This window comes from Salvelinus fontinalis, chromosome 42, assembly GCF_029448725.1.
Source record: "Salvelinus fontinalis isolate EN_2023a chromosome 42, ASM2944872v1, whole genome shotgun sequence".
In the NCBI taxonomy this organism is placed as follows: domain Eukaryota; kingdom Metazoa; phylum Chordata; class Actinopteri; order Salmoniformes; family Salmonidae; genus Salvelinus; species Salvelinus fontinalis.
In genome coordinates this window covers 17312645-17377999 of record NC_074706.1, presented here as the reverse complement: position 1 = coordinate 17377999, position 65355 = coordinate 17312645, and the positions used below count along the sequence as shown (strand labels likewise).

The 65355-nt window shown below is 44.4% G+C and overlaps 1 protein-coding gene across 1 annotated transcript; it reads left to right on the top strand.

Moving 5' to 3' along the window:
• Positions 1-9567: 9567 nt before the first annotated feature.
• Positions 9568-62255, top strand: LOC129841314 (melatonin receptor type 1A-A). The gene is made up of 2 exons (XM_055909524.1): positions 9568-10438; positions 60284-62255. Exons 1-2 carry the CDS (start codon positions 10255-10257, stop codon positions 61150-61152), a joined length of 1053 nt encoding a protein of 350 aa, XP_055765499.1. The 5' UTR covers positions 9568-10254; the 3' UTR covers positions 61153-62255.
• The last annotated feature ends 3100 nt before the right edge of the window (positions 62256-65355 follow it).

The window sequence follows — 65355 nt, the reverse complement described above, 5'->3', positions numbered from 1 at the left end:
AGTGAGCGTGTATGTGTGCCCACCCATGTCAGTGACAGTCTCACGATGTGTGTTAGTGTGCATGTCAGTGGTTGTTGTTGTGCGAGTGCGCGTGTCCACATCAGTGGCTATGTGGTGCGTGTATTGTCTGCATGCTACATTTGTTGGCGGTATGTTCACTCTATGAATGGGTGAGCACTCAAGGACAAGACACTGCCACCACCTGCCCTGCAATCTGCAAGGCCTCAACAGAAGAAGAAGAAAAACACCCCACAGGGCTGCCAAATCTGAATGAGAGAACTTTGACGTGGCAACCCTGCTTTCTTTTTTTCTCCAGACTCCTTCTTTCTCCCTCCCCCTTTGCCTCTACCTCTCTCTCAATCCCCCTCTGCCTCCCTCTCACTCTTAGCTCCCTCTCCCCTCCAGCTCCAGTCATCTCCCTTTTCAAGAGAATCTCAGATGCCGTATTCACAAACTGTCTCAGAAGTGGTGATCTAGGATCAGTTTAGTCGTTTGCTCATTATTAATACGCTTAGCTGATCCTAGAACAAACCTGATCCTAGATCAGCACTCCTACTCTGAGACACCCAGAGCTGCGGTCAATGCAATCGACCTTGTGTGGCGCTCCCCCAAACAATAGCTTTCAAAGACAGGGAGCGAGCGGCAAGGGAGAAAGCTTAACCACTATCTGCAAAGGCTGTTGTTAAATGTCCCAAAGAGGATGTGTCCAAAATACAAATAAGAAATAGTGCTGGATAGCAGGGAGGGAAGAGAAGGAAAGAGAGGAAAGTATTGATCGTTTTTTTCCGAAAGAGTGATAATGTTGAGGTGGGGGCAGGGGGTGTTTTGGGATAATGGTGATTCTCTTGTCCTTTCTCGTGGTTCCACATCCAGGGAGGCTGGTGGGAGGAGCTATAGGAGGACGGGCTCATTGTAATGGCTGGAATGGAATAGATGGACTGGTATCAAACAGATTAAGCATATGGCAACCACACAACCGTCCTCCTATAGCACTTCGCACTTCCCACCAGCCTCCACTGTTCCACATACTCCATGGGGTGTTGTGTGTGTGGTGTGCATGTGTGTGTATGAGCATATGCATATGTTTACAAGCATACTGTATGTATGAGTTCCTAAAAAAAAAAAAAAAACAGCATAGCAAGGGAAGTCTGTCGCATCACCTCTCGGACCGAATCGAACAATCTCATTGGTTCGTGCCTTGACATCCCTCTCAAAATACACAGGGACGGACTTATAAATAACTATCGCTCTCAGCCACATTCTCTCTCACACACACACACACACACACACACACACACACACACACACACACACACACACACACACACACACACACACACACACACACACACACACACACACACACACACACACACACACACACACACACACACACACACACACACACACACACACACACACACACACGCGCACACACACGCACATACCACCAGCGATCGCTTCATCCTTCTGTCTCACAGAATACACCTCTCTCTCTCTGGCCCCGCCGGGCTCTCCAGTCACTGTGGTAACCTACAAAAACAAGACAGTGGCAAGTCAACTACAAAAACACCAACGAAATAGTAACGCTCGCCTCTGGACCTCTGCGCAATGCTTCAGAGCACAGTGATGCGAGAGAGAGAGAGAGAGAGAGGGCGAGAGAGAGAATAGGGAAAGAAAGAGCAGGAGGGAGAGACAGGGAGAGGGAGAGAGAAAGTGAGGAGGAGAATGAGAGAGGTTGATAAATTCATCACCGCTCCATCACTCCCTTCATCACCCCTCCATTACCCTCTTCATTACTCCCTTCATCACCTCTCCATTACCCTCTTCATCACCCCTCCATCACCCCTTCATTACTCCCTTCATCACCCCTCCATTACCCTCTTCATTACTCCCTTCATCACCCCTCCATTACCCTCTTCATTACTCCCTTCATTACCCTCTTCATTACTCCCTTCATCACCCCTCCATTACCCTCTTCAATACTCCCTTCATCACCCCTCCATTACCCCCTTCATCACACCTCCATTACCCTCTTAATTTCCCTCTTCGTCACCCCTCTATCACTCCCTTCATCATCACTCTCTTCAACACCCCTCCATCACTCTCTTCAAAACCCCTCCATCACCCCTCCATTACCCTCATCACCCTCTTCATCACCCCCTCCATTACGCTCATTATCATTCCCTCCATCACCCCCTCCATGACCCCATTTTATATTGCTCCTACGGACCAAGGACAAATCTTCTCAAATTAACAGTTATATACATTGTATTCAGAAAGTATTCAGACTCCTTATTCTAAAATGGATTACATTGTCCCGTCCCCTCATACCAGCAGCATACCACTCTGCATACCACTGCTGGCTTGCTTCTGAAGCTAAGCAGAGTTGGTCCTGGTCAGTCCCTGGATGGGAGACCAGATGCTGCTGGAAGTGGTGTTGGAGGGCCAGTAGGAGGCACTCTTTCCTCTGGTCTAAAAAATATCCCAATGCCCCAGGGCAGTGATTGGGGACACTGACCTGTGTAGGGTGCCGTCTTTCGGATGGGACGTTAAACGGGTGTCCTGACTCTCTGAGGTCATTAAAGATCCCATGGCACTTATCGTAAGAGTAGGGGTGTTAACCCCAGTGTCCTGGCTAAATTCCCAATCTGGCCCTCAAACCATCATGGTCACCTAAAAGTCCCCAGTTTACAATTGGCTCATTCATCCCCCTCCTCTCCCCTGTAACTATTCCCCAGGTCGTTGCTGCAAATGAGAACGTGTTCTCAGTCAACTTACCTGGTAAAATAACGGTAAAAAAATCAATAAAAAATACTTTTTTGAAATATGACATTTACATTAGTATTCAGACCCTTTACTCAGTACTTTGTTGAAGCACCTTTGGCAGTGATTACACCTTAAAAGTGTTCTTGGGTATGACGCTACAAGCCTGGCTCATCTGTATTGGGACAAGTTTCTCCCATTCTTCTCTGCAGATCCTCTCAAGCTCTGTCAGGTTGGATGGCGAGCGTTTCAGCAACAGCTATTTTCAAGGCTCTCCAGAGATGTTCGATCGGGTTCAAGTCCGGGCTCTGACTGGGCCTCTCAAGGACATTCAGAAACTTGTCCTGAAGCCCACTCCTGCGTTGTCTTGCCTATGGGCTTAGGGTCGTTGTCCTGCTGGAAGGGTGAACCTTCGCCCCAGTCTGAGGTCCTGAGCACTCTGAAGCAGGTTTTCATCAAGGATCTCTCTGTACTTTGCTCTGTTCATCCTTGCCTCTATTATGACTAGTCTCTGAGTCCCTGCTACTGATAAATGTCCCCACATCATGATGCTGCCACCACCATGCTTCACAGTGGGGATGGTGCCAGGTTTCCTCCAGACGTCCACAGAGGAACTCTAGAGCTCTGCCAGAGTGACCATCGGGTTCTTAGTCACTTTCCTGACCCATGCCTAGGTCCCCTGATTACTCAGTTTGGCTTGGTGGCCAGCTCTAGGAAGAGTCTTGGTGGTTCCAAACTTTTTCCATTTAGGAATGATGCTGCAGACATTTTTTGGTACCCTTCCCCAGATCTGTGCCTCGACACAATCCTGTCTCAGAGCTCTACAGACAATTCCTTCGACCTCATGGCTTGTTTTTTTCTCTGACATGCACTGTCAACTTTGTGACCTTATATAGACAGGTGTGTGCCTTTCCAAATCATGTCCAATCAATTGAATATACCACAGGTGGACTCCAATCAAGTTGTAGAAACATCTCAAGGATGATCAATGAAAACAGGATGCACCTGAGCTCAATATCGAGTCTCATAGCAAAGTGTCTGAATACTTATGTAAATAAGGTATTTCAGTTTTTGTATTTTTAATACATTTACAAAAAATTCAAAAAACCTGTTTTTACTTTGTTATTATGGGGTATTGCGTGCAGATTGCTGAGCATTTTGTATTTATTTAATCAATTTCAGAATAAGGCAGTAACGTTACATAATGTGGAAAAAGTCAAAGGGTGTGAATACTTTCTGAAGGCACTGTACAGAACTATCACTGAATGGAACTCCTTACCAACTCATATTTCCCAAGCAAATAGTAAATTCACATTCAAGAAAGATTTTTTAAAATCTATGAAACCAAATCGACCACATGACTGGACAGATACTGAATCTGCTTATTGAATGTTATATTTTACCTTTCAGATTTATAAAATGATAAATATTTGTTTAAGTTTGTAAATGTACGTGTACATTTTGTCTGTCATGTCTTTTTTGTTAGTCTTCTTTGGGTCCGACACCTATCTGCCCCCTCCGACACCTAACCCCAGAGCTGTGACACTCAGATGACTCTCTTGTTCCCTGTCTAGATTCCATGTCCTTCCTGTCCATGGAGTTTCTCTCTCTCCGGTCTCTCCCTCTCTCTCTCTACCTCTTTCACCCTCTCTTCTCTCTCTCTGCCTCCCTATTTGCATGTCTCTCTCTTTCTCTCTCGCTCCCCTCCCCTCTCATTCCCCTCTCTGCCATTTCATTTACAGATATCTCTATCTCTTTGGCATCTCCCTTCATCTCTCTCTCTCCGTCCATCGCTCCATCCCACCTCTCTTTCATGTGAAGCTCGCCCCCATGGAAATCCCAGTAATCCCAGTCTATGGAAGTATTTCAGCAACAACTGCAATCTTATAAAGCTCCAACAAATATCACCCACCCAGGTTGTACTGTACTGAGTGTCTCAGAGTAAGAGTAGGATCAGTTTTACCTTTTGGAAGATAATGAGATTAGATGGACAGGGGGGACCTGATCCTAGATCAACAGTCCCTTCCTTTTAGAGGCCCTGGTAATTAAAGAGGGCCCAGAGGCAGTGGCGTCATGCCTGTATCTGTTCTCTGTTCTAGAATCTCAGTGAAGACATACAGTAATCTGAGTAGACCAGACGAAATAGGCAGCCTCTCCCTCCTCTCTCTCGCTCTCTCTCTCGCTCTCTCTCTCTTTCCCTCAATTAAATTAAATTAAAGGGCTTTATTGGCATTGGAAACATATGTTAACATTGCCAAAGCAAGTGAAATATATCACAAACAAAAGTGAAAATACAATACGAAATTGTTTGTTCTTCACTGGTTGCCCTTTTCTTGAGGCAACAGGTCACAAATATTGCTGCTGTGATTGCATACTGTGGTATTTCACCCAATAGATATGGGAGTTTATTTAAAATTGGATTTGTTTTCGAATTCTTTGTGGGTCTGTGTAATCTGAGGGAAATATGTGTCTTTAAAATGGTCATACATTTGGCAGGAGGTTAGGAAGTGCAGCTGTTTCCACTTTATTTTGTGGGCATTGTGCACATAGCCTGTCTACTCTTGAGAGACAGGTCTGCCTTCTGTACATATTCAAATATTTCCTTAATTTTGGGTCAGTCTCAGTGGTCAGGTATTCTGTCACCGTGTACTCTCTGTTTAGGGCCAAATAGGATTCTAGTTTAATCCGTTTTTAAAATAAATTCTATCCAATGTGTGAAGTAATGATATTTTTGTTTTCTCATGATTTGGTTGGGTCTAATTGTGTCTTTGTTCTGTTTCACACACACACACACACACACACACACACACACACACACACACACACACACACACACACACACACACACACACACACACACACACACACACACACACACACACACACACACACACACACACACACACACACACAGTCTGTCTCGCCCCCCCTCTCTTGCTCTCATTCATTCAGAAGTGTGTGTAGTGTGTACTCTGTTCCCCTTTCCGTCTCTGCTCACTTCAGTGCCTTTTCATTTCATTCAAACCATAGATGTATTATTGATCGATAACGCAGCAGCATGTGTGTGATTCTCGTTTTTGCGGATGCTTTGTGAGATTCACTTCCACTGTGACTAGGATTCTTGTTTCGACTAAAAAGGGTGCATTGGTTTTCCCACTCATTCTCTATTGTCTGAAATAGTGTGGGGGTGTTTCGGTTTGGTTGGCCAGTATCAGACCCAAAGAGGATGATCGAAAACTCAACAGATCACAACACTGTCAAACGGTCTCAGAACTTAGAATCTCTCTCTCTCTCTCTCATTTTCTCCCCTCCCTACATTCTCTCTCTCTCTCTCTCTCTCTCTCTCTCTCTCTCTCTCTCTCTCTCTCTCTCTCTCTCTCTCTCTCTCTCTCTCTCTCTCTCTCTCTCTCTGTCTCTGTCTCTGTCTCTCTGTCTCTCTCTCTGTCTGTCTGTCTGTCTGTCTGTCTGTCTGTCTGTCTGTCTCTCTCTCTCTGTCTGTCTGTCTGTCTGTAGTGTATCATGAGATTAAGCAGTAAAAAATAGGGGTATGGTTGTAGAGAATCGAAGGTACCATGAATGCAATAAGAAACCTTAGGTGCTGGCTTAAGGCCGGTAGCAACCCCTACAGAATGTCCGGTCAGAACTAGGATGAGACGGATGTTTAATGGAAGAAGATGTCCACATTCACACACACATCACACACACATCTGACCTCTCATGGTTCAGATAACTGAGAATCATGTCCAATGAGAACTGGCATGAACTATGTGGTGGTTTGGATGCACGCACAATTAAACATCAGACAAACAGGGATTGGGTCCACAGAGGGATAAGTTCAGCAGGAGGGGAAACTGTGGAAGTGCTCATTAGGATGGGGATAGCACGTTTCTGACCACACAGCATTCTGGGGTCTTTTATTATTTTTTTATGTAACCTTTATTTAACTAGGCAAGTCAGTTAAGGACAAATTCTTATTTACAATGACTGGCCTACCCCGGCCAAACCCGGGCGACGCTGGGACAATTGTGTCTGTACTTGTGCGTGCGAACGTGAACCCGCGCCTGACTATGTGTGCGCGTGTATCATGCAGGGACCAAGGTATGAGTTTGGAGTAACCTTTGCCCTCTCTTCAACTGAACTCAAGTCCATTCCTGGTTCACTAACAATTTAGTCTGCATAATGTTTTTTTACTACCACATATGGACACATTCCAACCTTATGACAGGTAGTAATAGTACTTCATATGGGCTTTCAGGGCAATATGTTGACATTTTATGACAAGCTAAAAGCATGGTGGACATGCAAAGTAGCCTCATACAGTAGCCTTGCTCGGTCAGACACAGTGTTTGCATCGCAAACAGCACCCTGTTCCCTTTTGTGCACTTCAGGGCTCTGGTCAAAAGTAGTGCTCTATATCGGGAATAGGGTGCCATTTGGGACACACCCTGTCCCGTCAAACGGAATTACTTGAGCAGTGCCCAATCAATCAAATCAAATTGTATCTATATAGCCCTATGAGCAAGATGTCAAGATGAAGCTGCTGCTATCGTGTACAAGTGGCTTTTGCTAAATAGATTTAATTTGAATGAGACTAGCCTGTAACCTCCTACAACCACCCAGAAGTCTTACGGGTTTACATTCTGTTTTGCAACACGGATTACACCTGGCTATGGGCGGAAGATGTGAGCTTGGTGCCCTCACCAATCAGCGTCCTTTGAAGAACTATGGGGGTGGTTTAGTTGATGGCGAATGCGAAGCACCACTGTCGACAGCCACTATATGGCTTTAGTTGAGTTGGCATTTCTTTGCTGAAGACAAGGTAGTAAGTAGATAGCTATGTTAGCTAAAATGCTTTTGCAGCCAGGTCATCAGGATGCAAGTCAGTATTCAACGTCCATCCATGTCCAAGGACGTCGGGAGACGATGTGGAAACCGGCCACTAGGGGCAACAGTGAGCGCAGTTAACTTAAATTAGGTTTTGGTTTTGCTAGAGCGTTTTTCTAAGCTTCTGCCTCTGATTCCAAAGGTTGCAAGTTCGAATCCAGCGATAGAAAGAGATTTTTGTTTAAGCCTATCCCAAACCTTAACCCTTACCTTAACCATTCTGAGTTAATGCCTAACTTTAAGATTTTGGGGTTAACGACCTCAACTTAAACCCTAACCTTAAAAATTCTAAGCTAATGCCTAAACGTAACCTTAAACACTACACTAATATACTTCGAAAGTTGATGTTTGAGAAACATGGACGAACGTCTAATTCTGACGTGAGACTGTGAGACCTAGTTGGTTTGTGTCTTGGTACTCGATGTGCCTTTCTCTGCAAAGAAGACATGCACTTCTTTTACTTCTGCAAAAAGCGGCGCTTTGGCTTCTGTTTTCTGACTGGTTGAATATGATCCAATTACTTTAAAATGGGTTTTTCTGCAACACCACTCGGGCAAAACGGCTTCAATGGTTACTTTTCCAGAATGATAGTGCAGAGGTAATCAGTCTGATAATTAGGAGCCTAATTTACTTGTAGTAAAGGATAAATATGCTGACAATAACCAAGCCTAGACCCTAGGGTTTGGAATTAGCCCTTAACAACGTTAATCCAACACGTAATCTACTGATGTTCTGGGTTGATTGTAAAGGTAATTTGAACAGATGGACCTACCTTCTACTGTGAGACAGACTATTTTGAGTAGGTGGTCTGGCTCACGGCATCTGGACTCACTCACTGAGACACACACACACACACACACACACACACACACACACACACACAGAGCGAAGGATAATGGGGAGAGGGAGAGCTGGAGGGAAAGAGAGTGAATGAAAGACAGAAGGGGAGAGAGAATTAGAGAGTGAGAGAGAACATAGCCCACGCAATCTTTTTAATGAACTGCCTTCCTCACAGCAGACATATTAGTGGAATGTCTCTACATTAAAGTTGCATTCACATGGCAGAGGAGGTTTGGGTGACAACCCCTCAACAGCGTGTGTGTGTGCGTGTGCGTGTGTATAAGGGTAGGTGGAATAAAGTACCTGCCATGTGCTGACATTTGTGTGTGTCTGTGTGTGTGTGGGCATTTGTGCAGAAAGTAGCGATCATAAATGTACTTATAGGTCGCAGGGGCGCAATTTCCTTTGGTAAAATAAACTTAACCGTGTGTTGGCTTTTTGAGTCAGTTCCACTACATTTCCCCAGCTCAGCTACAAGCAGTCTCCTCAACCTGTCTCTATAAGTCTGCATATTCCCATATAGTGCACTACTTTTGACCAGATCCCAATGAGCCCTGATCAAAACTAGTGCATAGGGTGCCATTTGAGATGCACTGAATGTTTCTATGTTAGAGTTTGTAGTTTAACTTGATATTCTGTAGATACTAATCGTGTGGATTCTGCGTTACAACACATGCTGTTGGGACAGAGAGAGAGAGAGAGAGAGAGAGAGAGCGAGAGCGAGAGAGAGAGAAGGGAAAGAGAGAGAGAAGGGAGAGAGAGAGAGAGAATAACACAATGTTAACATGGGAAGAGAGAGAGAGAGGGAGAGAGAGAGAGCGAGAGAGAGAGAGAGAGAGAGAGAGAGGGAGAGAGAGAGAGCGAGAGAGAGAGAGAGAGAGAGAGAAGGGAGAGAGAGAGAGAGAGAGAGAGAGAGAGAGAGAGAGAGAGAGCGAGAGAGAGAGAGATGCACATCCATTATATTCTCTCACCCTGACCTATATATTGTGATCATAACATATGATCTGGATTTACATCCGTACATCTATCTAAATCATTCTGTCTCGCCATAATATGAGTAAATATGTTATTTTAATAAACAGTATTTTCTCTATCATAGTAATTGGAATAAATTCCAATAATTGATATTAAGCATAATCATCGGGATTATTTTAATAATGCCATAGGCTAGTCAACATCCTTATATTGATTGATATGTTAGAAAAAGGTGCATTTTATCTGTTTCTTTTAAGTGTGAATAAATCGATGTGGGAATGGATAAAATATGAACTATTCCTCAAAATAAGGATCAACGAATGCATGAATAAAGGAACGACGAGTCGCTGGAAGCAAAGCAATAATTGCGAGGGGAGCTCGCAGCCAGGCTTCAAAACACACCGGGAAATAAAGGAGTGCCGTCCACTGTTTTTCCCTCTTTCGGGCGCTGAGAGGCAGCATTAGGCTACCACTTACCCGACACCACCCACGACAGGCTCACTGTAATAACACAATGTTAACATGGGAAGGTTTGAAGTTGCCTCTGAATGTCACATACCAACAATGTGATGGGTACACATATAGCCATGTACGCGTAGACTCTGACACACGAGCATTGTGACTAGAAGGGTAAACAGAAGGTTGTCTACGGGAGCTATAACGGGCAATATGGAGAGGAGGAAAGCCACGGGAGAAGACCACGGCATCCCTGTGTCCAAAATGTAGACAACATTTTATGGGACGGGCGGCACGTTTATTTCGCTAATTGGAAAAGTTACAAAACATACAATGATTATAAATGGGTCTTATCTGAACAGGTCGTCGCTGGACCCGTACGAGGAAGTGTTGAATCGCCCCCCGTGGGTTACAACAACTTTGGGGTGCTTTCTGATATTCACTATCGTGGTTGATATTTTGGGCAACCTTTTGGTGATATTCTCTGTCTACCGGAACAAGAAGCTAAGGAATGCAGGTGAGTAAAGTACTATTGTGCATGAGGTCGGAGTAGCCAAAGTATTGTATTGTGTATATATACAAGTTTCAAAGTGTTGTATTTCACACAACATTGTTGTTCGGATACAGTTGAGTCCGAAATATGACAACAACAAACCGGCGTTTGGGTAAAGCTGTGTACACTGTTCGCGCGCAAATCTCGAAATGAACAAGAAAAGTAGGCTTATTTGTGATTCAGAATTTGTGATAGGCGTAATACCTACATCGATGAAAATCAATCAAATACATTGGTATATCCCCAATTAATTTAGCTTGGGTTTAAAGCTACGGTGAAAGTAATGTCCCGGTGGCATTTGGAGGTAGCTACCCGAGCGTTATAAAGGATGCCGTGTCAATGTTGGTAGCTTGATTTTATACCCTAAACAATGTATGTTGTATACCGGTAAATTTTATATAGGCCAGTCGAGGATGCCTAAATAGGCATGTCATGAAAGTTAGATTATCGCTCTCGTATCATAACCGTCTATGGACGCGCAAACTGTTCTGACCAGACCGAATAACCATGTCTAACTAAATACTTCTCTGTTTAATCTCCGAGCGAGCAAAGATGAAATAATAACTAGAAAGTGTCAACGAATAAGGCTCTTCCAAGAATGAAAAATAGACTCGCGGAGATTGACAAGCGCCGCCTGAAGCCACTCAAGAGAAATTATAGGATGGACAGCAGTGTATTTTAGGAAACATTTGCGCCACAGCCTCGGCATGCTTAGTTGGGGATTGCGTTTCACATCCTATCAATCATGTAACTAAACTGGGAAGTTGAATGAGAACATCTTGAACTATCCGTTTGATTTTTCAATGGACATTTTGGATTAGGTGACGGAACATGCGTCACGTGCGCACTTCGGTTTTATGAATTGGGATCGGAGTGGGGCTGCTGTGTCTCGACCACCTTATTATCACCAGATATTATATAATGTGTTTGATATGATATTATAATGTAGGATAATGCTGTATGTAGGATTATGTTGTATGTTGTGTAGTGTGGATATTTTAAATGCATTATAGTATTGTACTGTGGCGTGATTATTTAACGTATGTTTGGATGATTATATTCCAGTGATTATACTCCAAAGTACTGTACTGATGTAACCCTGTGATAAGAACCTATGACATTATTGTGTGAGAAAACGCAATGATATACATATCATAAAAACGAATTACATTGTGTTTTGATAGGCTACAGATAAAATGTGCGCCAGATAGAAGTTAAGTTGTTGAGAAAATATATATTTAGTCCTATATTATTACAGACTGGTGTGTTCTCCAAATACCAAATGACATGCTTTGCGCTTCGGTTCCGGTTCCGCCATTCAATGACAGATTGGAATTCTAGACGAACCCACATTGTAGATAGATTTGAGTGTTTTATCGTTTCCTGGAATGTGTATCTAGCTAAATGACAATTTTTTTTACCACCCAAATTAGTTTTCTTTTCTTTGATGTTTCATGTTATTAGTTGCGTTTGTTTGTCACAACCTAGACCTGTCAAACACAGAGCATTTTTTTGTGATTTAAGCAAAATGGATTTGTGCCAGTCATATTAAGCCCCCCCTAATGTGATGAATATCATTATTATTAAGGCTTCCTGTAATTCTTCGTCCCACCCCCCTCTCTATCTTTACTTATCATTGTAATCACTTCCATTTAATATAAACATACACAAAATTGCACAATCGCTGTGTCCTGGATTTGAGTCTTTTAATAGTTTATACAGTAAATAGAATCGAACATTCTGTCAGGTGCAGCGAATTTATTTTATTTGATATGTGCTTTTACAAGTTTGATCACATTTTATGCTGCCCAGTCTGTGACTGGCCAGTTAGGGAGCACATCTTTGATCTTTGAGGAGGGGATGGCCGATTCATTTAAATGTAAGTGCACAGAGTTCTGTGCATCTCAACAGTCCCTCTCCTTCTTCTGCATCAATAATGGCTGCATCTCAACAGTCTAAAGTGACGCCCACTCCTTGTCTCTTGTCCTTCATTTGCACTGGTCTGAAAGTCCTAATTGTAGTCCCGAATTATTCAACTGCTTCACCTGTCCAGTCCAGCCCATTCACATCAGTGCAGATGAAGGAAAGGAGACAAGTCGAGGAAGCTACTTTAAACTATTGATATGAAGCCGTTTTTGTCAGTTCAGAGTAGCTGAAGTAGCACTGCTTAAAACTAACTATAAGTTAAGTATCTAAGATGTGCTAAATCAATTATCTCCAGCTCAGGGCTCCAGCTAGGCATTTGTTTGCTAACTTGCCAACTAAGTGGCTAACTTGCTAGCTAAGTGGCTAACTTGCTAGATCAAGCTTCTTGGTTACAGCCGAGACAATTAATCCCGTCCTCGATCAAGATCCCTGCTGTCTTGCTTTTATGTTCATTTAATTTAATTGTTATGCTTGGAAAGAAATAGCGCCCCTTGTCTGCACTGCTGGCAATACCGTATGGTACAGGAACGGTATGAAGGTATGAAATACCGCCCAACCCTAGTAAGAATATTTGCTTTCTATGAAACCATTTACATTGACATGAATATCGATTCAGTCTTTTGTCAGCTTTCTACACAACAATAATTGGCTTTGTATGATGTCATCAATAATGGACCTATGTCACAGGCTTTTTTCACATGAGCCATGTGAAAAAATGATGTATCTCTCTTAATACTGTTTCCACGACAGCATTTGGCGAGTACTAACATCCCTTAAGCAGGCCAGCCACCCGGTTTCCCTGTATCCTTAGGTTCATTCCTTTCAGGATCGTTTGCAATTTCTCAGCCCAGTTCCCAAAGATGGTGCCATTCCTTCAATTCAAGCCGGAGAAAAGGAAAAAACCCTGCTTTGGCAAATCGTATGCCTCATGGCGGCCATATTGATTGACACAGAAACTTTTCTACTTTCTAGGTCTATCTGCCCATGTGGCCTGTCCCTCTGCCAGCGAACAGAATGGCAGTGCCGCAGGAGAGTGGGTGTGTGTGTGTGACTGCACATTGAACTCTGATCTGAAGCACTCTCTCTCAACCCAGCGATGTGTTATTGTTTTCCATCCTTTCAGAAGTAGACTGTTGTTTGTGTGCCAAAGTTTTGTGTGTGTGTTTGTAGTACACCAGGCACAACAACAGTGTGTTGTACAGTCATGTTGTGTATGATTGAGGGCAAGTCATTCAATTCAATTTATCATGCAGGTTCTAACAGACAATAAACCTTGGCAACAGAGAACTTGCAGACATGACATACATGTACAGTGCATTTGGAATATTTTCAGACCCCTTGACTTTTTCAACATTTTGTGACATTACAGCCTAATTCTAAAATGGATGAAAACCAACATTTCCTCATTAATCTACACACAATTACCCATAATGACAAAGTGAAAATAGGTTTTTATAATTTTTTGCAAATGCTTTAATAAATCAAAAACAGAAGTACTGTAATGCGATGCTACTGGCGGCAGAGAAGTCAGGCGCAGGAGAGCGGAAACTGATTTACAACGGTTGTGATTAATATCCATAAACCAACGTCAACAGAACAATACAATAAATGGGTCAAACAAAATCCGGTAGATACCAGCATACAGTGCACAAGCACTACAACAAACAATTACCGACAAGGACATGGGGGGGGGTTGGGGGTGTTAAATACACAACATGTAATATATGGAATTGGAACCAGGTGTGATGGAAGACAAGACAAAACCAATGGAAAATGAAAAGTGGATCGGCGATGGCTAGAAGGTCGGTGACGTCGACCGCCGAACGTCGCCCGAACAAGGAGAGGAACCAACTTCGGTGGAAGTCGTGACAAATACCTTATTTACATAAGTATTCAGATACTTTACTATTCAACTCGAAATTGAGCTCAGGTACATCCTGTTTCCGTTGATCTTCCTTAAGATGTGTTTACAACTTGATTGGAGTCCACCTGTGGTAAATTCAATTGATTGGACATGGTTTGGAAAGGCACACACCTGTCTATATAAAGGACACATTTGACCTTGCATGTCAGAGCAAAATCCAAGCCATGAGTTTGAAGGAATTGTCCGTAGAGCTCCGAGACAGGATTGTGTTGAGGCACAGATCTGGGGAAGGGTACCAAAACATTTATGCAGAATTGCAGGTCCCCAAGAACACAGTGGCCTCCATCATTATTAAATGGAAGGTTTGGAACCACCAAGACTCTTCCTAGAGCTGGCCACCCGGCCAAACTGAACAATCGGGGGAGAAGGTTCTTGGTCAGTTAGGTGACCAAGAACCCGATGGTCACTCTGACAGAGCTCCAGACTTTCTCTGTGGAGATGGGGGAACCTTCCAGAAGGATAACCATCTCTGCAGTACTCCACCAATCAGGCCTTTATGATAGAGTGGCCAGACGGAAGCCAGTCCTCAGTAAAAGGCACATGACATCCAGCTTGGAGTTTGCCAAAAGACCCTTAAAGAGACTCAGACCATGAGAAACAAGATTCTCTGGTCTGATGAAACGAAGATTGAACTCTTTGGTCAAGCGTCACGTCTGGAGGAAACCTGGCACCATCCCTACGGTGATGCATGGTAGTGGCAACATCATGCTTTGGGGATGTTTTTCAGCGGCAGGGACTGGGAGACTAGTCATTATCGAGGGAAAGATGAACGGAGCAAAGTACAGAGAGATCCTTGATGAAAACCTGCTCCAGAGCGCTCAGGACCTCAGACTGGGGTGGATGTTCACCTTCCAACAGGAAAACGACCCTCATGTCCGTAGCCATGGAAGTGCTTTGAAAGGCTGGTAATGGCTCACATCAACACCATTATCCCAGAAACCCTAGACCCACTCACATTTGCATACTGCCCAAACAGATCCACAGATGATGCAATCTCTATTGCACTCCGCACTGCCCTTTCCCACCTGGACAAAAGGAGCACCTACGTGAGAATGCTATTCATTGACTACAGCTCAGTGTTCAACACCATAGTACCCTCAAAGCTTATCATTAAGCTAAGTATCCTGGGACTAAACACCTTCCTCTACAACTAGATCCTGGACTTCCTGACGGGCCGCCCCCAGGTGGTGAGGGTAGGTAGCAACACATCTGCCAGTGGTAGGCCTGATCACCGACAACAACCAGACAGCCTATAGGAAGGAGGTCAGAGACCTGGCCGGATGGTGCAAGAATAACAACCTTTCCCTCAACACAACCAAGATTAAGGAGATGATTGTGGACTACAGGAAAAGGAGGACCGAGCACGCCCCCATTCTCATCAACGGGGCTGTAGTGGAGCAGGTTGACAGATTCAAGTTTCTTGGTGTCCACATCACCAACGAACTAGAATGGTCCAAACACACCAAGACAGTCGTGAAGAGGGCACGGCAAAGCCTATTCCCCCTCAGGAAACTAAAAATATTTGGCATGGGTCCTCAGATCCTCAAAAGGTTCTACAGCTGCAACATCGAGAGCATCCTGACTGGTTGCATCACTGCCTGGTACGTCAATTGCTCGGCCTCCGACCGCAAGGCACTACAAAGGGTAGTGCATACGGCCCAGTACATCACTGGGGCTAAGCTGCCTGCCATCTAGGACCTCTACACCAGGCGGTGTCAGAGGAAGGCCCTGAAAATTGTCAAAGACCCCAGCCACCCCAGACATAGACTGTTCTCTCTGCTTCTCAACAGTGTTTACCTCCAAGCCATAAGACTCCTGAACAGGTAGTCAAATGGCTTCCGGGACTATGGTTGGCTACCCGGTTGAAATGGCTACCCCCCCCTCCATCCCCTCTTTTACACTGCTGCTACTCTCTGTTTTTCACATTTGCATAGTCACTTTAACTATACATTCATGTACATACTACCTCAATTGGCCCGACCAACGGGCTATCTGCATTGTATTCCGCCACCCACCACCCGCCAACCCCTCTTTTACGCTACTGCTACTCTCTATTTATCATATGCATAGTCACTTTAACCATATCTACATGTACATACTACCTCAATCAGCCCGACTAACCGGTGTCTGTATGTAGCCTCGCTACTGTTATAGCCTCGCTACTGTATGTAGCCTCTCCACTGTTATTTTTCACTGTCTGTTTTACTGTGGTTTTTATTTCTTTACTTACCTATTGTTCACCTAATACCTTTTTTTTGCACTGTTGGTTAGAGCCTGTTAAGTAAGCATTTCACTGTAAGATCGCACCCTGACAAAGAAACTTTGATTTGATTTGTCCAAACGTTTGACTGGTACTGTATGTGTAGATTGACGAGGGAGAAAGAACAATTTCATTCATCTTAGAATACGGCTGCAACGTAACAAAATGTGGAAAAAGTCAAAAGGTCTGAATACTTTCCGAATGCACCGTATGTCTATCTTACAGAGTCTGATTATAGAGTCTGGTGTAAAAGCCATATAATGTCTACAAGCCCTATGTGTACTATCAAAGTCATGTCTTTCCATGCATACACATTACAAGTATCAATGATGTTATGGTGAACTTCAGATTCAAACTTCAAGTCCCAATGAAGTGCCTTAGCTCAAAGCATGATTGGATTTGCTACCGGATGTCCCCAAAGTTTGTTTTCATTTCATTAATGTTATTTTGGATCATCATAAAATCGAAAATCCCACTGCCCCTCCAGAGTGTTGTTGTAGCTCCAAGCGTAATACATGATTTCTAAGCATATAATATGGCTTTAAGTGCTTTGCGTATGTCTCCATTTACGACAAGCGTTTATGGTCCCTAAATATCCCACTGGCTTTGTTGTTAAACCTCTTTAACGTAAATTGGTACACAGCATAGTGGCGTCAAATTAGAGAGCTCTTTGAAAAACAAAAGACAAATCCTCATTTTGGAGGGAAATTGATATATTTAAATTGCAGTCATTCCCCCCAGCGTCTTGTTTGATTTCCATCTAGAGGGAAACCATTTTATATCCCAATTAAACTCTGGATCAAACCAGATTGAGGTTTGTTCTTTTGGGACTATTCCATTGTACTAGAAACACCTAACCAACGGCAACTCTAAAGTATTAAAATATTTCGATTAGATTGGATAGTATTTTATTGTGTTTTCACAGAAATGTCTATTATATACAGAAATTGCACTGCGTTCAAAGAGATTCCACAACAAAAAGAGAAACATAATTTAGTCATAACATCAGACATACAAATTCATTCATTTATTCATATTTGACACAGGTCTGGTATTTACTAATCGTCTGGATGGTCAATGGACAGCCTAGCATGTTTGAGTGACAGGAAAATACATGGGTATTGTGAACAAAGCTTTTTGTCCACCTCTCTGATAATCTGCTTCTCAATATCTGTCATTGGAGTGCACCAGACAAAAGAAGAGTCCCATTTTGAACCTGTCTTGTGAGGTCCAATGTTCATTTTGCTGATTGCAATGTGGCAAACAAAGTATTACCAGAATGTAGTGTATTGTATCTACTTCACAAGGTTTGGAATGAGTACATTTTGCCACCGGGTCGATTAGTTTTTTCATGAATGCGCTTGTTAAATCACCCGTTTGGCGAAGTAGGCTGTGATTCAATGATAAATCACTGCATTGATTAATTGCAATGCAGGACAAGCTAGTTAAGCTAGTAATATCATCAACCATGTGTAGTTAACAAGTGATTATGTTAAGATTGATTGTATTTTATAAGATACGTTTAATGCTAGCTAGCAACTTACCTTGGCTCCTTGCTGCACTCGCGTAACAGGTGGTCAGCCTGCCACGCAGTCTCATCGTTGAGTGCAATGTAATCGGCCATAATCGGCGTCCAAAAATGCCGATTACCGATTGTTATGAAAACCGGCCCTAATTAATCGGCCATGCCGATTTAATCGGTCGACCTCTAATATAAATCCCAAACACGCTCAAACAAAGCAGCAACAGTTCCGCTCTTTGAAACGGTGATAAGTGGGCATCCGTGAAGTGGGATGAAATGTCTGTGTCCTTCTTCCCCATCCAGTGGGCTGGCCTTATCAGTAGTTTCCAGAGTTTTCACCTCGGAAAAGTGAGACTGGGGCTTAAGACCTTCCGGGATCCCAATTTGACTTCGCTTTTTCTGTTGGCTTTTTCTGTTGGATCAGTGCAGCTATAGGTGATTTGAATGTGGGTAGAGTGTCACGCGCCAGGTGTCCACTGCTACTCTATGTGAAATTGAACAGCGGCTGGCTGATCTGTTTCAAATCCCCCACCCCTGTGAACGCTGCTACACTTGACATATTGTTACTCAAACACTGTGCTTGCTCGCTTTCTCCTCTGGCTGCAGTGGAGAAGCTATCATTAACTATGTCCTTGAAACCCCTGTTCACAGTTCTACAGAGACATTGTAGACACGGTGGTCGTATAGACTGTATTCTATACATGAGAGAACACTCAATCTTGCAAGGTGAATACCAGTAACCTGCTTTCGCATTCTCTCTGTAGACACAGTCCCTGTCTTCTTTAGTTGCATAACTGTCTAAGTTGGATATGTCTAACCTTGGCTGATATGCTCAAACTTTATATTACGTCTGTCAGAGTTTCTACAAAACCATCAGCCAAGAACCAGTCTTTTACCAAAGAGTTTGCCTCGCTACACTACACAAAGCACAACTTTCCTATCAAGGGAATTGGTACCATTCTTTCAGGGTAAGAACATGTTTAAAACAACACCTCAATGCATCAAAACAATAACCAGGTAAGTCACATTGCGATCAACATCTTTGTCAACTCTTACATGTGAACATTGGCCAAAAAAGCTGCATGCTCCTGTTGACGTCCGTTGCCGCAGGGGGCTGACCACACTAGGAGTCAAGCAGTGGCGGGGGGGGGGGGGGGGGGTAGGGCACGTTGTCAGGACCAAGGAGGATGGTGGGTAAACTCAGGTGACTCAGGTGAGAGTGGCCGTAGGGTTGCATGACATTGGGGTGCCTTCGCTCTGTATATGTGTGTTGGTGGCTTCCCTGTGTGTATGTGTGTGTGTTGGTGGCTTCCCTGTGTGTGTGTGTGTGTGTGTGTGTGTGTGTGTGTGTGTGTGTGTGTTTTGGTGGCTTCGCTGTGTGTGTGTGTGTCCGAGCTGCATAAATGAATAATGTGTTGGGAACGTTCTCCTTAGTTCTCATCATAACCCACTTAACATCGTCCGTAAATCAGTCTTAACATCACCACCAGTCAACTAGGGCAAGAAAGAAATGAAAAGTGGATGTTGTCAATACCTCTTCAAGTAGGCTTGCCAGTGTGTGTGTGTGTGTGTGTGTGTATTTTATTAGGATTCCCATTAGCTGTTGCGAAAGCAGCAGCTACACTTCCTGGGGTCCACACAAACCATGAAACATGACGTAGTACAGAACATGAATGGACAAGAACAGCTGTGTGTGTTTGTCCCTTTTATGAGTTACGCCAGCAGGACTATTCTCTGTGACACTGTGGTCCTTGCTGGTGATCTGCTAATTGGCCAATGTAAATTCTATTGGAGTGCCGTCAGGTGCATGTGTCTATCAAGCCAACCTGGAGCAGTGAGCAAACCTAATGAAAGGATTGGATTGTGTTGTGAAGTTGTGTGGCTTGGTTATAAGTCTGCTGTTATCCTCTGTCGTGCTAACTCCCATGGGGATGGGCTGAGTGGGGGGAAAGAGAGGTAGAGAGAGACTAATAGAAAGGGAGGGAAACAGAGACATCTCATCTGTTGAATTTGTTCGTTGAAGATGAAAATAGAGCAATTTTCTGGGTCCCTCTTTTTTTTGCCTATTTCATTCCCACGGCACAGATGTCAATTCAACGTCTATTTCTTGTTTGTTCAGCATAATTTAACTGCAATGGAGTGGCAACAATGTTGATTCAAGCAGTGTGTGCCCAATGGGTTGCTATGTTTCTCTCTCTCTTCAATACTCTCACAAGTACCTTAAAAGCCCACGTGCCCATCCCCCACATCTATCTTCCTCGTCTTTATCCCCCACATCTATCTTCCTCGTCTTTATCCCCCACATCTTCCTTCCTCATCTTTATCCCCCACCTCTTCCTTCCTTATCTTTATCCCCCACCTCTTCCTTCCTTCCCCTTCATTATCCCTCACCTCTTCCTTCCCCTTCTTTATCCCCCACCTCTTCCTTCCCCTTCTTTATCCCCCACCTCTTCCTTCCCCTTCTTTATCCCCCACATCTTCCTTCCCCTTCTTTATCCCCCACCTCTTCCTTCCCCTTCTTTATCCCCCACCTCTTCCTTCCCCTTCTTTATCCCCCACCTCTTCCTTCCCCTTCTTTATCCCCCACCTCTTCCTTCCCCTTCTTTATCCCCCACCTCTTCCTTCCCCTTCTTTATCCCCCACCTCTTCCTTCCCCTTCTTTATCCCCCACATCTTCCTTCCCCTTCTTTATCCCCCACCTCTTCCTTCCCCTTCTTTATCCCCCACATCTTCCTTCCTCATCTTTATCCCCCACCTCTTCCTTCCTTCCTTCCTTCCTTCCTTCCTTCCTTCCTTCCTTCCTTCCTTCCTTCCTTCTTTCCTTCCTTCCTTCCTTCCTTCCTTCCTCTTCTTTATCCCCCACCTCTTCCTTCCCCTTCTTTATCCCCCACCTCTTCCTTCCCCTTCTTTATCCCCCACCTCTTCCTTCCTTCCTTCCTTCCTTCCTTCCTTCCTTCCTTCCTTCCTTCCTTCCTTCCTTCCTTCCTTCTTTCCTTCCTTCCTTCCTTCCTTCCTTCCTTCCTCTTCTTTATCCCCCACCTCTTCCTTCCCCTTCTTTATCCCCCACCTCTTCCTTCCCCTTCTTTATCCCCCACCTCTTCCTTCCTCTTCTTTATCCCCCACCTCTTCCTTCCCCTTCTTTATCCCCCACCTCTTCCTTCCCCTTCTTTATCCCCCACCTCTTCCTTCCCCTTCTTTATCCCCCACCTCTTCCTTCCTCTTCTTTATCCCCCACCTCTTCCTTCCCCTTCTTTATCCCCCACCTCTTCCTTCCCCTTCTTTATCCCCCACCTCTTCCTTCCTCTTCTTTATCCCCCACCTCTTCCTTCCTCTTCTTTATCCCCCACCTCTTCCTTCCCCTTCTTTATCCCCCACCTCTTCCTTCCCCTTCTTTATCCCCCACCTCTTCCTTCCCCTTCTTTATCCCCCACCTCTTCCTTCCCCTTCTTTATCCCCCACCTCTTCCTTCCCCTTCTTTATCCCCCACCTCTTCCTTCCTCTTCTTTATCCCCCACCTCTTCCTTCCTCTTCTTTATCCCCCACCTCTTCCTTCCTCTTCTTTATCCCCCACCTCGTCCTTCCTCTTCTTTATCCCCCCTTCCTTCCTTCCTTCCTTCCTTCCTTCCTTCCTTCCTTCCTTCCTCTTTTTTATCCCCCAACTCTTCCTTCCCCTTCTTTATCCCCCACCTCTTCCTTCCTCTTCTTTATCCCCCACCTCTTCCTTCCCCTTCTTTATCCCCCACCTCTTCCTTCCTCTTCTTTATCCCCCACCTCTTCCTTCCTCTTCTTTATCCCCCACCTCTTCCTTCCCCTTCTTTATCCCCCACCTCTTCCTTCCCCTTCTTTATCCCCCACCTCTTCCTTCCTCTTCTTTATCCCCCACCTCTTCCTTCCTCTTCTTTATCCCCCACCTCTTCCTTCCTCTTCTTTATCCCCCACCTCTTCCTTCCTCTTCTTTATCCCCCACCTCTTCCTTCCCCTTCTTTATCCCCCACCTCTTCCTTCCTCTTCTTTATCCCCCACCTCTTCCTTCCCCTTCTTTATCCCCCACCTCTTCCTTCCTCTTCTTTATCCCCCACCTCTTCCTTCCTCTTCTTTATCCCCCCTTCCTTCCTTCCTTCCTTCCTCTTTTTTATCCCCCACCTCTTCCTTCCCCTTCTTTATCCCCCACCTCTTCCTTCCTCTTCTTTATCCCCCACCTCTTCCTTCCCCTTCTTTATCCCCCACCTCTTCCTTCCTCTTCTTTATCCCCCACCTCTTCCTTCCTCTTCTTTATCCCCCACCTCTTCCTTCCTCTTCTTTATCCCCCACCTCTTCCTTCCTCTTCTTTATCCCCCACCTCTTCCTTCCTCTTCTTTATCCCCCACCTCTTCCTTCCTCTTCTTTATCCCCCACCTCTTCCTTCCTCTTCTTTATCCCCCACCTCTTCCTTCCTCTTCTTTATCCCCCACCTCTTCCTTCCCCTTCTTTATCCCCCACCTCTTCCTTCCCCTTCTTTATCCCCCACCTCTTCCTTCCCCTTCTTTATCCCCCACCTCTTCCTTCCCCTTCTTTATCCCCCACCTCTTCCTTCCTCTTTTTTATCCCCCATTCCTTCCTTCCTAATGCTTGTCCGTGAGAAACCTAATGCTCGTCCGTGGGGAACCATGCACAACATATGCATACAGTAGTATATGTCGGGTTAGAGTATAAGAGATGTTTTGAACATGCACACACACACCCACGCACACACACTTTTAGGCTGACCACACCGCTCACGTTGCAAAATATATTTCGAAATCTATGTTATTCAATTATTGCACCCACACTGCTTGCGCGCGCCAACGAGGAGCGTCTGCGTTACCAAGGGCTAAAATAGAAATCAGTTTTATTTCTGACGCAGATCGCGCTGCCAGTCCTGCCTCTCCCATCTCCTCATTGGTTTGTAGAAGCAGGTACCCACGTGCCATCTTCTTATTGGTTATACCCACATGGGTGACTGAAGACGAACGAGGTCAGTAGGGGTAATGCTACTAATTTATGAAAGTTGACAATCGCAATATAAAGTCAAGAGAAGAAAAGGTCTGGAAGGAGGAGAGATGACTAGAAACGATTCGGTTGACCATTTTATGTGTGGATTAATTGCCGGAGTAGAGGATCTTGTGCATTTCAGGTAAAATAACAACCTAATGTTTATATCCCAGGACAAATTAGCTAGCAACAGCAAGCTAGCTAAATAGGACAAATTAGCTAGCAAGTGCAAGCTATCTAGCTAAATTGCCATAAATGTTTAATGCTTTTCGACCTGTCCCAAAATTAATATAATTGGTTCAGAGTTTGTTTTGATATTTCAACCTGCGTGTCATGATCGCGTTTGGTGTAGGGGGACAAAATACATTTATGCACGATAGCTCACGATGGCGCACGCTCGCAGCCGAATTGGGTTCCATGTTACGCCTCAATTACACTTACAGCGCCATTGCGCAAAATGGTATGCAGCGTCAACATGAAAATTCAACAATCAGGTTCTTAAAAAAATTAAGAAAACATACAATATACTTGCAGTGAAGCCGCTCAACAACTACATCACATTAGTCATCTAACAGACACCCATCCAGAGCGACACACAGAAGCAACCAGGGTCGACACCCTGCTCAAGGGCACGTTAACAGATCTCCCACAAGGTCAAAAAACGGAGACCTGAACCAGCGATCCATCAGCCACCAGCCCAAGCTCCCAACCGCCAGCCCTCCCAAGATCCCACCCACAGTTCCCCAAGAGCTGCCTGTCAACCATCAGAGACCCTCCCCGAAATTAACAAAAGAGAAAAAAGAGAAAGGAAAACCAGAAAAGAACGATGCAAGAACCAACAAAGACATCAAGGACAACAACAATCATAACAGCAAGGCCAACTGAATATGTTTGAGTGCATGTATGGCACTATTTACCTGTGTCTGTGTCCGTGTATGTGCACTTGAATGAGAGTGTTCTGCTACCATTTATGTCAAGCCATTTATATGATTTGATACATGCGTTTGATAAATTCAACGCATGCACCACACTGAACACACTGCAGCTGCCTCTGACACGCAATGCTGCAAGGCAAATGCAGGGTTCTTCTGGTGTGTCAAAATGCAATGACACTGTATGTGTGATCAAGGCGTTACTGGCAAGCTCTCCCCCCCTGTGCGCCTGTCTGTTTCCCCAAAAGAGCTTGGGCGTGATCCACTTATGGCCAAACAGTTCCAAACAGTTTCATCAGACCAGAGGACATTTCTCCGAAAAGTACAATCTTTGTCCCCCATGTGCAGTTGCAAACCGTAGTCTGGCTTTTTTATAGCGGTTTTGGAGCAGTAGCTTCTTCCTTGCTGAGCGGCCTTTCAGGTTATGTCGATATGGGACTCGTTTTACTGTGGATATAGATACTTTTGTACCTGTTTCCTCCAGCATCATCACTTGGTCCGTTGCTGTTGTTCTGGGATTGATTTTCACTTTTCGCACCAAAGTACGTTCATCTCTAGGAGACAGTCTGCGTCTCCTTCTTGAGCGGTGTGACGGCTGCGTGGTCCCATAGTGTTTGTACTTGCGTACTATTGTTTGTACAGATGAACGTGGTACCTTCAGGCATTTGGCAATTGCTTCCAAGGATGAACCAGACTTGTGGAGGTCTACAATTTTTTTCAGAGGTCTTGGCCTTGGTCTTGATTTATTTTGATTTTCCCATGATGACAAGCAAAGAGGCACTGAGTTTGAAGGTAGGCCTTGAAATACATCCACAGGTACACCACCAATTGACTCAAATGATGTCAATTAGCCTATCAGAAGCTTCTAAAGCCATGACGTAATTTTCTGGAATTTTCCAAGCTGTTTAAAGGCACAGTCAACTTAGTGTATGTAAACTTCTGACCCACTGGAATTGTGGTACAGTGAATTATAATTGAAATAATCTGTCTGTAAACAATTGTTTGAAAAATGACTTGTGTCATGCACAAAGTAGATGTCCTAACCGACTTGACAAAACTATAGTTTGTTAACAAGAAATTTGTGGAGTGGTTGAAAAACGAGTTTTAATGACTCCAACCTAAGTGTATGTACATTTCCGACTTCAACTGTGTCATAGATGAACGTAAACAAGAGACGCTCCACTCACCCCAGCCTTCAGAGTGGTTAACTGATTCACTGTGTACGTCCCAAATGGCACCCTATTCTCTAGTGAACCTCTTTTGACCAGCGCACATAGGGACTATATAGACTATAGGGTGCCATTTTGGGACAAACCCATAGTGGATGATAGACACATAGGCACTTGACGATAGACACATAGGCACTTGAATGTTCTTCTTTAATATCCGCTGTGACACTTTGTCCCCTTCAAGCTTTATCTAAACGCTGCCCCGGCGTTTCCTTGTGATTATTAGATTGGCTGGGTCACCCTGTATCCTCACTCTGGCCAGTTACACTTATCACAATCAGAACTCACAGAAGTAAGACAGAGAAGGGGAGAGAGGTAGAAAGATGGAGAGAGTGAGGCAGAGAGAGAAGGAAAGGGAGAGAGAGAGAGGATGAAGAAGAGCAGAGAGGTAGAAAAAGAGAGAGAAAGAAGGGCAGAGAAACAGAGGGATGGAAGGAAGGAAAACAGCATGACATATAAGCAGAAACCAGCAAAGGATGACACGAGGTGATGAAACATCACTGTTGTCTTTGTGTGCCGGAGAAAAAGAGCAAGAGAGGAATATTAGCCAAAATATGAAGAAAAAAACAAAAGCAAAAATTTTATCTAATGTTCCTCGTTTTATTTTGGGCACCAGATTTGTTGGAAATTATAAGGTATCACGATGCTCAAAGTGTAATTACAGAGACAAACTTTTATCAAGTGGGTTTTTGTGCTCAGCAGGATAGAAAGAAAGCCAGTTTCACCCCAAGGCGAGATGCGTTGACTCATTCCATGTGATTAAAACAATTCAACGATTGTATTTTCTTGTGCTAGGATCAATTACTGTATCTGGGTTTTCAGCAGAGGTTGGAACTAAAATTATTTTCCGTTCTGAAAATAATATTATTTTGGTTCCGTTCCTCTCTTACGTCCAGATAAATAAAGTTCTGAACCTGTTCGAACCCCAACAAAAAGTAAATGGTTAATATCGTTAATTTCTGTTCCTTTTAAACCTCTTAAATTGGAGACAGCCTCATATTTAAACCTTTGAAATTAAATTGCTATGGAGCAGGCACGCTATTGTTTATATGCATTGGACAGACAAATGCAGGGCGTGAGATGCGGTTGACATTTTGTGGGTGGGGAGAGAGCATGAGACTGTGGAGGAGGAGGCTTGGCTTTGAGCGCTGGTGATCTTGTTATGACATGCATGATCTGAATTAGGCCCACAGAATTATACCTATGGAGGTGTGGCTTCCATGAAGGAACTTTGAATGTCTTTGAACTTCCAAAAGTTGGATTAATGTTGGACCAGAGCTAGCTTGCTAGCTAGCTAACACAGCTAATATACCTTAATAGAAAATGACTCAAGTAAAAGTGAAAGTCGCCCAGTAAAATACTACTTGAGTAAAAGTCGAAAAGTATTTGGTTTTAAATATACTTAAGTATCGAAAGTAAAAGTATAAATCGTTTCACATTCCTTATATTAAGCAAACCAGTTTTTTATTTATTTACGGATAGCCAGTAGGGATGACCAGGGTTGTTCTCTTGATAAGTGTGTGAATTGAACCATTTTTCTGTCCTGCTAAGCATTCAAAATGTAACAAGTACTTTTGGGTGTCAGGTAAAATGTATGCATTAAAAAGTACACCATTTAAAAAAAAGAATGCAGTGTTGTAAAAGTATTTTTACTTAGGTACTTTACACCACTGGTGCAGAGAGGCACCAGAATTAAAATAAAACACATCTCACCTTTTTGTAGTTAATAAATCCAATTTGAAACGTGATGACTATAGTATCCTTAATTAGCATTGAAAAAGTTCATCCATTCTTCGCTAATACAAATCTCTCTCCCGTATTTCTGAATCACGCTGGTAACGTCAGTAGGCTACAGTAGCCTATGCTTCGGAAGGGAGAGGGACAGGCAGACACCAGCTAGCAGGCAGACACCAGAATACGTTTCTGAGAATATGTTCACCAGAACGTTATTAACCGGTTCCCATGCTTTTAAAATAACGGCTCTGTTCTGGAACAGTATACATTCACTTTCGTTCTCGGTTCAGATTCTGGTCGTAGAAAATGTAGTTCTGTTTCCTGAACCGGTTCCAACCCTTCTGTCTGTGGATACATTTACCCTGGAATCCTAGTATTCACCTAACACTGAAGGTGTAAGGGCTGTTCAGGTGACAAGTAACCTTGCCTGAGACTTGAATTAGCACACAGAGCTAATGCCTAGGCTTTAGCTCAGCGGGATAACACAGTCTTGTGGTGCACAGTTGATTCGGTTTCTCACCCAGACATCCCATTTCAACATTGCTGCATGGTCATTTCTCTCCTTAAAGAATTTAAAGTCTTATCACACTGTCAACCTCAATGCAGTGCGGATTACAAGGGCCAAAGACATGGGACGAGTAGGTGTACTATCATTTAGTTCTTCTCTCCAGAAGGACTTACAGTGAGTGCTTACATTTGATGTATATGTGACCCAGCGGGAATCGAACCTACGGCCCTGGCGTTGCTAGAGCCACGCTCCTATAACCTGAGCCATAGAGGACCAGCGAAACCACGTAGCTGTGAACTGCCAAGATAAGCCATTTAACGTACCTGTCCTCGTCACACAATATGCCAATATTACCCTATAGGTTTTCCATGGCCACTCCATTGAACTTACCAACCGCTAATGGCTTGTATTGTTGAGGCCTGATGATCTGGTAACACATGCATCCCAAATAGCACCCTATTCCCTACACAGTGCACAAATTTTTAACCAGGGCCCATAGTAGTGCACTATGTAGGGAATAGGGTGCAATTTGGGATGTAGACATTGTGTCAACGACCACAGTTGTACTTCACAGTACTGTATGTGTCACTATGGTGACAGGGCCGTCCATGTACCAGAGGACATTGGTGTCAGCTTCTCCCATAGGGCGTTATACATTCCCTTGTATGGATGGACCTTAGGGACAAGTAAGCACCCCCTCTGACTTCTCCTCCACTGTCATTGTCACATAGTGAGAAACCTTTGACTTGTTATAAAAATCTAGAACAGCTCATGGCTCCTAGTAACACCCTATATTTTCAGTAAATGCATTAATAAAGCCTTACTTAATGCATACATCATGAATTGCGCTACATATAGAAATTGTCTAATAGTAACAGATTGTTGCCAAAGTTTCTAAGAATATTTATACCTCCAGTATGTGAACTGTATGTTACAAACTGCAAAGACATCTCTTGTATAATTTTATATATATTTTTTTAGAATTTACCATTGACAAGAATGGAGGATGGAACAGTAACGTTCCATTTGCTAACGCTAATGTGAAAGGGGGTGCAAATTGTTTTCCTTCCAAGCTGTATGATTTCTTTTAACAGGCCATAAACAAACTCTTTGAAATTGTTCTCTACATGAATGAACCAATTTCATAGACTTTCAAATCCGCTACAATCTCCCTTCGCCTTCCTGGCTGCTTAGCCCTTGTCCAAGCCAGCTAGTCCAGAGCCGCCCCCGTGCGCTCCGACAGCGATGAAATGGCATTTGAAAATGATGCAGTAGGAAATAAGATATCAACCATAAAATACCCTCACGTCCAAAACGCTAGTTTCTCAGAGACCTTGAGCCTGTCAGAAAACACTTTCGGATGTGTTACGAATCCAAAAAGAGTGACTTCCGAGCTAATGTGGCGGTGAAGACAGCCTCGCGTTTTTCTATAATTGATATCACCTCTGGTATTTTAGGGGAAAAGATAACATTGATGAGCAGCGCTGCTGGGAGGTTTTGGCGCATTTGGCGGTTGGAAGGTGGGTGCATGGGTGTGGTTCACTGATATTTCTCATCTGTCAGAAATGGTGTGGCTTCCAATTCGAGTGAGCTGCGCTCTGTATCAAATGCCAAATCAGACCGTAGTAGTTTTGCTGTCGTTACCTCGTGGATTATCCCACATTTCATTCTGCTGCTCATAACAGAAGGAAATAGAGAGTGAGAGAGAGAGGGGGGATAGAGAGAGAGAGAGAGAGAGAGGAGTGGAGGGGAGGGAGGAAGAGAGCGACAGGAAGGGACAGAGACAGAGACTGGAAGGGAGGCGACAGAGAGATAGGAATGAAAAAAGAAAGGAAATGTCAGTTTTCCACTATATTGCAACTTTATCTGATCTCAACTTTTTTCATTTTTTGCAACAGGGTTTATAGTAGTGATGGGGGGAAAATCTATACAGTTACATGTCAGATTATTATTTTTGATTATATGTTTTATTTCATTGTTTTGACAATATTATGTTTTTGTCCTTGTTGGCTGGACCTCCAATTTGTTTTCAGCACTTGTATTTCGATGACTCGTTTTCTCATAGCTCTCTCGTCCCACTGCAGCAGACATATTGTGAGCAATATGTTTGAAACATTGAATTGCAATAAAATAACCGTATCCAATCGCAATACGTATAGAATTGTGAGAATCGCAATACATATCAAATCAAACTTCTTTTGTCACATGCGATGAATACAACAACTGTAGATCTTACCTTGAAATGCTTACTTACAAGCCCTTAACCAACAGTGCAGTTCAGTTAAGAAAATATTTACCAAATAAACAAAAGTAAAAAATTTAACACAATAACATAACAATAACGAGGCTATATACAGGGGGTACCAGTACTGAGTCAGTGTGTGAGGGGTACAGGTTAGTTGAGGTAATTACTACATGTAGGTAGGGGTTAAGTGACTATGCATAGATAATAAACAGCGAGTAGGATCAGTATACAAAACAAATGGGGGAGGGGGTCAATGTAAATAGTCAGGTGGTGATTTGATTAATTGTTCAGCAGTCTTGGCTTGGGCGTAGAAGCAGTTAAGGAGCCTTTTGGACCTAGACTTGGCGCTCCGGTACCGCCTGCCGTGTGGTAGCAGAGAAAACAGTCTATGACTTGGGTGACTGGAGTCTCTGACAATTTTATGGGCTTTCCTCTGACATTGACTATTATATAGGTCCTGGATGGCAGGAAGCTTGGCCCCGGTGATGTACTGGGCCGTACGCACTACACTCTGTAGTGCCTTGCGGCCAGATGGTGAGCAGTTGCCATACGGTGATGCAACCGGTCAGGATGTTCTCGATAGTGCAGCTGTAGAACGTTCTGAGGATCTGGAGACCCATGCCTAATCTTTTCAGTCTCCTGAGGGGGAATTTGTTTTGCCGTGTCCTCTTCTCAATTGTCTTGGCGTGTTTGAACCATGATAGTTTGTTGGTGATGTGGACACCAAGGAACTTGAAACTCTCGGCCCGCACCACTACAGCCCCGTCGATGTTAATGGGGGCCTTTTCGGCCCGCCATTTCCTGTAGTCCACGATCAGCTCCTTTGTCTTGCTCACATTGAGGGAGAGGTTGTTGTCCTGGCACCACACTGCCAGTTCTCTGACCTCCTCCCTATAGGATGTCTCATTGTTGCCAGTGATCAGGCTGTTGCAGAAGTGCAAAACTGACACACTGTTGTGTTGTCAGCAAACTTAATGATGGTGTTGGAGTCGTGTTTGGCCAGTCGTGGGTGAACAGGGAGTACATAAGGGGACTAGGGGACTAAGTACACACCCCTGAGGGGCCCCAGTGTTGAGGATCAGTGTGGCAGATGTGTTGTTGCCTACCCTTACATCCTTGGGGCGGCCCTGTCAGGAAGTGCAGGATTCAGTTGCAAAAGGAGGTGTTTAGTCCCAGGGTCCTTACCTTAGTGATGAGCTTCGTGGGCAATATGGTGTTGAACGCTGAGTTGTAGTCAATGAACAGCATTATCACATAGGTGTTTCTTTTGTTCTGGTGGTAAAGGGCAGTGTGGAGTGCGATTGAGATTGCGTCATCTGTGTATGTATTGGGGCGGTATGCGAATTGGAGTGGCTCAGGGTATCTGGGAGGATGCTGTTGATGTGAGCCATAACCAGCTTTTCAAAGCACTTCATGGCTACTGACTTGAGTGCTACGGGGTGGTAACGATTTAGGCAGGTTACCATGGCTTCCTTGGGCACAGGGACTATTGTGGTTTGCTTGAAACATTACAGACTCGGTCAGGGAGAGGTTGAAAATGTCAGTGAAGACACTTGCCAGTTGGTCCACGCATGCTTTGAGTACACGTCCTGGTAATTCGTCTGGCCCTGCGGCTTTGTGAATGTTGACCTGTTTAAAGGTTTCGCTCACATCGGCTACCGAGAGCATTATCACACAGTCATCCAGAACAGCTGGTGCTATTGTGCATACTTCAGTGTTGCTTTCCTCGAAGCGAGCATAAAAGGCATTTCGCTCGTCTGGTAGGCTCACGTCACTGGGCAGCTCACGCCTGGGTTTCCCTTTGTAGTCCGTAATAGAGCCGGTGTAGTAGGATTCAATCTTAATCCTGTATTGAAGCTTTGCTTGTTTGATGGTTGATCTGAGGGCATAGCGGGATTTCTTATAAGCGTCGTGATTAGTTCCCCCTCTTTGAAAGCAGCAGCTCTAGCCTTTAGCTTGATGCTGTTGTTGCCTGTAATCCATGGCTTCTGGTTGGGATATGTATGTACGATCACTTTGGGGACAACGTCGTCGATTGACTTATTGATGAAGCCGATGACTGAAGTGGTATACTCCTCAATGCCATTGGATGAATCCCGGAACACATTCCAGTCTGTGCTAGCAAAACAGTCCTGTAGAGTAGCATCCGCAGCATCTAACCACTTCCGTACTGAGCGAGTCACTATTACTTCCTGCTTTCGTTTTTGCTTGTAAGCAGGAATCAGGAGGAAAGAATTATGGTCAGATTTGCCAAACGGAGGGTGAGGGAGAGCTTTGTGTGTGGAGTTAAGGTGGTCTAGAGTTTTTTTCGTTCTGGTTGCACATGTGACATGCTGGTAAAAATGATTTAAGTTTGCCTGCATTAAAGTCCCCGGCCACTAGGAGCACCGCTTCTGTATTAACATTTTCTTGTTTGTTTATGGCCTTATAGAGTTGGTTGAGTGAGGTCTTAGTGCCAGCATCAGTCTGGGGTGGTAAATAGATGGCTACGAATAATATAAACCCAGCAAAAAAGAAACCTCTCACTGTCAACTGCGTTTATTTTCAGCAAACTTAACATATGTAAATATTTGTATGAACATAACAAGATTCAACAACTGAGACAAACTGAACAAGTTCCACAGACATGTGACTAACAGAAATGGAATAATGTGTCCCTGAACAAAGGGGGGGGGGGGGGGGGGGTCAAAATCAAAGTAACAGTCAGTATCTTGTGTGGCCACCAGCTGCATTAAGTACTGTAGTGCATCTCATCCTCATGAACTGCACCAGATTTGCCAGTTCTTGCTGTGAGATGTTACCCCACTCTTCCACCAAGGCACCTGCAAGTTCCCTCACATTTCTGGGGGGAATGGCCCTAGCCCTCACTCTCCGATACAACAGGTCCCAGACGTGCTCAATGGGATTGAGATCCGGGCTCTTCGCTGGCCATGGCAGAACACTGACATTCCTGTCTTGCAGGAAATCATGCACAGAACGAGCAGTATGGCTGGTGGCATTGTCATGCTGGAGGGTCATGTCAGAATGAACCAGCAGGAAGGGTACCACATGAGGGAGGAGGATGTCTTCCCTGTAACGCACAGTGTTGAGATTGCTGCAATGACAACAAGCTCAGTCCGATGATGCTGTGACACACCGCCCCAGACCATGATGGACCCTCCACCTCCAAATCGATCCCGCTCCAGAGTACAGGCCTCGGTGTAACGCTCATTCCTTCGATGATAAACGCAAGTCCGACTATCACCTCTAGTGAGACAAAACCGTCTCCTCAGTGAAGAGTCATTTTTGCCAGACCTGTCTGGTCCAGTGACCGTGGATTTGTGCCCATCGGCGACGTTGTACCTGGTGATGTCTGGTGAGGACCTGCCTTACAACAGGCCAACAATCCCTCAGTCCAGCGTCTCTTAGCCTATTGAGGACAGTCTGAGCACTGATGTAGGGATTGTGCGTTCCTGGTGTAACTCAAGCAGTTGATGTTGCCATCCTGTACCTGTCCCGCAGGTGTGATGTTCGGATGTACCGATCCTGTGCAGGTGTTGTTACACGTGGTCTGCCACTGCGAGGACGATCAGCTGTCCGTCCTGTCTCCCTGTAGCACTGTCTTAGGCGTCTCACAGTACGGACATTGCAATTTATTGCCCTGGCCACATCTGCAGTCCTCATGCCTCCTTGCAGCTTGCCTAAGGCACGTTCACGCAGATGAGCAGGGACCCTGAGCATCTTTCTTTTGTTGTTTTTCAGAGTCAGCAGAAAGTCCTCTTTAGTGTCCTAAGTTTTCATAACTGTGACCTTAATTGCCTACCATCTGTAAGCTGTTAGTGTCTTCACGGCCGTTCCACAGGTGCATGTTCATTAATTGTTTATGGTTCATTGAACATGGATGGGGAACATGTTTAATCCCTTTACAATGAAGATCTGTGAAGTTATTTGGATTTTTACGAATTATCTTTGAAAGACAGGGACATTTATTTTTTTGCTGAGTTTAGATGAGAACTCTCTAGGTAGATAGTGTGGTCTACAGCTTATCATAAGGTACTCTTCCTCAGGCGAGCAATACCTCTAGACTTCTTTAATATTATACATCGCGCACAAGCTGTTATTGACAAAAGACACATCCTCCCACCCCTCGTCTTACCAGACATGGCTTCTTCTCTGTTCTGCCGGTGGTAGATTAACCTGTTGGGGATGGGGGCGCTGTTTAGACTATTTATGCTAATTTGGCTAATTTTTTAAACGGCTTCCCACAAAATCCTTGATCGTACAATATGCATATTATTATTATTATTGGATAGAAAACAGTCTATAGTTTCTATAGGAGTTGAAATTTTGTCTCTAAGTGGAACAGAGCCCATTCTACAGCAATTTCCCTGACATGGAGTCAGATTTGAGAAATGTTGGCCACTCTTCTGAAGTCAGTTAAAAGGGCACTGTCGTTGCTATGACTATACGGACACTTCTTACGTCTTCCCCTGGATGCCTTTACGTGATGACGATTCCAACGGGGTCGATTGCGCGTTCACAGGCCCTACAAATGAAAAAACCCTGAAGCTAGTCATTCTTTGGGAGCTGCGTCATGAGCCTAGAGGACACCGGCGCGCACCTGTTCCAAGCGTTAGTTTAGCCTGTTATATTTCTCCGGTCATCTTTTCACTCGTTATAGGAGTTAAAAACATCATAAGGTAGTTAATTTAAAGCGTTTTATAGCAATTTATATCCGTTTAGTGCGATTTTGGGACATTTATTTTTGCAACGATGTGAAAAGTTGGGCACGCTTTTCAGTTCATCCCGAACGCAGTTGACATTTCCACATGGCAAGAGGACAGCTTTCCACCAAAAGACGATTTCTCCCAAGAAAGGATCCTTTGCCCAAGATACTGATGGAAGAACAGCTCAAGGTAGGACATTTTTATTATGATAAATCGTGTTTCTGTCGAAACATTTTAGTGGCTTAGGACGCCATGTTTTTTGACGTAGCTTCGCTTGGCGCAAACTGTATTGAAAAGTAAGGATAAATTAAAAAAATGTAATAACGCAATTGTATTAAGAATTAAATTGTCTATCAATCCCTGTCCACCCTATATTTTTTAGTCACGTTTATGAGTATTTATGTATAAGAGTAGATCACTGTCTAAGTGGCGCAAGGACGTTTTCTTTACCAGCTTGTCTACATTTCACATTGTCTAACCATGATTTTGGTGGCTAAATATAAACATTTTCGATCAAACTGTATATGCATGTTGTAATGTGATGTTACAGGAGTGTCATCGGAAGAATTCTGAGAAGGTTAGTGAAAAAATTAATATCTTTTGGCGATGTTGACTTTTATCGCTCACTTTGGCTAGAATCAATGCTGGGCTGCTAATTGCTATGTGCTAAGCTAATATAACGATTTATTGTGTTTTCGCTGTAAGACACTTAGAAAATCTGAAATATTGTCTGTATTCACAGGATCTGTGTCTTTCGATTCGTGTATGCTGTGTATTTTTACGAAATGTTTGATGATTAGTAGTTAGGTAAACACGTTGCTCATTGTAATTATTCTAGTCCATTTGTGATGGTGGGTGCAATTGTAAACTATGCCATATACCTGAAATATGCACTTTTTTCTAACAAAACCTATCCCATACCATAAATATGTTATCAGACTGTCATCTAATGAGTTTTTTTGTTGGTTAGGGGCTATAAATATCTTAGTTTAGCCGAATTGGTGATGGCTACTGGTGTTGGTGGACAAATAAAAGATGGTGGATTATGCTAATGTGTTTTTAGGTAATAGATGTACATCTTTACATATTGTGTCTTCCCTGTAAAACATTTTAAAAATCGGAAATGTTGACTGGATTCACAAGATCTGTGTCTTTCATTAGCTGTATTGGACTTTAATGTGTGAAAGTTAAATATTTAAAAAAAATATTTTTTTTGAATTTCGCGGCACTGGTTTTTCAGTGGGGGGGGGGGGGGGTGTACCGCTAGCGCCACGCTGATCCTAGACAGGTTTAATCGTAATCGTAGGTCATCAATTTTTATTTTCTAATGATTGCATGTTAGCAAGTAGAACGGATGGCTGTGGAAGTTCTCGCTCGCCTACAAATTCTCAGAAGGCAGCCCGACCTAAACCCTCTTTTCCTCTGTCTTTTCTTCACGCAAATGACGGGGATTTGGGCCTGTTCCCGGGAAAGCAGTATATCCTTCTCGTCGGACTCGTTAAAGGAAAAATCTTCTTCCAGTTTGTGATGAGTAATCGCTGTTCTGATTTCCAGAAGTTATTTTTGGTCATAAGAGACGGTAGCAACAACATTATTTCTAAAATAAGTAATAAAATAGATTACAAACAACGCAAAAAAACTAACAAAATAGCACAGTTGGTTAGGAGCATGTAAAACGTCACCCATCCTCTTCGGCGACATCTTATAATGCATATCATATCGGCACCTAATTATCGTGATAATATCATACCGTCAGGTCCCTGGCAATTCCCAGCCCTGGTTTATAGTATATTTAAGCATTACATTGTCATATGCTGTCAACAGTTTCTAATTCCCTGTCCAAACTGTCATAACAATATTAACTTATCCAGTATGCTAGTTGAGAACAAGTTCTCATTGTCACGATCGTGTTGACGTGAATGAGAGGACCAAGGCGCAACATGACTTGAATACATCTTCTTTTATTACAACGACGAAGATGAACACGTAACACTTATACCAACTAACAAAAACAACAAACGATCGTGAAACTTGAAACGCAAGTGCACACACAAACTACTTACGTTTGACATATACAATGACCCACAAACAGCTAAAGCCTATGATCGCCTTAAATATGGTTCCCAATTAGAGACAACAGAAACCAGCTGTCTCTAATTGAGAACCCATTCAGGCAACCATAGACTCTCCTAGAAAACTCCACACAACCATAGACACAGCTAGATACATACACTCAACACAAACCCATACACTACCACCAACACTCCCTCTACCATATAATACCCCAAACACACACATACCCCATGTCACACCCTGACCTAACTAAAATAATAAAGAAAACAAATACTACTAAGGCCAGGGCGTGACATAACCCCCCCCTTAAGGTGCGAACTCCGGGCGCACCAGCCCATAGTCTAGGGGAGGGTCTGGGTGGGCGTCCTTCCACGGCGGCGGCTCCGGCACTGGTCGTGGTCCCCACCCCACCATAGTCACTACCCGCTTACGTAGCCTCCCCCAAATGGCCAACCTCTACATTAACCCCACTGGATTAAGGGGCAGCACCGGACCAAGGGGAAGCCCTGGACTAAGGGGCAGCACCGGACTAAGGGGCAGCACCAGGATAAGGGGCAGAACCAGGATAATGGGCAGATCCTGGCTGGATGATGGCTCTGGCGGATCCTGGTTGGACGGCTCATGGCTGGCTGACGGATCTGGACGCTCATGGCTGGCTGACGGCTCTGGCAGATCCTGTCTGGTTGGCGGCTCTGGCAGATCCTGTCTGGTTGGCGGCTCTGGCAGATCCTGTCTGGTTGGCGGCTCTGGCAGATCCTGTCTGGTTGGCGGCTCTGGCAGATCCTGTCTGGTTGGCGGCTCTGGCAGATCCTGACTGACGAATGGCTCTAGCGGCTCCTGACTGACTAACGGCTCTGACGGCTCGGGACAGACGGGCGGCTCTAATGGCTCTGGACAGACGGATGGCTCAGACGGCACTGGGCAGACGGATGGCTCAGATGGCGCTGGGGAGACGGATGGCTCAGACGGCGCTGGGGAGACGGATGGCTCTGGTCGGATGAGGCGCACTGTAGGCCTGGTGCGTGGTGCCGGAACTGGAGGCACCGGGCTAAAGGCACGCACTTTCAGGCTAGTGCGGGGAGAAGGAACAGGGCATACTGGACCCTGAGGACGCACATTAGGCCTAGTGCGTGGGGCCGGAACTGGTGGTACCGGACTGGGGACACGCATCTCAGGGCTAGTGCGGGGAGCAGCAACAGGATGCACAGGAATCTGGAGACGTACAGGAGGCTTAGTGCGTGGTGCCGGAATTGGTGGTACCGGGCTGGAGACACGCACCATAGGACGAGTGCGTGGAGGAGAAACAGGGCTCTGGAGACACACTGGAAGCCTGTTACGTGGTGTAGGCACTGGTGGAACTGAACTGGGGCGGGGAGGTGGCGCCGGAAATACCGGACCGTGCAGGCGTACTGGTTCCCTTGAACACCGAGCCTGCCCAACCTTACCTGGTTGAATGCTCCCCGTCGCCCGACCAGTGCGGGGAGGTGGAATAACCCGCACCGGGCTATGTAGGCGAACCGGGGACACCATGCGTAAGGCTGGTGCCATGTATACCGGCCCGAGGAGACGCACTGGAGACCAGATGCGTTGAGCCGGCATCATGGCACCTGGCTCAATGCCCAATCTAGCCCTACCAGTGCGGGGAGGTGGAATAACCCGCACCGGGCTATGAACACGTACAGGAAACACCGTGCGCTCTACTGCGTAACACGGTGTCCGCCCGTACTCCCGCTCTCCACGGTTAGCCTGGGAAGTGGGCGCAGGTCTCCTACCTGCCCTCGGCCTACTACCTCTTAGCCCCCCCAAGAAATTATTGGGTAGTACTCGCGGGCCTCCAGCCTTGCCTCCGTGCTGCCTCCTCATATCGCCTCCTCGGCTTTCGCTGCCTCCAGCTCTTCACGAGGGAGGCGATATTCTCCCGGTTGTGCCCAAGGTCCCTTTCCATCTAAAATCTCCTCCCATGTCCATGAATCCTTAATGCCTTGATCCTGTTGCCGCTGGTCATGTTGCTTGATCCGGGTTTGGTGGGTCATTCTGTCACGATCGTGTTGACGTGAATGAGAGGACCAAGGCGCAACATGACTTGAATACATCTTCTTTTATTACAACGACGAAGATGAACACGTAACACTTATACAAACTAACAAAAACAACAAACGATCGTGAAACTTAAAACGCAAGTGCACACACAAACTACTTTCGTTCGACATATACAATGACCCACAAACAGCTAAAGCCTATGATCGCCTTAAATATGGTTCCCAATTAGAGACAACAGAAACCAGCTGTCTCTAATTGAGAACCCATTCAGGCAACCATAGACTCTCCTAGAGAACTCCACACAACCATAGACACAGCTAGATACATACACTCAACACAAACCCATACACTACCACCAACACCCCCTCTACCATATAATACCCCAAACACACACATACCCCATGTCACACCCTGACCTAACTAAAATAATAAAGAAAACAAATAATACTAAGGCCAGGGCGTGACACTCATTTGCAACTGCGACCTGGCCAAGATAAAGCATAGCAATTCGACACATACAACAACACAGAGTTACACATGGAATAAACAAAACATAGTCAATAATACAGTAGAACAAAAGAAAACAGAAAGTCTATATACAGTGAGTGCAAATGTGGTAAGATAAGGGAGTTAAGGCAATAAATAGGCCATGGTCGCGAAGTAATTACAATATAGCAATTAAACACTGGAATGGTAGATGTACAGAAGATGAAGGTGCAAGTAGAGATACTGGGGTGCAAAGGAGCAAGATAAATAAATACAGTATGGGGATGAGGGAGGTAGATAGATGGGCTGTTTACAGATGGGCTATGTACAGGTGCAGTGATCTGTGAGCTGCTCTGACAGCTGGTGCTTAAAGCTAGTGAGGGAGATATGAGTCTCCAGCTTCAGAGATTTTTGCAGTTCGTTCCAGTCATTGGCAGCAGAGAACTGGAAGGAAAGACGACCAAAGGAGGAATTGACTTTGGGGGTGACCAGTGAGATATACCTGCTGGAGAGCGTGCTACGAGTGGGTGCTGCTATGATGACCAGTGAGCTGAGATAAGGCGGGGCTTTACCTAGCAGAGACTTGTAGATAACCTGTAGCCAGTGGGTTTGGCGATGAGTATGAAGCGAGGGCCAACCAACGAGAGCGTACAGGTCGCAATGGTGGGTAGTGTATGGGGCTTTGGTGACAAAACGAATGGCACTGTGACAGACTGCATCCAGTTTGAGTAGAGTGTTGGAGGCTATTTTATAGATGACATCACCGAAGTCGAGGATCGGTAGGATGGTCAGTTTTACGAGGGTATGTTTGGCAGCATGAGTGAAGGATGCTTTGTTGTCTGGCAAACATAGCAATCATAGACTAAAATGCTGAATTCTGGTGTGTGGAATATTGAGGAGGTGGTTGCTGTGTGGGTGGGAGGTTCTGCCTGTCACTTGTTCTCCACAGGCAGCCGGTCTCAGAAGGGGGACGTGAAGAGGGAGACGGCAAAGTCCAGGCACTGCTGCTCTCTTTGTTCTGAGTGTTTACAGTTCTCGTGTTTTTAGTTCATCTGTGTATCTGTGTAAATCTTTCTTAGCAGATAATGACAACATGACAATAACAGTAGCTGTAGATGATGTATTGAAAGTTGGAGGGTGGTTGGTAATGGGGGACCTGTCTGGGTGTTTGGCAACACCCATGTCTGGGTATTGGGCAGAACCCCTAGGTCCTGGAGAACAGGAGCAAAGTTAAAGGGAACAGAGAAGGAGACAGACATAAACAAGCAAACACACAGGTTACACTTTACTGTGAGAAAATGTGATGGATTAGTGCAGTGTTATAAATGGGAGATATGTACTTTTCAACACTTTTGGAAGGTATAGCCTACCTCAAGCTGGTACCCCTCCGACTCCAAGCACAGAGAATCAGACTCATCCGAACTCACTGGTTCTGGTGAATGGGATACCTCCTGGAGGGGCTTGGACAGTCGATGGTCCTAAAGTCATTTGGAGAGGTAAATTCAAGAGGTATATTTTTATAAGCTCAGCATAACTACCGTTTCTTGCTTCCTCAAATGTCAACCAAAGCTTAATATACTTTGTCTATTGGGCTTCACCGAAATGTAGGGCGTCAGTGCTTTCAGTGGTCGAACGTCCAACTCCTCCAACTGGAGAAGATTGTTGGCTTCCACCGAGGTAACCCTAGGAAGACAAAGAGAGAAATATCAGTGTTAAGGAAGCTAAAACTAGCTTCAGGTTATTTTGTGTGCAAATGCAAATAGTTATTATCTGAGATTTTTTTATATTCACCTTAAAAGATGGTGACCCCAGCTAGGAGCGAAAGAGCAGCGAGGTTTTCCAGGTCTCACCTTCCTTTCGTCCTTCTTCCAAACCAAGTAATTCACTTTTTGGCAGGGGAACACTATTTGGCATACCAGGCCCCGAGTCTGAACCCCTCCATGTGCAACTGGGCCTTGGACTTCCTGGCGGGCCAACCCCGGGAAGCAACAACGCTTCCACCACGCTGATCCTCAACACGGGGGCCCCTCAGGGGTGCATGCTCAGTCCCCTCCTATAGCCCCTGTTCACCCATGACTGTGCGGCCACGCTCATCTCCAGCTCAATCATCAAGTTTGCTGACGACACAACAGTGGTAAGCCTGATTACCAACAACATGAGACAGCCTACAGGTGAGAGCCCAACACATCATTGGGGGCACACTGACTGCCCTCCAGGATATCTACAGCACCCGGTGTCACAGGAAGGTCAAGAAGATCATCAAGGACCTCAGCCACCCGAGCCACAGCCTGTTCACCACACTACCATCTAAAAGGCAGAAACAGTACAGGTGCATCAACACTGGGACCGAGAGACTGATAAACAACTTCTATCTCCAGGCCATCAGACTGTTAAACAGTCACCACTAGTCGGCCTTCGCCCAGTACAGTGCCCTGAACCTTATTCAATGTTAGGGTTAGGGTTAGGGTTAGCCGTCTACCACTCGGTACCTCTACCCTGCACTTTAGAGACTGCAGCCCTATGTACTTTAATAATGTTTAATAAGGTTTACATACTGTTTTACCCATTTTAGATGTATATACTGTATTCTAGTCATGGCTTATCCTAATATAAAAGGTGTGTACTGCTGTTGGAGTGTTAATCTCAATGTCCTGGCTAAATTCCAAACCTGGCCCTCAGTTTCCAATGGGCTCATTCAATCTCTCTACTCTCTATTCCTGTCGTATTTTTAAATGAGAATGTGCTCTTAATTAACTTAATTTCCTAGCTCCCTATTAGCTGACCGGTTCTACTGATACTCTTTATTTCTGTCCTGCGCCCAGATTCACAAAACACTGCTACGCAAAAACTTAAGAATTTCATAAGTTAGTTCGTAAGTGCAATTCCTCAACAATATCATAAGATTGAATGATTTTCTCAGGAACTTCTCAACGATGTTTGTTGCTTGGCAACCATTTTAGCTAGCTAGCTAGCAATCTTGTTTGCATATTTCTTACTGAGATTACTGTTCTAAAACATGTTCTTGGGTTTAAAATAATCAATACTGAAAATTTCAGATGACGTTTGTGAGTGAATTCAACATGTTCAATTGCTTTCTTGAGCTTTTTCTCTCACTGCCATGAGTTTAAGACAAAGGGTTTAGCTATCTTGGAGTTAAGAACATTTCCAATAACTTTATTTTCAAGAATCAAATTAATTCTTAACTTTTTGCTTCAGGAGAAACATAAGAAATAGGGCAACATAATTTCCAAGAAAGTTTGAGGAATAGCAACTTTGCTTAACTTTCTTCTTAAGTCTATAGTTAAGGTAAAAATGTCAGTTAAGAAGAAATGCCTTAAGAAGGTTTTGTGAATCTAGAGCCTGGACCTGTCTAGGCCCTGGACCTCTATACCGGAGTATGTAGTTAATTACTTGCATCAGGTGTATTAGTACTGTCCTAGAACGCATACCCTGTGGTTCCCCCCAGGACCTTGAAAAGCCCTGCTCATTACTCTAGAATCTGGAGGCACCTTTTGACTTCACACCATGCCTTGTGAAGATTCAAATGGGGTGGAGCTCCACTAGTATAGGATGTGTGTGTATTCAGCCCAGACTCAGTTGAGCTGTATCTACAGACTGAGAATGACTAATTCATCATTTATCTGGTGTAGCTCTCTCTGCACACTCCCAAACTGCAACGCTCAGCTCCGTCTCCCAAGTCTCTCCTGTGGTGTGTGTGTGTGTGTGTGTGTGTGTGTGTGTGTGTGTGTGTGTGTGTGTGTGTGTGTGTGTGTGTGTGTGTGTGTGTGTGTGTGTGTGTGTGTGTGTGTGTGTGTGAGGCTGCTGTTTCCCTGGAACATTCTGACCCAATCCTGTTTGCTATGTTTCTGCCTGCTGGTCCGTGTTTTCAAACGTTGAACTCTCTAAGACCTGAAGACTTGTGCTATAGGTCCCTGAGGTAATAGCTCAGCAGGCCAAAACACTGTTGTGGCGTGCAGGATATTGGTGCTCGAACCCAGTCAGTCGGTCAAATAGAGGGGTATGTGTGTGAGTCAGTGTGTGGCTCTCTTTTCAGTTTGTGTGTGTATCTCTGTCGTGTGTGTGCATCTCTTTCTCCACTGTGTGCGTGTGTGTGTATATCTCTGTATTTGTGTGTGTGTGTGTGTGTGTGTGTGTGTATCTCTTTCTCCAGTGTGTGTGTGGGTGTGTGTGTGTGCCTCTCTCCAGTGTGTGTCTAAGCACTCTTCAATGTTTCACATTGTTCACAATAGTTCCAAGATGGCGTAGCAGTGCAGACGTGGTTTGACGTTCTCCCATGTACATTTTTGTCTTTTTTGTCTTTTTTTGTATATATTTCAATTTATTTTCAATATACCTTCCGGTAACCCGCCTCACCCAATGTGATACGGATCCACTATTTTTAGACCTCATAGCCAGATCTCCATCAGGAGCTAGCCATCAGAAGCGAATCAGCTAATTAGCTACTAGCTGTTTAGTCATTGTCAGCCACTGCTAGCGGCCTTCACTTTCTGCACAGACTCCAGACGCTTTTAGTCTGGATAATACTTGCCAGCCTGCCAGTATTGGACTGTTTTCTCCACTACAATGCCGGATTCCTGCCGTAAGCCCTGGACCATTACTCCTGATCATCACAGCTGCCACCGAGTGACCCATCCCCGAAGCTAGCTCTGAGCCAGGCCCACCTCCCGGCCTGCTCAGTGATCACTCGGCTACACAGCTGATGCCCCCCGGACTCTACCCCAACACAGCTAGAATTCACTACTCCACCGGATCCTTGCCGTAAGCGCTGGACCTTTGCATCGGATCATTGCTGCTAGCTAGCTGCTACCGAGTGGCTATAGCGGCTAACGCCCTTTTCCCAAAGCTAGCACCAGTTAGCCGCGAGCCAGGCGCATCTCCCGGCTAGCAAACAAAATTACTACAATTACAATACCTCTTTCGCCAACTGGCCTGGACCCTTTTGTCGACACGGCACACCGCCATACCACCACGACTGGTCTGCCGACGTAACTCCATCCGCTGTGCCCTCAACCGGACATCGGAGCAGACGCTCTTACTAACCCCGGCCTGCTAACTTTAAACGCCGTGTCTCCCGCTTGCTAGCGTAGTAACAACAACGCCGGCTTCCCTGTTTCATCTATTGCTGTTCACTGGACCCTATGATCACTTGGCTACATAGCTGATGCCTACTGGACTGTTCATTAATCACGGTACTCCATTTTGTTTATTTATTTCTAAAATATTTTTTAAATATTTTTTATCTGTCGGCCCCAGCCTCGAACTCAGGCCCTAACTGACCATCTCTGCCCATTCATCGCCATTTTGCCTGTTGTTATTGTCTTAGCTGATTAGCTGTTGTTGTCTTACCAATTGTTGTCTTAACTAGCTCTCCCATATTCTCTGTCCCCAATGAAGTAGACGACCAGTTTTGATAGCCTTTAGCCGTACCCTCATCCTACTCCTCCTCTGTTCCTCGGGTGATGTGGAGGTTAACCCAGGCCATGCGTGTCCCCAGGCACTCTCATTTGTTTTCTTCTGTAACCGAAAAACCCTTACTCACTGCTTTAGCACACTCCGCCAACCCTGATGTCCTTCTAGTCGGCTGGCCCTCGCTACCTATTCGTCGCCAGACCCACTGGCTCCAGGTCAACTATAAGTCTATGCTAGGTAAAGCTCCGCCTTATCTCAGCTCACTGGTCACTATAACAACACCCACCCGTAGCACGCACTCCATCAGGTATATCTCACTGGTCATCCCCAAAGCCAACACCTCCTTTGGCTGTCTTTCCTTCCAGTTCTCTGCTGCCAATGACTGGAACGAATTGCAAAAATCACTGCAGCTGGAGACTTATATTTCCCTCACTAACTTTAAACATCAGCTTTCTGAGCAGCTAACCGATCGCTGCAGCTGTACATAGCCCATCTGTAAATAGCCCATCCAATCTACCTACCTCATCCCCATATTGTTTTTATTTACTTTACTGCTCTTTTGCACACCAGCATTTCTACTTGCACATCATCAACTGCACATCTATCACTCCAGTGTTAATTTGCTAATTTGTAATTACTTCGCTACTACGGCCTATTTATTGCCTTACCTCCTCACCCCATTTGCACACACTGTATATAGACTTTCTTTTTTTCTATTGTGTTATTGACTGTACGCTGGTTTATTCCATGTGTAACTCTGTGTTGTTGTTTGTGTCGCACTGCTTTGCTTTACCTTGGCCAGGTCGCAGTTGTAAATGAGAGCTTGTGAAATAAAATGTAACATCTGTTTGTGCTCCCCCCAATCCCACAGTAGGCGACACAAAGCAGTATAGAAACTAAAAGTGGCATCGGACTGCTGATTGGGATTTTCAATCATTCAGATTTTATTTAGATTGTTGTTCAGGTTCACCATAAGAAATCGTTTTGGTAGTTTTGCTTTAAACAGTCAAGTGTATTTGGTCATTGTTACATGAACAGGGTAATTTCATAAAGAACATTTCGCATTCATTGGCTCTATAAAATTCAAAACGGTCGAAACCATTCGCTTTCGAGATGGGGTAAAATCAAAAGATGCATTATATAAATTGTATAAATGCCATGCTAATTTCTAAATATATATATTGACATAGTACTAGCTCAAAAAACTTCCAATCAGTGCATGATGGTTATTTCAGAAAAAAAGTGGGGGGAATAAAAGCAAACATTTCCCCCTTTCCTAATCTGATAGTGGGGTGGTAGATGCTCAGTCTGCCCAATGGCTCAGCTCAGGTGCCTACACACACCATTGACATTGACACAAACACATACACACACCAACAGAGGTCCATTTAGCTAAGAGAAGTCACCTCAGACAGATCCAGCTCAGAGAGGCCCAGCTCCTGACCCATCAGCATCAGATATTCATTTAAAATGGAAAATTAATGTGTTCATGCAACAACAACAAAAAGTTGCATCGAATCATATCGAACCGCGTCGCATCAATTCGTTCCCCGAATCCCATCGAATCGTTTCAAACTAAAACATATCGTTCCTGTATTATATCGGAGCCCATGCATCTAGATGCGTATTGAATCGTTCATCAAAGGAGAGATGCACATCCCTAGTGTGTGTGTGTGTGTAGTTGTGTTACTATCTGTGTGTGTTGCTATGATTTAATCTGTTTTAGGGTGTGTTTATGTGTGCGTGTGAGAGAGAGAGAGAAAGAGAGAGCGAGAGAGAGAGAGAGACAGAAAGGGAAAGAGAGAGCGAGTGTGTGTGTGCCAGGGAAAGTGTGTGTGTTCCGTCAACCCCAACGCGTGGCTTATTTATTTTGTGTAATTTTGGGGCCTCTCGCCGAGCTGTCAGAGAAGTAATTACAGGAGTATCTGAGCTGTCTGGGATGGAGGGAGAGAGTGGTGGGATGGGATCAACTCACTGTTGTGGAAAATAGGATTCATTTTAATGTTGAATTGAAGATAGTGGATCGTTTTTTAATATAGGGATTAATAAATGTGACTAAATGCTCAGAATTCCGGATAAGGTATTGGCACGACTTTGATGATGAACATGTTGCATAAACATGTTCAGAGACTTGGAGGTTAGAGGAGGTCAGAGACCTGGCTGTGTGGTGCCAGGACAACAACCTCTCACTCAACGTGATCAATATCACATGATCAAGACACGTGATCAAGGAGATGATTTTGGACTACAGAAAAAGGAGGACTGAGCACGCCCCCATTCCCGTCGACCGGGCTGTAGTGGAGCAGGTTAAGAGCTTCAAGTTCCTTGTTGTCCATCACCAACAAACTATCATGGTCCAAACAAACTAAGACGGTCGTGAAGAGGACACAACAAGGCATCGGTCCTCAGATCCTTAAAAAGGTTCTACAGCTGCACCATCGAGATCATCCTGACTAGTTGCATCATTGCCTGGTATGGCAACTGCTCGGCCTCTGACCGCAAGGCACTACAAAGGGTAGTGCGTACGGCCCAGTACATCACTGGGACCAAGCTTCCTGCCATCTAGGACCTCTATACCAGGCGGTGTCAGCAGTGTAAGGTCTGCACCTGTTGTATCCGGCGCATGTGACAGATAAAATTAGATTTGATTTGATTTAAACAGAATATTGTTGGGCCGGGTGACAGCTTATGCATTAACAGGTCCCTTACTAACCAGGGTGTTGTTCAGTTGGGTAAATGGAAAAACGAAAAATCTGCAGGTAGTGCCTCCCCATTTCGAAACATTTCAAAATGTTATTTTACCTACAGAACCTTACCCATAAGGCTTGGCTGCTAGTCATCCTATACGGCCAAATTATTCACGTGAGAGGGATAAACTGCATGGTTTATCTTTTCATCAAGGGGGGTCGGTTTCATTAGAAAAGACACAAGACAACAAAGTCATAGAATATCATTGGAAAATGGGAAGATATGAGATTGACATATTATGCAACGCATTCCCATTCAAAGTTTAAGGAGATTAAATTTGAGCTCTTTTAAGTCAGCTGGGGCTAGGTCATCTGCTTAATAAAGATATGGGTGGTAAGAATAACAACCGTCACGCCAAGCAATCCGAATTTAGAGGCTCAGCAGGCAGATGTTAAACCATTGGCTAGACACTGCTTGGCCAACATATTTTAGTCAAAACCCTGAACAAGCACTGTCACTTACAGTAGCAATGGATAAACCACACTCCGGAGTGAAGTTTACCCTAGGTACAGATCTAGGATCAGCTTCCCCTCCCCCAATCCTAACCTTAACCATTAGTGAGTTTTATGCAAAACTGACCCCTGATCAGCATCTAGGGGAACATTTACACTGATAAACAACATTATTTCTTAAAGGAATATTAATTGTGTATGTTTTACCAGATGTGTATTGGTATTGTGTTGGTGTGTAGTATTCAGCTACTGTAGGCCACAAACTAAACCTGTTTTTTTCAAATGGTCATTGCAAACAGTATGTCAAGGCTTTTTCATTTGGGAGGAATACAATTAAGAGGTAGCTGTAGGAATAATGTGAGATATTGCAGCTTCGTAAATATATTTTCTTATCGAAGGCTTCATGGTTTCCCTACTAATGAGTTGGCCAATGTACCAATCTCATATCAATTTAGTTCAGATTTCATTTCAACTTTAAACCCGTCATTTTTTGTAAAATAACCCACTATCCAGTCCATCTTAATAGTCTATTTTAATTATGGGGATATTCAGTACCATCCAAACAAGCGCACACTCACCCAACTGTAATGCACCAAATCTTCCTCTCTAAAGATAATAATTGTACAAAAAAAAGTACGTTAACCATAGATAGCGTTTTAATTAGTAACTTAATCAAGAAAAAAATTATCAAACACCCACACCCTACCCCCAATCTCCCGCCATTTGTCAAACAGCCAGCATAGTGCTATGCTACCAAAATGTCTTTATCTACCTATAGGTAGCTTTTTCAATGGGTCGGTCTTCTGTTTACAATTTGAACGACAGCGAGTAGCTCATCATTAAATGGTGTTTTTATGAGGACTTCGAAAGCTTAAAGGCTTAATGGGTTCAATCCGTAGAGATAAATAGAGATCACTACTTGGAAATAACACATGTTTGCATGGATATTGCCAATGAGGACTTTCACCATTTTAAAGTAGTCAACTGGGTGGGACTCCTCATGGTTTAAGTAAGGGTCACATAATTCTATCGCGGTCATCAGGGGGGGGATCAGCCAATGAATTAGACTCATGAAGAAACATTTCATAACTGCAGGTGGCAGTAAATCACCAACCTGGGCTTTAGACCTGTTCAAACAACACACTCCAGGTGGCAGTATTCACCCATTTAGTTTGTTTACCAACTCATAGAAGAAGATTTACTACTTCAGAGGACTCATTGTCGTATCTGTGCCATTATAGCGTCTGTGACAGCATGGGCAGTGCCATTGAGGCTATCTCCTTTTTAACATTGGACTAGATAGCTAGCTAACAGGTTTGTGTGTGCCGAGCGGCACCAGAGTTCAAATAAAAACACTTCTTACCCTTTCGTAGTTAATAAATCCAATGTAAAACGTGATAACTGTAGTATCCTTAACTAGCATTGAACAAGTGAATCCATTCTTCTTTAATAAAAAAAGCTCTCTCCCTAATTTCTGAATCAGGCTTGTAATGTCAGTAAGCTACAGTAGCCTGTGCTTTGGAGGGGCAGGAGTAGGTAGCATACGCACGCACACACACTGGAATAGATTTTCAGCTGGCAAGCAGACGCTGGAATATGTTTCTGAGTGACAGAGTGAGGGCTTTGCATACGTGCTTTGTGTGTTTTTGTGGGACTGGAAAAAAATGCCCAGAAAGTAAAATAACGTTATTAACTGGCTACCATGCTTTTAAAATAACGGTTCTATTCCGGCACATTATAGATCACTTTCATTCCCGGTTCTGATTCTGTTTCTCAAAAAATGTAATTTTGAGGTTTTCGGTTCTGTTTCCTGAACCGGTTCCAACCCTTGCTAGTAATTGCAAAATGGAGCCCAAACCCTGCATATTTAGTTTCCTATATGCAGGAAACCCACTGGGCACAGACGTCAGTTCAACGTCTAGTTTTGATTTATATTTGGTTGAGTTGTCAACTAATGTGAATTCAACAAAACATTTCACCATTGTATTGGATTTAGGTGAACAGTTGGGTGAAAAAAAATGAAATTCCCTTACATTGATGACTTTTTCAAAAATCCTAGCAGTTTTCCCCGTTGATTCAACGTCATCGTTGAATTTTTGTTGTTGAAATGACATGGAAACAACGTTGATTCCAACCAGTTTATATGGGAAGGGAGAAAAAAGGAGGGGTAAACCTCTTCTCTGTATATCACGATGCTATGGGTTTTCTGTCCATTTTTCTTAGTGTTCGCGCTCCACCACCTAATGGAATTTGACTGCAATACATGGTTTGTTAGCCTGTTAGCCACCTAGCATTCCTTGAGAAAAAAATCATTGAGAATAGCCCCAGAATCACTTCCAACTAAGACCTCTCCCACGCTCGTGTCCTGTAATCCTTGTGTCCTGGCTGAACTTTCAGTCCGTTTCCCCCCTATCTGAGTCACCTCATCAGTCCCCTATTGTGCCGTGCCCAGGCTTGCCTCTCCAAATCAAAACTCACGCACCCACTCAAAACAAATTCCCCTGGGTGTCTAATTGGAGGTGGAGGGAATGTGATAATCTTACTGCGGCTTTGGACAACACTTTGATTCCTGCTGCTAGGCTATCCCTAGCCTGTATCCTTATGCCACAAAGCTGAAAATCAAAGGGCCCCTTTCGAAAATAATGGAGTTGGACCCTGGGGCTCGCCCAAAGCACCCGGGCAGGTGCCAACACTCCTGTGATACTCCTGATGTGGTGGCCATCATTACAGTGGACCTCTGGTGGGACACGGAAATCACTTTGATCCTCTGATATTTAACGGCAGAAAAAGGGTTGATGGGATTGCAATTTAGGACCGAATGGGTTTTTATTTGCGAACCCACTCAGTATGGATCCAGAAACAGGCAGCCTTGCGCTTTGACATCCTTTTCTCTAGCGCACAGTCCAGAACAGTGCAACACAGTGCCAGTGTAGGGTCCTAGTTTTGCATTCACAGTGCCCAGGAAGTGGATCAGGGACTGCAGCTGTGGTGCATTGGGGGTGTGGTTCTGTGAATCTATTTTTCTCTTACTACTGTATCTGATGGTGGATCTCTGAAAAAATACAGAATGGCGCCAAAGGAGATGGCTGCCGTTTTACAATCCCGTAACCAATTGTGCTGTTGTGTATGTTTTTTTGCGTTATTTGTAACTTATTTTGTACATAATGTTTCTGCCGAGAGCTTCTAGATATCAGGATAGCAATTACTCACCCCGTACTGAAGGAATCGTTTTTCTTCAACGAGTCAAACGGGAAGGATTTACTTCAGACACCCGACAAGGCCCTCATCCCTGTCATTCGCAGGAGAAAGACAGAGATATCGGGGACGAAGGTCCAGGTGCCTTGTAAGGATCCGTCGACAAGAGGGTAATCTACCTTTACCATCGGTTCTATTAGCCAACGTACAATCAATCGATAATAAAATAGACAAACTACGATCACGTACTGTATATCCTACCAATGAGACATTAAAAACTGTAATATTTTATGTTTCACGAGTCGCGGCTTAACGATGACATGAATAACATACAGCTGGCAGGTTTTAAGCTTTTTCGCCAGGATAGAACAGCGGCCTCTGGTAAGACAAGGAGTGGCGGTCTATGTATATTTGTAAACAAACTCTGCGCTTTCACACCTGGACAAAAGGAACACCTATGTGAGAATGCTATTCATTGACTACAGCTCAGCGTTCAACACCATAGTACCCGCAAAGCTCATCACTATGCTAAGGACCCTGGGACAAAACACCTCCCTCTGCAACTGGATCCTGGACTTCCTGACAGGCCACCCCCAGGTGGTAAGGGTAGGTAATAACGCATCCGCCATGCTGATCCCCAACACGGGGGCCCCTCAGGGGTGCTCACTCAGTCCCCTCCTGTACTCCCTGTTCACTCATGACTGCATGGTCATGCATGCCTCCAACACCATCATCACGTTTGCAGATGACACAACAGTGGTAGGCCTGATCACCAATAACGATGAGACAGCCTGTAGGGAGGAGGTCAGCAACCTGGCCGTGTGGTACCAGGACAACAACCTCTCCCTCAACATGATCAAGACAAAGGAGATGATTGGGGACTACAGGAAAAGGAGGACCGAGCACGCCCCCATTCTCATCGACGGGGCTGCAGTGGAGCACGTTGAGAGCTTCTAGTTCCTTGGTGTCCACATCACCAACAAACTATCATGGTCCAAAAACACTGAGACAGTCGTGAAGAGGGCACGACAAAGCCTATTCCCCCTCAGGAGACTGAAAGATTTGGCATGGGTCCTCAGTTCCTCAAAATGTTCTACAGCTGCACCATCAAGAACATCCTGACTGCAAGGCACTACAGAAGGTAGTGCATACGGCCCAGTACATCACTGGGACCAAGATTCCTGCCATCCAGGACCTATACACCAGGCAGTGTCAGAGGAAGGCCCTACATTTTTTTGCCACCATTGTCATAGACTTTTCTCTCTGCTTCCGCACGGCAAGCGGTACCGGAGCACCAAGTCTAGGTCCAAAAGGCTTCTAAACAGCTTCTACCCGCAAGCCATAAGACTCCTGAACAGCTAACCAAACGGCTACCCAGACCCCTCTTTTACCCTGCTGCTACTCTCTATGTATTATCTATGCATAGTCACTTTAACTCTACCTACATGTACATATTACCTTAGTTACCTCGACTAACCGGTGCCCCCACACATTGACTCTTTACCGGTTCCCCCGTATATAGTCTCGCTATTGTTATTTTACTGCTGCTGTTTAATTATTTGTTACTTTTATTTCCAATGTTTTACTTAAGACTTTTTTTCATCTTAAAACTTCTTAAAGCGTTGTTGGTTAAGGGTTTGTGTAACGACCTGGGTGTCGGGGGGTGTGAAATCAGACGCAGGAACAGCAGAACTTCAATGTGGTGATTTTTAATTTCCAACCGGCAAACCAAAATGTCCAACACGGACTTACAGGGTGTCATAAACACCTGTCTACTAATACGGGAGACAAACCCAGTATACAATACAATACACCACTCCCGAAATCCACAGCTACAGACGAACAATCCCGCACAAATAAGCATACAGGCTGGCTGACTAATAAAGCCACACTAATTACCAATTAACTCAAACCAGGTGATACAAATAAACACATAAGGAGGGGGAGGAAAAAGAGTCAGTGGCAGCTAGTAGGCCGGTGACGACGACCGCCGAGCGCCACCCGAACGGGAAGGAGAGCCTGCCTCGGTTGAAGTCGTGACAGTTTGTAAGTAAGCATTGCACTGTAAGGTTGTATTCAGGGCATGTGACAAATACGATTTGATTTTGTGAGCAGCTGAGGTAAGGTGCAGTGGTGCCCGGGGCTATGACAAGCCATGACCCACATGTCTCACCCAACCCACACCCTCCTCAGGGCCTCAAGTACAGTAGCCCTTACACAACAGGCCAGGGCCCCATGTAAAGCAAGTAGTGCTGAGCGATTAACCGAAATTTCGTTCATTTTAATTTTTTTTACAACTAATTTACCGACATCTGTTCAATGATTTTAATTCCATTTTGTTCATTTTTGATAAAGAGATTGATAGCTGATATTCAGCAGTCATAAAAGTATGCCTTATTTACTTTGAAGAACTGTTACAGTTTTCAACCCAAATAATCATATAATCAAAATAAATAAAAAATGAATAATTGAACAGAAACTGAACTAACCTCAAAAAGCACTAATCGCTCAGAACTAGAAGCAAGATGAGTGTTTGGGAAAATGATGCAGCTAATGTGTTATTGTGTAGCAGTCAGTGACTGTACATCCTAACAGCTAGCTAGCCTAAAATGTAGCTTTTCAGATCCTCGTGTTGGACAGAATTGTAATTTCTCTGTCATAATGACACATTGAAGATGTTGTCTGGGGTTGTTAAACCTGCAGGTCAGTGCTACATCTAGAACGGTGACACAAACAGCCTTTGTCACTCAGTTCAGGTATGAACAAATACAATACCTTAACTAGCGCCCGTCCACAGGTTTGATGTTTTACGTCTATGTTTTTGGAGGAGAGGTTGCAATTAACATTGGAGAAGGCAAAACTTCACAAATGAAGGATGCCGTAATCGGAGTGACAACATGACAGCGAACAACTCCGCCCAGGGGGGTTCTGTCTGGCTCCACGACCAACACGGCTGGTCCTGTCATCTCGCTTCGTGCCACCAGCTGTGTGGGCCGTGTTGACATCCAGTGTGACACCACCCATGGTGTTTTGTCATCGCGGCTTCCTCAGCTTCCCGAGGAGAGACAGGTACATGCACAATGTATGGTCTTCAAAGCCGCGACACGCTGTGGTCTAGCGGTCCGTAAAAATTGACTAGCAGCCCGGCAAATTGAGAATGAGATCGTGAACTAGGGAGGATGGGCAACTTTGGTGGAATTTTTTTGTGGCATGTTCTGTGAGTAGGTGCAATGTGGGATTCAGTTGACTCAAGTCTATCTGAGTATTGTTAAACCACAGCGCTATCACACCCTAGGATTTGTCTTGCTGTGCCGAACACTAAGATAAATATATGGGGAATTGGAAGAACTTGACGATTGTTTTCTGATTTCCATGAATATAACAGTGAAAGTCATTTCCTGAGGTCTTCAAGCGCCCATAAAAGTACTTTGTTGCACTTAGCAAAATGTAAACGTGCACAGAATTAAAAGACTCACTCGTCTGAAGAGTTCTCTCTGAATACAGACAGAGGGAAGCACCCTGACCTGACAGTCTGTCTGCAAGACATCTTATGCCAAAAGCTGCACCCTTGTCTGAGAGAAAAAGAGACAGAATCCCAGATGGAACAAGTCAAAAGCACTCTCCGAAATGTCAAGAGTTAGGTAAGGGCCTTGAAATATCTGTGGTAATGTGAATCTCTTGGGACTGCAGTCGGGTTCTTTCTTCTCTCCTCTGGCACTAGTCCGCCTCGTATGGTAGCTCTTGACTCCTGTGATTTATTAACTGGTGGCAATGACAGTTCAAGTGCGGTAGCTTACTGCAGAATCAGCTTCCATTTATACTGTCTCGAATTGTAGGATTCGCTTTGTCTGTGTTGTCTTTTGTGGTCGTCTTGTGCATTCCATGGTTGCTTTGTATTGGTTCATATTTTGCTTTGTTATGTCTGCTGGTGTGAATTGGTCGATTGCCAAATGTTTACATATTGCATATAGGATAACATATTGCGTTTATGTTCTATAAGGTTGTGTTGCTTTGTATTGATTGTAATTGCAGAATCTGCTTATGCCCAGAGAGCAAGAGAGAGAGAGAATAAACCAGGCAGGCGAGCCCAAATCTACCAAATTATTCTGACTGGTTAAGGCAAGGGTTAAGGTTTGGTTTAAGGTTAAAACAGAAACAATAATAACCAGAGCATAGCACTGGGATTGAACCTGTGATCCTCGGAGCCATGTGCCTACTTGCTGGTAATACATGCTCACGTTGCCCCTAGTGGATGGTATTGAAGGCGTCTCCTGACGTCCTGGGGACCTGGACAGAATATTTAAGTAATATCTGGTGTGATCTCGCTGATACTCTACACTGCTTGCATTTCTGGGGCTGGCCATTTTCATTTCTAAGCCGTTTGTTTTATGGTCCGCTCTTGAAATAGCCTTAGTAGAGAGGAGAGAACAGATTAACTCTGGAGAGACGGGCCTCATCATCCATGCCTGTCACCAGCCCTCATTCATAAACACAATATCTGCAAATCCAATAATGTCAAAGTTTTTTGTTTGTTTGGAGCCATCACATTTGATCTTTGTTGTGCTGGTGGCAGCGGTGGAATATTTTGGGTGAATTCCAACTAGTCCCGACTAAATACCCGTCATGCCCATCTGTGACACAGATCAATTTTGTAACACCATTATTGACTTAATAAGCCAGTGTTACCACATAACTTTTGTGAAAGAAACACTTTAATTATTAACCATTTTATCGATGCCCAAGTACAGAAGGTGAACGTTAAATGTGAAGTTACAATTCATGAATGTCAGATATTCATTCACCCACATCTATGTTTTACGTGCACAAGCACTGTTCATGACACGGTTCACACCCCTCTTGTTTTGCTGTTTTTAAGCTAATTCCCTGCAATTTTACACATTTATGTCTTATGTGATATCTGAGTGACTCAAAATGTACAACAAAATCAAGACATCAGATGACATGGGCTAGTTGATCAACTGGGAATTTCTGACAAGTTCTAAATAGCTCTCTCTACAATGACTGACTGGACAAGAGGAACTGATGATGCACTAGCCAATTTTGAAATTCCACCTTGTGCATTTTACTATTACAACTTTCAAGTGTACTGTAATTTGAAAGTCCAACTGAGTTCCTTTTTCATTTGTTCATCTCCCCTAGTTTGGGAAACCGCTTGTAACAATGTGCGCTGACAGTCGGGAAGCAAGTTCAGGGAGTGAGTGTTTTCATAAATAAATGAAACCAACGGGTAACACAAACAACGCACAGACATGACAAAGGAACAGAAACAATAACGCCTGGGGAAGTAACCAAAGGGAGTAACATACAGTATATTAGGAAGGTAATCAGGGTGGTGATATAGTCCAGGTGAGCTTGATGACGCGCAGGTGCGCGCAACGATGGTGACAGGTGTGCGCCATAACGAGCAGCCTGGTGACCTAGAGGCCGTAGAGGGAGCACACGTTCAAGTACCCCCTCTCCAACACACGGCTCAAGCCGCAGGACGCCGACTAAAATGACGATCCCGGGGATCAGGAGCGGACACCTCTACTGAGGCACAGGAAACCTGTCAATCCGGCTGAGACACGGGAGCATGGTGACCTAGAGCGCCGGAGAGAGAGCATACGTGATGGTACCCCCTCCCCGGCGCATTCAGCTCCAGCCACAGGACGTCGAGGATCCCGGGGATCAGGAGCGGACCGGTCACCCCTGCTGATGCCCGGGAACTTGTCTCTGGCTGAGGCATGAGAGCCTGACAAGCCGGTGGAGGCAGGGGAGACTGGCGATCTGACTGAGGCATGAGAGCCTGACAAGCCGGTGGAGGCAGGGGAGACTGGCGATCTGACTGAGGCATGAGAGCCTGTAGTGGCTCCCGGACCCGACGTCATTCCCACTGACACACAAAACAAAAAAACACTCCCTGATGCTTCCCTTAGGTGAGGCGTTATTCTGTAACAATGTGTGCTGAGAGTCTGGAAGCAAGTTCAGGGAGTGAGTGTTTTAATAAATAAATGAAACTAACACGTAACACAAATAACGCACAGACATGACCCAGGAACAATGACGCCTGGGGAAGGAACCAAAGGGAGTGACATATATAGGGCAGGTAATCAGGGAGGTGATGGAGTCCAGGTGAGTCTGATGACGTGCAAGTGAGCATAACGATGGTGACAGGTGTGCGCCATAACGAGCAGCGTGGTGACCTAGAGGGAGCACACTTGACACCGCTGCCATACGTTATCATAGATGACTTTTTAACAGCTAGCTAGCCCATGCATAATACAGTGCCAGGGGTAATAGAGTTAGGGCCCTTGTAACCTCCTCCGCTTACTGACACTTCGACCTTGGTGCCTCGCTGACCCTCAAGTTGCGGAGTTTACACTTGGACTCTAGGCGTTAAAATCCCCACCTCACTAGCGGAGCGTAACCGCGAGGCTACAGTTGGCCGGCGCTGACGTGCTTGGACTCACTCGGACTCGCTCTACCTGCCGTCCTTAAAAAAGGGCATGTCGCTCCAGGTATTGAAGGCATCTTAATCATGCTGCTCCATTGCAAAAATGTATCTCCACTGCCTGCCAAAGAAAAGGAGCAGAGGGGATTCCCTCATGCATAAATCCTTATCAAAGTTGATGAGTGAATAAAAATGAATGAAAGTGAATGAAAATGTATCTCCCCTTTAGCTAAATTAATACTTTTGAGTGGTGTGTCAATCACCGGGTCTACCCTCCACGGTGACAAGAGCTGATAGAAGCCAGGCCTCAGGGCACTTGAAAGCCAGCCGAGCTGCCTGTAGGGCTCTGTCTCACAACCTTGTCAAGGTCTAGGCTCTGTATTGACACTCCAAGCAGCTCAAATAGTCTAAACCCCGGCCCCAGCTTTGCTTTAGCGAGTCTCGCGCTGAGGGGTAGTGCAATCCTGGTCTTATAGGTCTTAAAGACAAACTCCTCGACCCTTACTGTCTCCACCCGTAAGCTCTCACCACGTAGCTTGAGAAACATCTCTTTGTTTTAGCCGCCAGACCTTTTGTTAAGTCCCTTCGTCCTGCTAATCGTGACAATAGCACGTGCACATCATCCTCTTACAGAGGGCTCCTGGATGACAGATCCAGGAGGACGTAGCTTAATTTAATGCAGGAAAGGTCTTCGGCCATGAAAGAATGTCTGGTATGCTACGTGGGGGGGGGGAGACAGAAAGAGAGGGAAGGTGCCGGGCAGACCTGGGTTTTGTTGTGCTTATGTGTCCGTTGCCACTGGCGTGCCGGAGAGACTGACACATTTCCCAGAGGCGTCTGGGAACTGATCTGTGTGATAGATCGTAGCTGGAAGTCAAGAAGTGATGTGTTTGGAAAGACGATACTTCAACGCTATTGCAATGTTTTGCTGAGTCGTTGTAGCGATGTTGTAGAAGCGTAGTACTATGCTGTCTTTATGTTTAGCTCACATCTGACACACGAGGAACTCGTCACTAACAGGACCAGGTTTATGACACACACACACACAGTACTGTAGGTACTGTAAAGTTGTTAACTGACTGCTTGAGTAAATTTGAGCTTTTCCTTTTACGCATACAATTTCACCCTTCAGAAGATCTGCCGGGCAAACGCGGAGAAAAATACTGGCTTTGCATAATTAAAGCAAACTTGGAACTAACTAGCGTGCTTGCGTGTGTTTTTGCATGCGCAAGCCTGAGTGTGACCGTGTCAGAATATAATCGTCCTCCTTCTCCTTCTCTGGGTGAAGTGGCATGTCATGCACTCACTTCACTTGAAAAAGGGTCTGAAAGCCCTTTCCTGCAGTCAATGACCAAAAGCACCCACTTTTTCCTCATCGGTGGAAAGTTATTAATTTAATTTCATAATTAATAAAGATGATAAAAAATGATGTTTCTATGTCAAATGGTTTTGTTATATTTCAATCTTCTGTGGTGTATATAAAGTGAAATATTGGAATGCAAACTCAAAATTGAATACATTTCAACTGTATATCTGCCATGGTACAGGTGTCTTCTTTTTTGTTGTCGCCCATAACCATGTGTGTGAGGTGTATACTTGTGTTTCAAAGTAGATTTGTTTAAGACTACCAAGAAACAGTCTATGACCCGGATTTTGCCCACTGCAGTAAATGGTTAAAAAACATCTTCTCATTTAGAAAACAGCCTATGTGGCATCAATATGAGTCAGAAACATTTATTCTACTGTCATAACTGACTACGAAGTGTAAATAGGATCATTCTGGTCATACAGTCAGTCTTGGCCAAAATGTATTTTTGTGAGACTTGTCGTGACTGCGTCACAACGTAAATGTTAGGTTGGTTTCAAACGTTCAATCCTGTCCACCTGTCCACATGCCCACAGCTGGCAGCACACAAGTAATTATGGATTCAGTGCAGGTGCACGCTAGAGACGGAAGATGAAGCGAGACACCACACTTGCTGTTTATTCTGTAAAATGTTTTGGTTCAATGAAAGTCATTGAACTAAGTAGACCAGACCCAGCTGCTATTGCATTGGTGTCTATGGGAGACACACCCAATTAAGTAGACCGGAACGTAATTTATTTTTTCAATAGCTAACGGCCTGGGTCAACTATCTTCATTTATCCACCATCTTTGCTGCACGCGACCCAATCGTAATGTCTGTGGTAAATGTGGGTTGACTTTGGATATCCTTATGGGGCTAGTTAGGGACCATCAGTAAATTACACATTATACTTGGAGAATGTGTTAAAATTCCAGTAGCTCTAAATTTCAATGACTTAAAAACCTAAAAACAACTATAAATTGTAGAAATTCATATACAAATATTGAAAGAATTTAACGAGAACCTAAAGGTGTGCAACATGAAAATATTGTCTCATTGACATTGTGTAATTTATTGATGTTCCCTAACTAAGAAACAAACAAAGAAACACACACACACACAATGACATTCACACACTGACATTCACACACTGACATGCACATTTACACAAGCATATGCAGATTCAAAGGCATTGTTTTTCTCTCATCATAAGCACCTAGTTGTCAAAGTAGTAGCCTTGAAGCAGATTGCTGTGTAGTGAGAGGTATGCAAAATGGTAAATGTAAATAAATGAGTCAACCCTCGCTGGCTGAAAGAACCGAAACACAATTACCTGTCCGTCCATTCAGCCACTTATTCAGTGACATTAACATTGTGTTTGTCTTGATGACTTTGATTGTGCTCATTGTGAAAGGATAGAATATTTACTAATTGCCATGGTCTTTGTTTTCTTTCTCCTTATCTATATGTTATTTCTCTATCTCTCTCTATGCTCTCTCTATGCTCTCTCTTTCTCTCTCCTCCTCTCTCTATGCTCTCAATCTCTCTCTCTCTCTCTCTCTCTCTCTCTCTCTCTCTCTCTGTGTCTCCAGGCAACATCTTTGTGGTAAGCCTGGCCGTGGCCGACCTGGTGGTGGCCATCTACCCCTACCCTCTGGTCCTCTCCTCCATCTTCCACAAAGGCTGGAACCTGGGCTATGTCCACTGCCAGATCAGCGGTTTTCTCATGGGCGTCAGCGTCATCGGCTCCATCTTCAACATCACCGGCATTGCCATCAACCGCTACTGTTATATATGTCACAGCCTTAAGTACGACAAGCTGTACAGTGACAAGAACTCAGTGTGTTACGTCCTACTCATCTGGGCGTTGACCATTGTGGCCATCGTGCCGAATCTCTTCGTGGGTTCGTTGCAGTATGACCCCAGGGTGTATTCGTGTACGTTCGAGCAGTCGGCGAGTTCGGCGTACACCATCGCCGTGGTCTTCTTCCACTTCATCCTACCGATCATGATCGTCACCTACTGCTACCTGAGGATCTGGATCCTGGTCATTCAAGTTAGGCGACGGGTCAAACCGGACAATAGACCGAAACTGACGCCAAACGACGTGAGGAACTTCGTGACTATGTTCGTGGTGTTTGTGCTGTTCGCCGTGTGCTGGGCACCGCTCAACTTCATCGGGCTGGCGGTGGCCATCAACCCAGAGGTGGTCGTGCCTCTCATCCCCGAGTGGCTCTTTGTGGCGAGCTACTTCATGGCCTACTTCAACAGCTGCCTTAATGCCATCGTGTACGGGATGCTCAACCAGAACTTCCGACGCGAGTACAAGCGCATCGTGGTGTCGGTGTGCACGGCGCGAATCTTCTTCCACGGCAGCTCCAACGACGCGGCCGAGCGGTTCAAGAGCAAGCCGTCGCCGCTCATCACCAACAACAACCAAGTCAAGGTGGAGTCGGTGTGAGAGGATCAGCTGGTCCCAGTGCCCTCCCTACCCCTCCCCCATGGCGCGAACCCTTCGATGTCTATACATCTGTAAAGTGGAAACATGCAATATGGGGGAAGCTCAAGCTTCACCATTTTGCTCCTTGTACCTATCCAGTACACTGCAGATCTATAAACATCGGAGGGGTTAAGGAGCCCAGGGGAAGGGGTAGGGAGAGATTTGGGACTGGGTGATACTAACACACAGACACACACATGAACAAAGGGGGAGGGGGGATTAAGGGAACCAATGTGACATAAAAGAGTTAAATTAGTTTAAAAAATATAAGTGAATGGAGAACAATTACCAAATACAAAAACAAAACGGCTTCCACTTTCTGAACCGTCCGTGATCTGTGCTATCTTCACCTCTATACAATCAAAGCGAAATGGGGAAAATGTATCTTTGTCTTGCAAAAATCGCTTTTGTTAGTTTTTTCGATACTTAAAAAATATATAATGTACTTTTGTTTTCATGTTTACAGTGATGATAACAGTGACTCTATGTAAGACATATTATATGTTTTTATTTTGTATGAAGTATATGCTATATAGAGATACAAGAATATATATCAGGTTCATTTCACCAACATCGATAATCCGATGAAAGAAAATGACTAGGGTTGCAAAATTCCTGTAATTTCTCAAAAATTCCAACCAAGATTTATGGAAAACTGGGAACATTTGTGGAGTTACCTGAATTTTGCAAACCTACAAATGACAAATATATCATGCCATGAAAGACAGAACATTTCTGCAATGTCTGGTCACAAACATAACCAAAAGTGTTTTGCAGATTTTACCGAATGTTAATGATCATTTTTGTTGGGGTGTGACACTGTTACACTCCTTCCTTTGGAGGAGGAAGCAATATGTTTTGGGGATTGCTGCTGTTTCACGATGTCCTGCGGAACTGTTCCCATCATTCGGTGGAATAAATATGTTTGTAAGTATGGGATTTCTTTCTCCCTCACTTCTTATTCCCTTTCTGTCTCTTTCTCGCTCTCTCTATCTCTGTGAGCTCTTTGTATGCATGGATCTGAAGAATCGTTCATATGCAAAATAAAGGTTCAGATACAGACATGGGTGCTCCTGTTTCAGTACAACACAACAGAACACGAGCACACACATATTGCAGTTCAGTTTGTTCAAATCCAATGTCATCTTTGTCACCAATGTCATATTTTCTTGGAAAGTTATTTAGTTATACATCAGGAAATATACTTAGTAAAGACAGTTGGGTAAAATCGGCCCAGAAGTGGCTCTCTTCTGGGGGGTCGGAACTGATTGAATCGGCCCAGAATTGTGTGTCGTTCTCAGCCCGGAATCAAAATGAATGACTGCCCAGAATCCGTTTCCATCTACCGGAATTCAGCCGACTTTGCCGGCATCTTACCAGAATCCACCCAGAAGCGGCCCAATGCAATTTAATAAAAATATATATACAAAATTACCCGATTTAGAAATTTTAAATATTAAGATGTGGCCCGCCACAGGAGTCGCTACTGCGTGATGGGGCAAGGACGTCCCGACCAGCCAAACCCTCCCCTAACTCGGAAGACGCTGGGCCAATTGTGCGTCGCCTCATGGATCTCGAACCAGTATCTGTAGCAACGCAATTTGTACTGTGATGCAGTATCTTAGACCTCTGCAACAGTCGGAAGGCTCCATCCACAATGTTTGATGCTTATCAATTGCCTTGCACAAAGTATCAAAATACTAAAATACTACACAGGACTCAAAGAATTTCATTTAAATGTTCATTGTATTTTTTGAACACAGACACAATTAGAAAATATAGAAAAATAAATAATGAAATGTTAATTACAATAAAAGTCAGAAGTTTACATACACTTAGGTTGGAGTCATTAAATCTCGTTTTTCAACCACTCCACACATTTCTTGTTAGCAAACTATAGTTTTGGCAAGTCGGTTAGGACATCTACTTTGTGCACAACACAAGTAATGTTTTTCAACAATTGTTGACAGACAGATTATTTCACTTATAATTCAATGTATCACAATTCCAGTGGGTCAGAAGTTTACATACACTAAGTTGACTGTGCCTTTAAACAGCTTGGAAAATTCCAGAAAATTATGTCATAGCTTTAGAAGCTTCTGATAGGCTAATTGACATAATTTGAGTCAATTGGAGGTGTACCTGTGGATGTAATTCAAGGCCCACCTTAAAACCCAGTGACTCTTTGCTTGACATCATGGGAAAATCAAAAGAAATCAGCCAAGACAAGACCTCAGGAAAGAAATTGTAGAATTCCACAAGTCTGGTTCATCCTTGGGAGCAATTTCCAAACGCCTGACGGTACCACGTTCATCTGTACAAACAATAGTGTGCAAGTATAAACACCATGGGACCACGCAGCTGTCATACCGCTCAGGAAGGAGAATCAATCCCAGAACAACAGCAAAGGACCTTGTGAAGATGCTGGAGGAAACATGTACAAAAGTATCTACATCCACAGTAAAACGAGTCATATAGCGACATAACCTGAATGGCCGCTCAGCAAGGAAGAAGCCACTGCTCCAAAACCGCCATTAAAAAGCCAGACTACGGTTTGCAACTGCACATGGGGACAAAGATCATACTTTTTGTAGAAATGTCCTCTGGTCTGATGAAACAAAAATTGAACTGTTTGGCCATAATAACCATTGTTATAGCAAGCCGAGGCTTGCAAGCCGACGAACACCCTGCTAACCGTGAAGCACAGGGGTGGCAGCATCATGTTGTGGGGGTGCTTTGCAGCAGGAGGGACTGGTGCACTTCACAAAATAGTTGGCATCGTGAGGGATGAAAATTATGTGGATATTTTGAAGCAACATCTCAAGACATCAGTCAGAAAGTTAAAGCTTTGTCGCAGATGGGTCTTACAAATGGACAATGACCCCAAAGTTGTGGCAAAATGGCTTAAGGACAACAAAGTCAAGGTATTGGAGTGGCCATCACAAAGCCCTGACCTCAATCCTATATAACATTTGTGGGCAGAACTGAAAAAGCATGTGCGAGCAAGGAGCCCTACAAACCTGACTCAGTTACACCAGCTCTGTCAGGAGGAATTGGCTAAAATTCACCCAACTTATTGTGGGAAGCTTGTGGAAGGCTCCTCGAAACGTTTGACCCAAGTTAAACAATTTAAAGGCAATGCTAGCAAATACTTATTGAGTGTAAGTTATTATTATTGAGTGTATTATTCTGACATTTCACATTCTTAAAATAAAGTGGTGATCCTAACTGACCTAAGACAGCGATTTTTTTTACTAGGATTAAATGTCAGGAATTGTGAAACTGAGTTTAAATGTATTTGGCTAAGGTGTATGTAAACTTCCGACTTCAACTCTGTATATAAAGCAGCCTGTGTAATCATCTGAGTTTTACCCCAATCGCCCCGATCTCCAAGTAATACATTTGGGTCAGAAAACTCACACTGGATTCGGCCCGAGTTCAATCCCCACATCCTAGCCATAAGTAATACTGCCGAAGGCGGCCCAGACTCGGGCCACATGATGTCGGCTGAGTCTGACTCTCAGCCCAGTGCCCCGACTCTCAGCCGGAATCGTCCCAGATCCACTGTGCTAGCTGGGCACAGACACAAACTGAAGGGTCATTACGATAATGGATATGCTCATTTGTTGTGATTGATAATATTTAAAAGTGTGCCTTCATGAATTACATTAACAAAAATGATTTGACAAAAATGAAAATGAACTTGGAACAGCGCATCATGTGCATTCAGGCTGGTGCATTTTCAGTCTGCGCAATCTCCAACAGCCTGCTGTCCCGCACAGATTTACAGATAAATAAACTTCAACAAGGCGGATTCATGAAATGAATACCCACTTTCGATTGCTATCCCGTCATCATTCCGGTTTGATCAATCTTTTTATTTGCATGTCAATCTGGGCCGGCTATAGTCTACTTTGTCTTGTAGTGATGAGTATTGCCTTTGTTTAAGGACGAATGACATAGGCGCCTCGATTGTGCGTGACTCGGCCCGTTGTCCTTGTTATTGCCTAACGTGTGTGGGCAGCGGGGTTAGTGGGCCACCACAATTGCACTGGTTGCGAAAAGCTGAACTGTGCTTTTGACATCCACTTTGTTTACAAACGGACTCTGTGTTGTAGATCCTAGTGCCAAAAGAGGTTATAAGTCTGCAGGAAGGGACCAGAA

What these genes read in the sequence shown, in the direction of transcription:
- LOC129841314 (XM_055909524.1), top strand. Translation starts at nt 10,255, where the DNA reads ATGATTATAAATGGGTCTTATCTGAACAGGTCGTCGCTGGACCCGTAC. An exon ending in CAAGAAGCTAAGGAATGCAG is followed by an intron (nt 10,439 to 60,283) that starts GTGAGTAAAGTA and finishes CTGTGTCTCCAG; the next exon opens with GCAACATCTTTGTGGTAAGC.